The sequence below is a fragment of the Netta rufina genome (assembly GCF_964035555.1).
Source record: "Netta rufina genome assembly, chromosome: W".
NCBI classification, from domain to species: Eukaryota; Metazoa; Chordata; class Aves; order Anseriformes; family Anatidae; genus Netta; species Netta rufina.
Genome location: NC_140139.1, coordinates 11,407,140 through 11,468,087, shown reverse-complemented (window position 1 = coordinate 11,468,087; position 60,948 = coordinate 11,407,140). Strand labels below are relative to the sequence as shown.

At 48.7% G+C, this 60,948-nt stretch overlaps 1 protein-coding gene and 1 pseudogene across 2 annotated transcripts; both read left to right on the top strand.

The window, feature by feature from the left end:
• The first annotated feature begins 1,238 nt into the window (after positions 1-1,238).
• On the top strand, positions 1,239-5,002 carry LOC311220760 (cyclic AMP-responsive element-binding protein 3-like protein 4). Its single transcript, XM_084304317.1, is given in 10 exon segments — positions 1,239-1,265; positions 1,628-2,108; positions 2,345-2,457; positions 2,686-2,778; positions 3,267-3,373; positions 3,522-3,626; positions 3,743-3,827; positions 3,961-4,039; positions 4,468-4,629; positions 4,632-5,002. Coding segments are annotated over 9 exon segments (1,422 nt in total). The 5' UTR covers positions 1,239-1,265; the 3' UTR covers positions 4,829-5,002.
• Positions 5,003-5,406: 404 nt separating this feature from the next.
• On the top strand, positions 5,407-32,536 carry LOC311220855 (non-lysosomal glucosylceramidase-like; annotated as a pseudogene). Its single transcript has 15 exons — positions 5,407-5,427; positions 5,725-5,781; positions 5,859-5,878; positions 25,191-25,282; positions 26,552-26,658; positions 26,802-27,020; positions 27,877-28,116; positions 28,438-28,540; positions 30,383-30,536; positions 30,625-30,750; positions 30,827-31,010; positions 31,212-31,313; positions 31,914-32,021; positions 32,155-32,306; positions 32,426-32,536. The product of its transcript is annotated as a non-lysosomal glucosylceramidase-like (transcript).
• Positions 32,537-60,948: the final 28,412 nt, after the last annotated feature.

Sequence of the window (60,948 nt, the reverse complement as noted above, 5' to 3'; positions counted from 1 at the left end):
AGGAACAGGAGCAGCCTGCAGCAGCTGGGAAGGTCTAGAATTCATTTTTTTTTGTTGTTGTGGTTGTTTTTCTTCCTTTTAATCTCAGAGAAGGCAAAACAATTGCTAGGCCACATGTACGGCTAGGTCTTGAGGCACCACTGCAACGCCTGCAAGCTGCAACTCTGCCTTGATGCAAGGATTTGTGTGGTGATGCAAAGTTAATTTTTAGCCCAGAAAAAACAGAAAATCAACTTGCCTAGCCCAGCACCTGTGCCCATAGCAGAAGCGTGGCTTCATGGGGCTGGAAGTGCCAGAACATGGAGGCATTCCTGCTGGGACAGTAGCACGGAGCTGCTGGTGGTGGCAGAGGTAGATGACAGCCCCACAGCTGATGCACTCTGTTTCTTGCCTCCTCCTCCTCCTCCTCCAAGCGGCAGCACTACTACCAAATATGGGGCTGACGCCATTGGCTGGTTGACAGGACTGGGAGGGGAAATGCAGCCACGGCCGCGGCCCCCGCCTCACCCCACATCCTATGCGGGATCAAGGACGCTCTGTTGGGTGCTGCTGGTTCGGGGCCCGGGAAAGCAGGACGCAGCCGCGAACATCCCCCGTGAGCCCAGGGCAAGAAAAGGAGCAGCCGCGCGTTTCCTCGCCCCACTCTCCCCCAGCCCCTAGAGTCCCCGGTACAGCGGCTCCCGCCCCAGGGGTCCAACCGCCGACAGGGTCGCCGCGCTGCGGCGTGGCCCGGCCCCAAGCCCGATAAGCGGGGGGGGGGGGGGGGGGGAGGCGGGGGCGGGGGAAGTGAGGGGTGTCCTGGAGCACCGGGACCCTCCCGGTAAGGAGTCCCCGCGCTAGGCGAGGCCGCGTCGCCCGCGCCCCCGGCCCCGTACCTGTGCGCGAGCAAGAACAGCGCGCCAGGCCCGCCGAGGCTGTGCACCTCCCGCTTCCCGCCCCGCCGGCCCACGCCGCGCATGCGCTAGGCCCCGTGCGCCACTGGACAGAGCGGTGCGGTGGCCTCGGTCCCCACACATCGCCACCCATGACCCCCACCGGGCATCCCCAACAGACCAGTACCGCACCCACCCCCACTCCGCCGCCGCCCGCGGGCAGCTCCCAGCTCCTGCCTCGCCGCGCGCGCTCCCGTGCCATCGGTCAATGGCGGGGCTCGCGCCACTGCATCACCCGGGGGCGGAGCGAGGTGAGGCGGGACTGTGTGGTGCTGTGCGAGGGCTTCTGGGAGGGCGGTGGCGTCACTGGCGGGTGGTGGATGCAACGTCCAGGTGAGGCTATGACTGGGTCCACGATGGGGGCTGGGTTGGGGTTGTTCTCGTTCACTTGGTGGCTCCGCGGTTGGGGGCGGGAGCGTGCGCCCGCGCCTTCCTGGGGCTCTTCTGTCAGCCTTGTCTCTTGCTGTCTGCCCTGTGCGTACTGCTGGGGCATAGAGGCCTGGCTGGTCCCGCTCTCTTTCACTGCTCTGCCAACGTCCGAAGCCCTGCTGCCCCATCCTGCTTCACTTTTCCTTTTTCCTCCTCCCTCCGGGGCACCTGTCTGAAGCCTAAAAGCTTCTTGGTGTCCCGGGTGCCTTTATGTTCAGCGGCACCACCACCAAAGGCCTGGGACTCACTATGGGTGTCTCGTTCAGATGGCGTGCCCAGAGGACCTGGCTGCCCTGGCAGACAAGGACCTGCTTGGCTTTCTCTTCAGCAATGACACTCATGACACTGTAGACCCAGGGGAGGAGAACCTCTTGCTGGAGGACTGGGGCCTGCCAGGGCCTAAGGTGAGTTCTGCAGGAATCTGGAGGCTGCTGGGTTTGGCTCCCTGCTTAGCAGAAGGCTTTTCTCCACAGCTCCTAAACAAGGAGATGGATGATTTCATCAGCCACATGCTGAGCCCCTGTAAAAATGAACCAGGCCCACTGCAGGGCTGTTCATCTGCTGACAGTGACAGCGGCATTTCTGAGGATCTGAATCTGTTCCATAGCCCTGGCAGTGACTTTGCCAGCAGCCCTCAGAGCTTGGATATTGTGCAGTTTGATCACAGTTATTCCCTCCATCAAGACTGGCCTGCACTGGAAAGCATGAGGGCTGATATGGCAGAAGGAGATGTTTCCATTGACTTTGGTAAGTGATGTGTGTGTGTGTGGGGTCTTTTTGTCCTAGCTACAGGCGGTGCCGTGCCTAGCAGAAAAGCACCCTGACACAGGTTTTGTGTGGGGGCACAAAGTAGCAATGGAGAGACAAGTTTCATGGTTTTCTGCTGCCATAAAATTGCAATTCCATGCTACTCAAATCTGGCTGGTGAGGTGTTTGTGCTGCTTCACTGAGGCCCATAGCTTGACTCTCCTTTCCTTCCCCAGAGACATGGACGGGTTTGGAAAGCACAACTGAGGCACTGGAACAGAGCTCCAGTTTCCCGATTGCCATTGATGTGGATGCCAGACCCCAGCTCATGCCTAGAGCCACCATGCAGATACCAACAGCTGTGCCTAAGGAAGCGTGTGGTGGTGTGCCCAGCCTTTGCTTCTCATCCCATCTCCCCTTTTTTCTAGTCTTGGCTACTCTGAGGGATATCTTTGGGGAAAGCGTGATAGTGCTTTAGGAGAGCTTATCCTCGTTCTGCATGCCTTCTCTGTCCTGGGGTGGATCCCTCCTCCCTTTACTTTGGATTCTCAGTAGGTATATTTCTGCTGTTTTCCAGCCTGACTTCCCAGAACTGATGCTGACTGATGAAGAGAGGCAACTCCTGGAGAAAGAAGGTGTTTCATTGCCAACCTGTCTGCCACCGACCAAAGTGAGTTCTCACTGCAGCCCGTCACTCCCAAACAGACTTGGATTCCTCAAACACTTCAGCACTGAAAATGTAGGACGGTGCCTCGACGGGGCAGTGTACGGCAGGATTCAGGGTCCTGCTCCTTCCTTCAGTGCCCTGGCTGCTCTCAGTCTTCCCCCCCCCCCCTCCTTGTGACTGATTGCAGGAGGCAGTTACACTACAAGTGCTTTCAGCCTTCTTCCCACCTGCCTGGTGGCTCATGACCTGCATGCTTTTCATCTTCCTTCAGTGTGCTTTGCTTTTCTGGTATACTGGGAAACTGCCAGTATTATCAGCAGGTCAGAGTTTGCCTTGCAGCTTGTGCAGTTCATTCACTGGTGTGGGAAGAGCAGAGGACAAAAATACATAGGTTTCTGCCTTTCTAAGCAAGGTTGAGTGCTATGCAGGATTTGTAAGGGCTAGGCTGCCATCACCTTGGAGTGACTGCTAATGAGAAATGGCTCTTGCAGGCTGAGGAGCAGCTTCTGAAGAATGTGTGTCAAAAGATCTGGAACAAGCAGTCAGCCCAGGACAGTCATCACAGGAAGAAGATCTATGTGGATGGCCTGGAAAACAGGTATGGGTACACAGCAGCTGTGCTGCTTCTGGGGTCTTGCCACCATGGGCAGAAAGAGCAAACCTGATGATCCTTGTGGGTCCCTTCCAACTCAGGATATTCTATGATTCTCTGTTTTTCCCCTATGCTGTTTGTCTGTCCTGGGCAGGGTGGCAGCCTGCACAGCTCAGAACCACGAGCTGCAGAAGAAGGTGCAGCTCCTGCAGAAGGAGAACATGCGAGTTTTCTTTGGATGTGGCAGGAGATGTGGTGGGTAAGGTTGTTCCTCTGCTTGGGATTGTGGTCTGTCACTGGCTGCAAAAGGGAAGGAGGGGTGCGCAGCTTGTGGATCAACTGCTGTGCTAACCTGCTGTGCCTGCTCTCCTTCAGGTCTCTGCTTGAGCAGCTGCACAAACTGCAGGCTTTGGTGAAACAGTCCACCACCAAAATGACCACATTGAGCACCTGCGTCATGGTGAGTAGCTTCAGCTCCAGTGTTTGGGAAGGGGCCTCGGCTGTCCCCATAAGTTTGGGAGACAGGTGTTTATTGCAGCCAGTAATGCCTTTTCATATCCTTTTGCTGCGAGCTCTGCTGATCTTGATTCCAGGTACTGGTTCTGTCCTGCCTCATTCTCTCGCCCAGTTTCTACTCGTTTGGGAGCAGAGGGCTGCATCCAGAGCTTGGAGGTGAGTGCCCAGGGGGCTGAGCATGGTTCCAGGGAAAGTGCTGCCCTCCAGGGTAGAGCACTTCCCACAGAGCCCAAATTCTCAGACACTTCCAACCCAAGAGCCCCTCACCTATGATGAGCATATGGTTTGTCTTCCCTTTCTCAGTCCAGTTCCAGACCCTTCCCCAGCCCCGTTGCAGAGACTTTCCCAAGGTTAGGGGTGATATCAGAACTGCCCAGATCTGCTGTCACTTGGAGTGCAGGCTGTGCTTGGGCTTGGCTGCTGTGAAGCATCCTCACCCCACCTCCCTGGGAGGAGGCAGCCCTGATTGAACAGTTTGTTCTCCTCTCATGGGCTTGGTGGTGGCCTGTGCTTAGTAGGATAACAAGAGGTTGATGGATCCTGCTCTTGAGTTGGGAATGATGAGGCAGCTCTCCCTCTTACAGCGCTATTGCAGCAGATTCGTGAGTTCCTGAACCAGGCTTGGCAGACAGCACACAGCAGGCAAGAGGAAGCTGTGCTGGAGAGGCTCAGCCCCGAGCCTGAGGACACCTCACTGTTGGGCAGCCTCAGTCAGTCACAGGAAGAGGGGCAGAGTCCACCCAAGCCTGATTCAACAGCAACTCATCCTCTGACCCTCCTGCGACAGCAGGCTCCGAGCTGAGCCATCCCCAGCTGCAGGAGCAGCGCTCCTGGAGTGACCCCTTGCACTCTGAGGTGCTGGTGCCATGGAAAGCCAAGAGTCAGGAGTGGGTGGAGCGTGCTGCCACTGTTGTCATCCAGCAGCACCATGCTGATGAGATGTGACCATCACCTCCTGCTTGCTGCCTACCAGGGTGAGGCAGGGCACCCTGTCAGGGAGAGACAAGCAGAACTGTGTCAACAGAGAATCTGTCAAAGCAAATGCTTTTAAATAATCTCCTGATTGCTGGCAGCTCAGGGTTTACCAGAGAAGAATCATTTTACAGGTGATCTATTCCTACACCCTGCTTTGTATATCTGTAACAGGAGCCTGCCTGAGATGGGGTGGAAAGCTCTGGGAGCTTTGTTGCCTTCCTCCTGGGCTGGGGAAGGGCTGTGGTATGGAGAGTGAAGGCAGCTGGGCCTGAGATGCCAATACCTGATCTGACTGGAGGCAGGTGGTGCAGAATGCTGCTGTTCATCTCCATATGGGCAGGAAAGAAGCAGAACAGGCTCAGTCCTGCCCTTCTTACTGTGTCTGGTAGCCACAAGCACTTCTTCCTTGTCTCTCCCCAGTAATTCTGCAGTGCTGTCTGGTGTTTGGGTGTGAGATGGCAAGCTGGATAGTGACCTTCAGTGACAGGCAGCGGTCCTGCCCTTGCGACAGCCCCTATGCTTCCCCTGTTTCTGGTAGCTGTTGAGCCATGGGCTCGCTGCTGGCCTGGGTAGAGAAGGTGTTGGGGATTCCCAAGCTGTGTGAGCCAGTTCCCTTCACAGGGGCTGAGCCTTTCTTCTTTCACAGCCCAAAGCCAGACTTCTGCCCCTTGGGGAGAAGGAGCAAGGCTACTAAGGGGGAGCAGACCCAAGAGCTGTGAAGCCTCTTGCTCTTCTGAAGACTTTCCTGTCTGCAGGCTGGGTCTGGAGCTGTGCCAAGCTTTGCAGTGAGGCAGTCAGCTGGCTCTAGCTGCTCTGTGGGGTGCAGCAGCTGCTCTGTGAGCTGGAGCTTGGTGTCCTTCCTGCAGTACAGCCCGGTGGTACCTGCTGAGCACCTCTCCTTGCCCTACTTCAGATCTAAGCTGGTGAGGATGTTTCATTGTTAATGAAGTGGAAATAAAATATGCTGTCTGTGTAACTGTGCCCTCCATGGTCTTTTCAGTCTGGGATTGGGCTGACCAGGTGAGGCTGGGCAAGGGGCTGGGAGTATCACAGAAGTACCCCCAAGTGCAGGAGCCCCACTTCCAGTCTAGCAGAGGCTGGGGATGTGTGAACACCCTGGAAACAGTTTGGGACAAACAGGTGTTGCCAGTACACATCAATGACACCCGTGTATGGGGAGTGGCGGCAGCAGGCCCATAGCACCATGCCATGCACAGTGGCACTTAGCACAGCAGAACTAAGTAACTTCCCTTGGAGGAAGTGCAAGGAGCTGTTGTCTGCTCCCACTTCTGCTTTTGTAACAAGAAACTGCACAATTGCAGGAAGTGGAGCAAAGCTGGAGTGGTGTAATAGCCCCCATCCCCTCAGCCAGGGGGCCCAGGGCTGACCCTGCCAATGGGAAGGCAATGGTTGCTAAATGAAGGCTGTGTGCTGAGCTCAGTTGGGATCACTGGATCCATGGAGGCACCAGCAGCTCCTGAGCTCAGGCTGTAGAGCCCAGCATGAGGTTTGGGGTGCGGGAACCCAGAGAGGCAGGCAGCACCATGCTTATGGCAGAAAAGCACAGGAAAAGGTGCTTGTGTAGATGGACAGGAAGTAAAATTGTTTGCTGCATCTCTGTTTGCAGAGGAGAAAAAGTGGAAGAGTGCAGCTCATGCGTGGACTGTGCCTTGGGACAGGTGACAGCATGTTTCTGCCTCTAGGATGAGGTGACCCTGGGAAGGCAGCCACTGCTCCTTCCCCAGGGACCTTCTGTGGTGCCAGCTTGGTCTAGGAGCTCCGGCCTTGCTTTTGGTTTTGTATCTTTATTGATGATCTGGATGAGGGGATTGAGTGCACCCTCAGTAAGCATGCAGATGACACCAAGTTGGGGGGGAAGTGTCTATCTGTCGCAGGATAAGTAGGCTCTGCAGGAGGATCTGGATAGGCTGGATGGATGGGCTGAGGCCAACTGCATGAAGTTTAACAAGGCCAAGTGCCGGGTCCTGCACCTGGGGCACAACAACCCCAAGCAGTGCTACAGGCTGGGAGATGAGTGTTTGGAAAGCTGCCTGTTGGAGAAGGACCTGGGAGTATTGGTTGATAGTCGGCTGAATATGAGCCAGCAGTGTGCTCAGGTGGCCAAGAAGGCCAACAGCATTCTGGCTTGGATAAGAAGCAGTGTGGCCAGCAGGTCTAGGGAGGTGATCGTCCCCCTGTACTCGGCTCTGGTGAGGCCGCACCTCGAGTCCTGTGTTCAGTTTTGGGCCCCTCGCTACAAGAAGGACATCGAGGTGCTTAAGAGAGTCCAGAGAAGGGCAACGAAGCTGGTGAGGGGTCTGGAGAACAAGTCTTATGAGGAGCAGCTGAGGGAGCTGGGCTTGTTCAGCCTGGAGAAGAGGAGGCTCAGGGGTGACCTTATCGCTCTCTACAGGTACCTGAAAGGAGGCTGTAGCGAGGTGGGGGTTGGTCTGTTCTCCCACATGCCCAGTGATAGGATGAGGGGGGGAGGTCTAAGGTTGCTCCAGGGGAGTTTTAGGTTGGATGTTAGGAAGAACTTCTTTACCGAAAGGGTTGTGAGGCATTGGAACAGGCTGCCCAGGGAAGTGGTTGAGTCACCATCCCTGGAAGTCTTTAAAAGACGTTTAGATGTAGAGCTTAGGGATATGGTTTAGTGGAGGACTGGTTAGTGTTAGGTCAGAGGTTGGACTCGATGGTCTTGGAGGTCTCTTCCAACCGAGATGATTCTGTGATTCTGTGAAGATGTAAATGGAAAATGTTACCTACAGGTTTAGCACAAATAAATGGTGGGAAAATCGTGATACCATATTATATTGGATGGTAATTGGAGAACATAATAAAGCATGCTGGGGAGCTGAAGTAGTATAAGAGTTTTTAAGTAGAAAATGGATAGGGCCTAATTTGTATACTATTGTCAGACAGGTATCAAAACAGTGCCAGTCATATATCTTAAAAATAACCCACAGACAGGAATCAAACCCCAAATGGGAACAATAGGGAAGGGAAATGTTCCTGGGAAACAGTGGCAAATTGATCTTTTTCAAACTCCCAGGAAAAGAGGGGTTTAGATGCTTATTGGTACTAACAGACACCTTTTCCAGATGGCCGGGAGCATTCCCATGTAGAACTAACAAAGCCAGAGAATGAAATTATAGTGAGATTTGGTGTACCCTCAGTGATGTCATCTGACAGGGGACCACAGTTCACTGCAGAACTGACCCAACAAGTCAGCAAAGTGCTAGGGATTGACTGGCAACTACACACTCTGTATAGACCAGGGGCAAGTGGCCAAGTGGAAAAAATTAATCATTTGATAAAACAACAGATTGCTAAAATCTGTCAAGAAACCAATATGTATTGGTATCAGGCGCTACCCACGGCACTTCTTAGAATTAGAACTAGGCCTAGGACCAAGGAAAAACTAAGCCCCTTTGGGATATTGTATGGCAGGCCTTACCAAATGCCATACAAAAGAGAAGATCTAACGCAAGTAGGAAACCAATATTTATGACAACATATTATAGTTTTGGGCAAGCAACTAGAACAAATCAATAAGAACGTTTTAGGCACTAGACCTTTTATTAGCCTCCCAAGGGGGAGTATGCACTTTAATAAATATTTGTTGCTGTATGTATGTAAATGAGGCAGGACGAATTGAGACTGATCTCAAAAAATATTTGGAAAAGACCAAGATCTTACATAAGGTAGTTCAAGATGACACCTTGTGAGGTTTTTGAGAATTATGGAACAAACTGACCTCTTGGTTACCCAACTTTTCTTGGCTTAAGCAATTGTTTATAGGAATATTGATCTTGCTTATACTAGTATTCTTACCCTGTGTATTAGTACAGTGTGCATTTTGGTGCTGTATAAAAGGACTAGATGATTATGAAACCTGGAAGTGTAACCGAATCAAGCACCATGTAGAAACCGGTAAGAATTTTATGAAAACTTTGAATCAAGAAGGAGTGCTATAAGCAAAAGAATTTGCCTTAGGATAAAGAAAAGGGGGGACTTGAGACAAGGAACAAGAAAAAGGATGTTGATTCCTAGGTCTTAGCTAGCACAATTGTATGTTAACGACCCCAAAGATAAGGGAGACTGTATGCATAGATAAGGGAACCAGCAAGAACTGGCTTGACTGCTGAAGTCTGTCAAAGACAGGAAGGGCCAGAAGATTAGCAGCGAGGAAGACTTACGCCTTCATCAAAAGACCACCAGAGTACGCTGGATGACCACCCAAGGACTCCAGTACACATGCGAATAGGGTTGGGAACTAATGCTTTGCCTGGTGCCATGGAACTTCATGCCAACCGCATGAAGTTCAATAAGAGCAAGTGCCGGGTCCTGCACCTGGGACGGGGAAACCCTGGCTGCACGTACAGACTGGGCGATGAGATGCTGGAGAGCAGCCTAGAAGAGAGGGATCTGGGGGTCGTGGTAGACAGCAAGTTGAATATGAGCCAGCAGTGTGCCCTGGCAGCCAGGAGGGCCAACCGTGTCCTGGGGTGCATCAAGCACGGCATCGCTAGTAGGTCAAGGGAGGTGATTGTCCCGCTCTACTCTGCGCTGGTGCGGCCTCACCTCGAGTACTGTGTGCAGTTCTGGGCACCACAGTATAAAAAGGACATGAAACTGTTGGAAAGCGTCCAGAGGAGGGCTACGAAGATGGTGAAAGGCCTGGAGGGGAAGACGTACGAAGAACGGCTGAGGTCACTGGGCCTGTTCAGCCTGGAGAAGAGGAGGCTGAGGGGAGACCTCATCACAGTCTACAACTTCCTCGTAAGGGGGTGTTGAGAGGCAGGAGACCTTTTCTCCATTAACACCAGTGACAGGACCCGCGGGAACGGGGTTAAGCTGAGGCAGGGGAAATTTAGGCTTGACATCAGGAGGGGGTTCTTCACAGAGAGGGTGGTTGCACACTGGAACAGGCTCCCCAGGGAAGTGGTCACTGCACCGAGGCTGTCTGAATTTAAGAAGAGATTGGACTGTGCACTTAGTCACATGGTCTGAACTTTTGGGTAGACCTGTGCGGTGTCAAGAGTTGGACTTGATGATCCTTAAGGGTCCCTTCCAACTCAGGATATTCTATGATTCTATGATTCTATGACTGCCTGAAACCTGGCACTGAGCTGCTGCCAGGATGGCTCCAGCCTAAACGTCGGTGTAGTGAGCACCTTGGCAGAGGCAGGCTAGAGTCATGCCATCCCCTGCTTCTGCCTCCAGGCTGGGGCTGCTGCAGGGTGGCAGCATTGGCTGTGGGGGCTTGCTCATGCGGGCATGGGGCTGAGCTGTGAGGCCATGCTGCTCTGCTGGAACGCTTCAGCTGGGGTTGTGGCAGGGCTCTGCAGCACAGTAGGGGGCTGATGTGCATGGGGCAGGCTCCAGTGTGGGGCACAGCAGGGCTGAAGCAGAGGGGGTTGCGGGTTCTGTGAGGGAAAGCAGAGGGATACGTGCTCAGTGGGGCCAGGCCAGCTCCCAGGGATGGGGTTTCCCACATTTTTTCCACCTTTGCTGCCCCTCCTTGCACACCCCAGAGCTGGGCAGACTCAGGCTGAGCTCAGTGCAACGCTGTTGGGGCCAGTGGCCACTGTCATTTGAAAAGGGAGCTCAGCCCTGCCGCCTTCTCACAGATCTGGAGGTGCAGGTCATCCAGACCTTCATGTGGCGCTGGTTTGATGTTCCCACGGCTTATTATGGCACAGGACCTGTTCAGCTTCTAGTGCCATGGCCTGTATGGAAAAACACCATGTCGGGGCTGTCACTGCCCCATCCAGTCTCTGCTGAAGCTGCCGACAGCCAGAGCCAGCAACATTTTGGGGTGGCAGGGAGAGTCCCCTGCTCCCCGAGGATGCGGCAAGCAGGGGCTGGGCACCTGGCCAGACAGAGCCGTTCCTCCCCATCAATTTCATACACCTCAAGAGGAAGCGGTGGCGTGCCAGGGAGGTGATGCACGTGGTGGGGAGGAGCCCCATACCCCCACAGGTGGGAAGCTCTGATTTCCCCCCTCCAGGAGGACCAGGGAGGTGTGTGGGAGATAGGGGTGGTGCTCAAACACTTTGTCTAGATCCCAAATAAAACCTGTAGTTCCCTTTGTTCTCTCTTGCTGCCTCCTGCTTGCATGAGCCCTCTGAAGCTCGGCTTTCCTTCTGCATGGCCTCTGAGCATCTCAGCACACCACTGCCCAGTGCTCACACCAGGCACTGGGTACTGGTGCTATTTAAAATGTTTCTTAAGGCCTCGCTGGAGGAAAAGGGATTTGGGCAGGAGGTGTTAGCCCAGCCATTCCATGGGTACTGTTCATAAAGTGAGCCATCCACCCAGAACCAGAGGCATCTGTGATCCCATTGCTGCCTAACTCCCCTTCCTCCAGACAGCCGTACCAGGCTGCTCTTCTGCAGCCCGATCCAGTACACAGTGTCCACGTTCTTCAGGAAGCTCTGGGGAAGGAGCAAAAGGGACAGCAGCTTTTCCATGGCATTTAGAGGCTGTTGTATCTTCATCTCCCCACCAAAGCTGAGTAGCTCTGATGCCCCATTCCAACCTAGGGGTGCCAGCATCCTGTGCCACCACGCCGTGCTCCGGGGATGACCCTTGCACCATCCAATGCTTCAGCAGGTCTGGCCCCTCCAAATGGAGCCCTCGGCTACCACTCTGTAGCGCATGGTCCAGCGACTCCAGGATTTGGTAACCAGGACCTGAAAGTATTTCTCACACTCCGCTCTGCTGTCATCCCACATCTCCAACAAGATGAAGAGGCACTTGCCGCGGTAGAGCAGCCAGCCTGAGGGGTAAGCAGTCTGGGGATGGGGCCACAGCTCAGGCGTCTGCCAGGCTGCAGGTGCTGGGGGGGTGGGGTGGGGGTGGGGGGGCTGCATCTCCTGGCAGAGCTTCAGCCTTCGAACCACCCCGTCCCCAAAAAACAGTGTCTCTGCCTTGATGTTGTGGCTGCCTAGAGGTGCTGGGGCTGCTCCATCGCTCCTGCATAGCCATGCAGGAACACAGCAGGGTCATGGTGCTCTCCCTGGCGCTGAGCTTCCCCTTGTTATAAATTAAGTCTCAGCTCAATCTGACTTTAGTAATATTTATAAAAGAATATTTATAAAAGGTATAAAAGGCAAGTAAACAGCACTGGGTGCGCGGGGAGTCTACGCTCCGCCAACACGCACACACGAACATCGAACATTCTAAATATACAGAATATTGCTTTTACATACTAAACCCAAGTATTGTACATATGTACAATCAGAAAAGGTAACAAACAATACTTTAAGTTCCATAACTTAACAGTCTCCATTTTCCATTCCTTTTCTTGACTACAAACAAGTCTCCATTTTCCATTCCTTTTGAACAATATGTCTCGCTTTAAGTTGTCAAGCAACTCGGTCTTCGGGCCTTATGTATCCCATTCTTCCCAGATCGAAGAAAAGCATATCCATCTGTTGTCGACGGAAGGAAGACACAGACGCTCAATATGAGTGAACAATGAACTTCAACTTTAATGGATAGCTCAGTCGCCTTTTATCTAGTTCGAACATAATCAACTCATACATATTGCAAAAACTAAGCTCAGGATTGGCTAACACTTCCCGCTCTTTTCAGTTAGTTCCTCCTTCTTTTAGCCACCATCCCGCCTTAGGGACTTTCCCCATCGCTCAAGGGCATCGTGTCCTTGAGCCCGATTGGCTCTCAGCCAGCTGCGTACGTGCCCAGACTCATGTGAGTTGAGTACGGTACTTCACTAGCCCATTGCCTCCTAACTGCCCAACATCCACATGTCCTATTTCACTTAACCATTCCTCCACAATTCCCCTGTTTTTATTTTGCGCTACAAATACCTTCTCTGTGAGTTGCTCTAGTTTCTTAGTTAGGCAGTTAAAGATTATACGTGCAGCAACTATAATCAATATAATTATAAGTAGAAAGCAAAGTCCCTCTTTGACTAAGAAAACCCATCCAACCCATGTTCCCAAAAACAGATTTAAGCCAACCTTCAAACCAACTATCTTGTACTACAATTTTTTGAGTATGATCCCTTAACTATTTCAACTGGCCGTGAATTGACTAACCATGGTCGGAAAGATTAAAGCAACACATTCCTTCTACATCTTCACACCCATGTCCCTGAGCCAGCAACAAGAAATCAATAGCGGCCCTATTTTGCAATACAGCATGTCTTAGACTCTCCATATCTTGTGACATTTCAGAAAGAACTTGTGTTGTTACATTTGATTGTTTAACAGCCCAACAAGCAAGCTTATTAATGTTAGTCAAAGCGTGTGCAGTTCCCACACCAGGCACCAAAGAAGCAAAGAATCTTTCTGCTGGACCCCACAATTCTACATCATCATTACAGTCAGAACCCAAAGTTTTTAGTTCTCATTTAATTCTTCTGCTCCTTGTCGAGTTCTGCCACGAGTGTAAATCTGGAGCAAAAAGTGTGAGTCGCCCTAGGTAACACAGTCCTCCAAAAGCATTGGCTGGTACTCCTTGCCATGCACGGTCTCCACAGATCAAAAACATGCCAGAGAGAAGCAGCACAGCCGCCGCTGCTTCCATGGTTATGTCAGACAGGCTGCAGGGTCCTGATGTCCGTCCCTCTGCTCTGTGCCGACTCGCCACACGGTGAGGGTCGGCTGCCGTTCGATTCCGCGGAACTCCAAGCGCAGCGCTGCTCGTGGCGGTGACTGAGGGGGGGGGGAGGCTCCCATTGCCCCGTAGCCCCGAGGCAGCGTTATCATTCTCTCTGAAGGCGGCAGTGGGCAATGCCCAGCTCCAGCACTTCCCGGCAATCCCAGTCGCTCTGTAGCGGCAGCAGCGACTCTCTGCTCAGCCTGATGTGTAGCTAAAGCGCTAGTGACTGTTCTCCAAGGCTTCAATAATTTTTTTAGCAGCCTTATTTTCATTAATAACTTCATCAAACAATTTGTCCCCAAATTTATGCCACTCTGTTTGTTCAAAAACTGTATCAGGATTGATAAAACAACCCTGCGCTACTCCATATGCTAATAATCCTGGTAATTCTTTTTTACAATCTATATCTAAAATGCTCCGCTTTTCTAAAAAGCATTTGAGCAGATCATACGCCGCTTGTCTTTCATACCTTTATATATACAGTTGCAGCCTTTGCAAAGACCTCGGCGGCGCTTCTCCGGCGGGACCCTTTATAGGCTCATCCCGAGTGCAGGGACTCCCTTCCACCTTCCGAGCTGCGGGTGCGGGGACTCCTGTCCCTTTCACCTTTCAGACCTCGGCGACGCGTGACCGGCGGGATCCTCTCCTGGGTGCGGGGACTCCACGTCCCTTTCACCTTCCCGACGCGGGTGCGGGGATTCTTGTCCCTTCCACCACCTGGGCTGCGTTGCAGAACCGGATCCTCCCTTAATCTGTCCAACCGTGGCCCAGGATCACTGCCAGCAGTGTCCAAATCCCGTTCAGACCGGTCCCTGTTCAGGCACCAATTTGTTGTCGACGGAAGGAAGACACAGACGCTCAATATGAGTGAACAATGAACTTCAACTTTAATGGATAGCTCAGTCGCCTTTTATCTAGTTCGAACATAATCAACTCATACATATTGCAAAAACTAAGCTCAGGATTGGCTAACACTTCCCGCTCTTTTCAGTTAGTTCCTCCTTCTTTTAGCTACCGTCCCGCCTTAGGGACTTTCCCCATCGCTCAAGGGCATCGTGTCCTTGAGCCCGATTGGCTCTCAGCCAGCTGCGTACGTGCCCAGACTCATGTGAGTTGAGTACGGTACTTCACTAGCCCATTGCCTCCTAACTGCCCAACATCCACATGTCCTATTTCACTTAACCATTCCTCCACATCCATCTCCTTTTCAAGGCCAATAGGCCTGGGTCAAAAGGCACGCCCAGGTCAGCAGGGGGTGTAACAGCAAAAGCCTTTGATGGCTGTAGCAGCAGAGGTGCCGATGGCGTAGCAGTCGGATCAGTAAAGGAGCCCGCAGCTCCCTCACTGTCTGGCATAAGGCCTGAAGGGTTGTTTGTTACCTTTTCTGACTGCACATATGTATAGGCATATGATTCAAAGATCGAAGCCGAAATTCCTTTAAGTGGTATATTTTTTATTGCAGTGCTGGATGCACGGGGGATCTCTCCACCTATCGTGCATACCCAAAGCGGAAAGCAGTCTTGAATTTATACAATCAATCTATCAATATTCTACAAGCGCCTATACATATTCATTATCTATCCCCGCCTTCCCTCGCTTCTCATGCTAATTAGCTTTTTGGCACCTTGCGCCTGCGTAGAGCCTCCCAAGAATTGCGGGCAGGGGTCTTTGGGAGGAAGACCCCGAGTCTTCCTCACAGTGTACTTTTCACCTTTGGTCAGGATTCTGCTGAGTTGGCACGTTTCTTAATTGCAAGAGCTGGCTGTTGCTAATTCTTCTGTTTGTTGTATCTTTGTCATGAATTCCAATGTCCAGTTTCGAGATTTATAGTCCTTACGTTTGTTTCTCTGTCCATCTGCTGCTTCCTTATCTGGGGATTGTCCTTGCCTCCCCAATGTCTATTATCCTTGCCTCCTCAACGTCTCCTTAATCACATACTCGGGTTTAGTAAGTCATGGAACTTAAAGGATTGTTCTTTCCTGATTGTACGTATGTATAGGCATACTCGAGTTTAGTATGTAAAAGCAATGTTCTATATATTTAGAATGTTTGATGTTCGTGTGTGCGTGTTGGTGGAGCGTAGACTCCCTGCATGCCCAGCGCTCTTTACTTGCCTTTTATACCTTTTATAAGTATAAATATTACAAAGTTCAGATTGAGTTGAGACTTCATTTATAACAACTCCATATATAACAACATCCAACCAAGGGTACTCGAAGGCTGCTGTAATTAGCCCACAGGGAGAGAAGAAGAAGGCACCACTCCCAATATTATTCACAAATTGACTTCTAGGGGAGAAAAAGGTGGTGGTGTAATTCTTAATATTTCCAAAAAGATAATCTCCAGGAGACCAGAATGATAACAGTGCAGGGCCTGAGTACCAGACGAAACTGAAGGCCAGTATATTACAGCACCGTGTGATGAAGAAACCAAACACAAATTTTAAAACGTTCACTGATCGGATATAGAGAAAAAAAGAGAATAGAGGACGGATTACATACAACATAGTCACACAGAAAAATATTAACAGCAAACCGAACATTCTGAATAGCAAGTATGTTAGTTGTAAATACTTTAACCAATTCTACTGTTATCTCAACCCTCGAGACCCATGTGGGGCGCCAAAAAGGACTGTGGTGGCTTTACTCAGGTGGGCAGCTGAGTTCCACCACAGCCGCTCTCTCACTCCTCCCTCCTGTGTTGGGTCTGTCTGAGCTGGAGTCACCTTTTCCCTGCAGCAGCCCACACAGTGCTGTACTCTGCACTCGTAGCTGGAACAGCACTGATATCACTCCAGTGTTGTGTCTATTGCTGCATAGTGCTGGCACAGCATCAGGACTCCTTCCAAGCCCCAAGAGCCAGCAGACTGGGGGTGGGCAAGTGATGGGGAGGGGACATTGCTGGGGCAGCTGACCTAAACCAACCAAAGGGATATTCCATAACACCTGATGTCACACTCAGCAATAAAAGGGGGGGCTCTCGTGGGGGAGGGGGCTGTTCCTCCTGAACAACCACTACGCGTTTGGGGCCCTGCTTCCCAGGACGTGGCCGAACACCGCTCGCTGATGGGAAGTAGAGAATAATTTTTCCTCTCTCTGTGCTTCCGCGCGGACTGATTGCTTCTTTTGTCTCTGTTTTTTTTTCTCCCATTCCCTTTCCCTTTAATTAAACCTTTCTTATCTCAAACCTCGAGTTCTCTGTGTTGTATTTTCTCCCCCTTCCTCTTTGAGGAGAGGGGGAGTGAGAGAGCGGTTGTGGTGGAGCTCGGCTGCCCACCTGAGTAAAACCACCACAGTCCTTTTTGGCGCCCAACGTGGGGCTCGAGGGTTGAGATAACAATAGCATTGATTGAAGTATTTACAACTAACATATTGGTAGTCATAATGCTCGGTTTTCTGGTAATACTTTTCTGTGTGGATATGTTGTATATAGCCCACTCTCTGTTTTCTTTTTTCCTTTACATCCGATCGGAGAAAGTGTTGAAGTCTGTGCTTGTTTTTTTTATCATGTTGTGCTGTAACATACTGGCCTTCAGTTTTGTTTGGTATTCAAACCCGGCATTGTTATCCTCCTGGTCTCCTGGAGATTATCTTATTGAAAATATTAGGAATTACAGTGCCTTCTACTTTTCTCCCTGTGGGCTAATTACAGCAGCCTTTCAGTATCTTGGATACCCCTGGTCAGATATTATCCTCCTATCACTAGGTCTAGTGTTTGTCATCTTCCCCAAAGTAAAGCAATTTATTAAGAATATTATTCAAGGACCTGTCCCCAGACAAAGTTGTGGGTGGCAAGGTGTGTGGGGGGATTTGGGCAGGTACCTATCACGGTTTTCTCCCCCAATGGTTCTAAATTTCACCCCTGAACAAGTACAAAATCCAAGAAAACTGGTGGAATGTTTGAAAGACGTATGCCCTGACCCTGGCAATACTAGAGAACTCCACCAGCTGGCTGCACTCTGCTGGGGTCTGGCTTACGCCTATCAGATGTCAATTAACATTGCCCAGCACCCTCAAAGGGATAGGGAGGTTCCTGAATTTGATAATGAGACAGCACACAATGTGACCACCCTAGAGGACCGACCATCTATGGTATCAGTCGCCCCTGTAGTAAAGACGAAACAGTGGAAACGGAGATCAGGTCGTTTAGTAAGGGAAGAAGCTCCTTCTACGGATGAGGGAGAAGAGGAAAAGGCAAGTGGCTCTAAAGCAGCGTTATCACGGCAACATCGCAAAGAAGAGACTGAAATCATAGATGAATCAGAAACTACTCGGTCTCTATCTCTGAGTGAGCTGCGAGAAATACGGAAAGACTTCAGTCGCCATCCAGGTGAGCACATCCTCACTTGGCTGCTTCGATGCTGGGATAGTGGGGCCAATACCCAACAGCTAGAAGGCAACGAAGCCAAGCAGCTGGGATCCCTTTCTAGAGAAAGACTCATTGATAGAGTAATTGGAAGAGAGGCACAAGTTATCAGCCTCTGGAGGCGAATCCTAACAGCAGTGAAAGAAAGGTATCCCCACAAAGAGGATATTGTCTACCAAGTAAACAAATGGACCACTATGGATAAGGGCATCCAGCAGCTGCGGGAATTAGCTGTGCTGGAGATGCTTTATAGTGATTTAAACAACGCCCAGACACCTAAAGACCCCGATGAAGTGCAATGCACAGCGTCCATGTGGCGGAAGTTTGTACGAGCTGCACCCCCAACACATGCCAGCACACTGGCAGTCATGGGTTGGGACGAGGGGATGGGGCCAACTGTGGATACCGTGTCCAACCAGCTTCATAAATATGAAGAAAATCTCTCTCCCCCAGTACGGGGCTGCATTTCAGCTGTGGAGAAACTGTCCCAACGGTTAGATGAACACATAGCTTCGTCCTCACCTAAACGGAAAAATCTTTCGGCCATCAAGCGCCAGCAGTCCCCAGCTCAAACAAGGGAGAATCCGGGACGCACACCACGAGGTACCTTGTGGTTTTATTTACGTGACCACGGGGAAGATATGAGGAAGTGGGATGGTGAACCGACCTCGGCCCTAGCTGCTCGGGTACGTGAGCTACGGAAAGATACAACAGCAACAAAGAGGGCCCCTAGGAGGATTGCTGCCCCAGTTTCTGTTGAACAGTCCCCCAGAGGCAGTAGAAGGAATAGTATTACTCCTGACCCTGATGAAGAGATTTCTGCTTCACGTTTGGAAGAAATAATTGATAGATACTCCGACCAGGACTAGTGGGGCCCTGCCTCTGGCCAGGTAGAGGAGAGGGACAACTGGATTTACTGGACTGTGTGGATTCGATGGCCTGGCACACCGGAACCGCAAAAATATAAAGCTTTAGTGGACACAGGCGCACAGTGTACCCTAATGCCGTCAGGCCACCAAGGGGCAGAACCCATCTCTATCTCCGGAGTGACGGGGGGATCCCAAGAGCTAACCATATTGGAAGCTGAAGTGAGTCTAACTGGGAATGAGTGGCAAAAGCACCCCATCGTGACTGGCCCAGAGGCTCCGTGCATCCTTGGCATAGACTACCTCAGGAAAGGGTACTTCAAGGATCCAAAAGGGTACCGGTGGGCCTTTGGCATAGCTGCCTTGAGCACAGAGAAGATTAAGCAGCTGTCTACCCTGCCTGGTCTCTCACAAGACCCTTCTGCTGTAGGATTGCTGAGGATTGAAGAACAGCAAGTGCCAATTGCGACTACAACTGTGCACCGGCGGCAATATCGCACCAACCGAGACTCCCTGATTCCTATCCATGAGTTAGTTCACCACCTGGAGAGCCAAGGAGTGATCAGCAAGACTCATTCACCTTTTAACAGTCCTATATGGCCAGTGCGGAAGTCCAATGGCGAGTGGAGGCTAACAGTGGACTATCGGGGCCTGAATGAAGTCACACCACCACTAAGTGCAGCAGTGCCAGACATGCTAGAACTCCAGTACGAACTAGAGTCAAAGGCAGCTAAGTGGTATGCTACAATTGATATTGCTAATGCATTTTTCTCTATCCCTCTAGCAGCAGCATGCAGGCCACAGTTCGCTTTCACTTGGAGGGGCATTCAGTATACTTGGAATCGACTGCCCCAGGGGTGGAAACATAGCCCTACCATCTGCCATGGACTGATTCAGACGACACTGGAACAGGGGAACGCTCCTGAACACCTGCAGTATATCGATGATATCATCGTATGGGGTAACACAGCAGAAGAAGTTTTTGGGAAAGGGAAGAAAATAATTCAAATTCTTCTGAAAGCTGGATTTGCCATTAAACAGAATAAAGTCAAGGGACCTGCACAGGAAATCCAGTTCTTGGGGGTAAAATGGCAGGATGGACGTCGCCACATTCCGACGGATGTGATCAACAAAATAACAGTTATGTCTCCGCCAACTAGCAAAAAAGAAACACAAGCTTTCCTAGGTCTTGTGGGATTTTGGAGAATGCATGTGCCAGGCTATAGTCAGCTTGTGAGTCCTCTATATCGAGTGACTCGAAAGAGGAACTCTTTCGAGTGGGGCCCCGAGCAACAACAGGCCTTTGAACAACTCAAACAAGAAATAGCTCGTGCAGTAGCCCTTGGGCCTGTCCGTACTGGACCAGCTGTGCAAAACATACTGTACACTGCAGCTGGGGAGCATGGGCTCACCTGGAGCCTCTGGCAGAAGACCCCAGGAGAAACTCGAGGCCGACCTTTGGGGTTCTGGAGCCGGGCCTATCGAGGATCAGAAGCCAATTACACCCCAACTGAAAAGGAAATATTAACAGCATATGAGGGGATTAGAGCAGCTTCAGAAGTTGTTGGTACAGAAGCACAACTTCTCTTGGCCCCACGGCTACCTGTGTTACATTGGATGTTCAAAGAGAAAATCCCCACTACACATCATGCAACCGATGCTACGTGGAGTAAATGGGTAGCGTTAATTACACAGCGGGCTCGAATGGGGAAACCCAATCGCCCGGGAATCCTGGAAGAGATTATGGACTGGCCAGAGGGCAGGGATTTCGGAGCACCGACAGAAGAAGTAACGCGTGCTGAAGAGGCACCACCATACAATGAGTTGCCAGAAGACAGAAAGCAATATGTGTTGTTCACTGATGGATCCTGCCGTGTGGTAGGGAGCCATCGGAAGTGGAAAGCTGCTGTGTGGAGTCCCACACGACAAGTTGTGGAGGCCATGGAAGGGGAAGGTGAGTCAAGTCAGTATGCAGAAGTGAAAGCTATACAACTGGCCCTAGAAATTGCTGAAAGAGAAAAGTGGCCGGTACTGTATCTCTACACTGACTCATGGATGGTGGCAAATGCGCTATGGGGGTGGCTGCGACAATGGAAACAGAACAACTGGCAGCGCAGAGGTAAACCTATCTGGGCTGCTACCCTGTGGCAAGATATTGCTGCCCGGGTAGAAAACCTGGCTGTAAAGGTACGTCATGTAGATGCCCATATGCCTAAGAATCGTGCTACCGAAGAACATCAGAACAACGAAGAAGTAGATCGAGCTTCAAAAATTGAAATAGCTCAGGTGGACCTGGACTGGGGACATAAGGGTGAACTGTTTGTAGCTCGATGGGCTCATGAAACATCAGGACATCTGGGGAGGGACGCCACATATAGATGGGCTCGTGATCGAGGGGTGGACCTGACCATTGAGGCCATCACACAGGTTATCCATCAGTGTGAGACCTGTGCTGCAATTAAACGAGCCATGAGGGTAAAGTCTCCCTGGAACAGGGGGAGATGGCTTGGATTTCGATATGGTGAGGCCTGGCAGATTGACTACATCGGACCACTTCCACAAACCCGCCAAGGCAAACGGTACATACTCACCATGGTAGAAGCAACTACTGGGTGGCTGGAAACATACCCTGTAAACCATGCCACGGCCCGAAACACTATCTTGGGCCTGGAAAGGCAAGTGCTGTGGCGACATGGTACACCGGAGAGAATAGAGTCCGACAATGGGAGTCACTTCCGAAACAATTTGATCACTTCCTGGGCCAAGAGACATGGCATTGAATGGGTGTATCACATCCCTTATCACCCACAAGCCTCTGGGAAGGTTGAGAGGTACAATGGACTGTTAAAAACTATGCTGCGAGCATTGGGTGCTGGGACATGGAAACATTGGGATATAAATCTACCAGAGGCCACTTGGCTAGTTAACAACAGGGGGTCTGAAAACCGTCCTGGTCCTGCTGAAACAAAACCCCTACACACTGTGGGAGAAGCTAAAGTCCCTGTAGTGCGTGTGGGGAAGTGGATGGGGAAGGCGGTGTGGGTTGCCCCTGCCTCGGGAAAAGGCAAACCCACTCGTGGGATTGTCTTTGCCCAAGGACCAGGGTATACCTGGTGGGTAATGCAGAAAGATGGGGATATCAAGTGTGTGCCTCAAGGAGATTTAACACTGGGAGAAAATTAATCTGTCATCCAAGTTATGTGTTGTAGGAGGACACTGCAGAACCAATGACAGGTCAACTTTGCAAGGAACCGGGCAAGTGCAACACTGATGTGAGCTAAGCTGGTGCTGGCGTCAAGAAAACCAACTTCGCCTGCCCTGAGTGACCACTTTGACAGATGAAGGCGAAACCATCAACAGTTTTTATGAGCATTTTGGGAAAAGACCTATAGAATAAAGAGAAGTACAGACATAAAAATGCTTCAATGGACAGAAAACAATGGTGATGAGAACATCTATATACTAAACTGTACCTGATTGTGACACAAATGTTATGGAATAAGGGGTGGAAGTTGTGTTGGGTCTGTCTGAGCTGGAGTCACCTTTTCCCTGCAGCAGCCCACACAGTGCTGTACTCTGCACTCGTAGCTGGAACAGCACTGATATCACTCCAGTGTTGTGTCTATTGCTGCATAGTGCTGGCACAGCATCAGGACTCCTTCCAAGCCCCCAAGAGCCAGCAGACTGGGGGTGGGCAAGTGATGGGGAGGGGACATTGCTGGGGCAGCTGACCTAAACCAACCAAAGGGATATTCCATAACACCTGATGTCACACTCAGCAATAAAAGGGGGGGCTCTCGTGGGGGAGGGGGCTGTTCCTCCTGAACAACCACTACGCGTTTGGGGCCCTGCTTCCCAGGACGTGGCCGAACACCGCTCGCTGATGGGAAGTAGAGAATAATTTTTCCTCTCTCTGTGCTTCCGCGCGGACTGATTGCTTCTTTTGTCTCTGTTTTTTTTTTCTCCCATTCCCTTTCCCTTTAATTAAACCTTTCTCATCTCAAACCTCGAGTTCTCTGTGTTGTATTTTCTCCCCCTTCCTCTTTGAGGAGAGGGGGAGTGAGAGAGCGGTTGTGGTGGAGCTCGGCTGCCCACCTGAGTAAAACCACCACACCTCCTCAAAGAGGAAGGGGGAGAAAATACGACACAAAGAGCTCGAGTTTTGAGATGAGAATTATTTAATTAAAGGGAAAGGGAATGGGAAAAAAGAAAAGAAAAGAAACAAACAAAAAAAAAAACACAAGACCGTGCGGAAGCACAGAGATAAAGGGAAAAAAGTTATTCTCCACTTCCCATCAACAAGCGATGTTTGGCCACGTCCTGGGAAGCAGGGCCTCAAAACACATAATGGTTGTTCAGGAGAACAGCCCCTTCCCCCACGAGAGCCCCTCTTTTCATAGGGAATATCCCTTTGGTTGGTTTAGGTCAGCTGCCCTGGCGATGTCCCCTCCCCATCACTTGCCCACCCCCAGCCTGCTGGCTCTTGGGGGCTTGGAGGGAGTCCTGATGCTGTGCCAGCACTACGCAGCAATAGACACAACACTGGAGTGATATCAGTGCTGTTCCTGCTACGAGTACAGAGCACAGCACTGTGTGGGCTGCTGCAGGGAAAAGGTGACTCCAGCTCAGACAGACCCAGCACATGTGGTTTAACCTGGCCGGCAGCTAAGCACCACACAGCTGTTCGCTCCCCCTCCCTCTCTGGGATGGGGGAGAGAAACGGGAAAATGAAGCCTGTGGGTTAAGATAGAGACAGTTTATTAAGACAGGAAGATAATAATAAGAATAATAACAATAATAATAATAAAAATAATGATAATAGTACTACTACTAATAATGTGTACGAAACAAGTGATGCACAATGCAATTGCTCACCACCCGCTGACCGATGCCCAGCTTATTCCTGAGCAGCCAGCCCCCCCCCCATCCTGGCTAACCACCCCTATATATCGTTTAGCATGACATCAGATGGTATGGAATACCCCTTTGGCCATTTTGGGTCAGCTGTCCTGGGTCTGTCCTCTCCCAGCTCCTGCTACACCCCCAGACTGCCTGCTGGCAGGACAGAGTGAGAAGCTGAATAGTCCTTGGCTTGGTGTAAGCACTGCTCTGCAACAATTAAAACATCAGCATGTTATCAGCACTCTTCTCATCCTAATCCAAAACATAGCACCCTACCAGCTACTAGGAGGGAAATTAACTCTGTCCTAGCTGAAACCAGAACAGGGTTCAAAGGTCTCATTCAACAGCACAAAGTTCCACGTCAAGCCATTGGCCCTGAGGACATGGCTGAAGCTACTTTCACCAGCACTGGACTCCTTGTGCTGCTGACCAGCAGGAAGGGGACATACTGCAGGCTTGGGGTGTGTTCAACCACAGAGCTGATTAAATTCCGGGTGTTGCCGCACAATATGGGTGGCCTCACCCAGTGTAGGCGTCAAATTAATAGAGATCTCTTCCTCTTGCCCAGGGGGGACATGCTGCAGGGTGCTCTTGAAGGTTGCCATGGCTTGGAGCATCTGGAAAGCTCCTGCATCATCCATGGGGTCCCAGCAGGTTCTCGTAAGGGGACATCCTGGACCTTCAGAGGATGCAAAGCAGGGTGCTGCCAGCCTTGAGGTGGGACTTGGTGCTCACAGGGTAGCTCCTGTACAGCCCTGCAGGGCTCTGTAGCTCCATGCATACCAGGATGCACTGGTGGCTCAAACACAGAGCACCAGGACAGGGTGCCTGGACAGGTTTTAATTCCATAGCCTGAATGAAAAGCAATGCCCTGTAGACCTGGCATGGCTTGTGGTGCAGAGCAGGACTGCTTTCTCCTGCTTGTAAAATTCCAGTCCTCTCCACTACATGCTGCTGGGACAGTTGCTTGGGGGAGGGGGACGACACCATGAGTTCCCCCACTACCCCACTCCTAAAGGGCTGGGTGCCTCTGGGCTGTGGCAGCAGCAGCTCTGGGTGGGCTCCTTCTCTCCCCAAGCCAGAAACCCACTGAGGAGCAGCTGGGTGGGCGCTGGGTGAAGACACGTTTCCTTGGGGGATCGCACTGCTGAACCGGGGCTGCTGCTGCCAAGAAAATAGCAGCAGATGCATCCATAGATAGCAGCAGTGGGATGGGACGAGACAGTTCTGGTGCCTCTGACCTCCACCAGCAAAGCTGGCCTTAAACAGTCAAACCAAGGAGCAGGTTGACATTGCCCCTAAATTTGCTGGAAAAGTCTTTCCCTGTTGCTGCCCCTGTTCTGCATGGTGCTGCACGACAGTGGCTGTGTGTCTGTTCTGTCTGCTCATTCAGGGCCTGGCACATTGGGCTCAGGGTGGCTCAGCAGTAGTAATCCACTGCTGAGGAACACAGCCTGGTCATACAGGGCTGGATCCTTGTCAAAGAGATATCTGATGGGTGCTGCCTGGCTCTGCCATGCATCGCTGCCACCTACCCACTTTCACTGCTTCTGGTTTCCTTCCAGGTATTTCAGATGGTGGTACAAGAAAACCTGCGTAGAGAAGAAATCTGCCTTCACTGACTTCTTGTGTGCGGTCCCTCTACAGCAGATCTATGGTGAGCTCCGGTTCAGGCACGGGGTGGTGTGGGAGGCAATGGCAGCATCCGCCCCGTTGGTGGGGGAGACCCTGGGGGCACCTCCCCAAGCCTGCAGGCAAAATGGGAGGGGGTGTCGCGTTAAGGGGTGTAGCTGATTAACTGTTATGGGTCCAGTCAGATTCAGGGTACTGAACTATCACAATCACAGATTCACCAATAACGTATTAACCGTTAGGGGTCTGGTCGGATTCAGAGCACTGAACTACCACGGTCACGGATTCACCAATAACATATAACCACCCTTACTCTAGTCGTGTTTAATGAGAACTATCATGACTAGGAACAATGCAATCAAGTGCAATTTATTACAGCAACAAGTACACAGGTTCTTTGGATTGCCAGCAATAGTTACTGTCTGCAAAAGCAAGCTAGCATGCATGAAATACACAGGTGACACAGGTGCACAGCCTGGAAATTAACGCGTTAAAAGGCACAAAGACTCTATAGAGATTTCTAAGTTTCCCTAACGATGGTATCTTCCCCAACATCCCCTCTCTCTTAGGCCAATTTATATTATTTTATATCTTTTAGGTGGACCTTGAGTGACTCTGGTCAAGCATATCTTAGGTGTGATTGGTGAAAAATTCTCCTGTCTCCGTTTAAGGTAATAGTCTCCGAGAAATTCAGAGTGCATGTTCAGTGAGGGGTGGTCGCACCTTGGAGGCGGGTAGCTTTTGAGATGGAGGTGTGTTTTGGTATTATAATGATATTATAATGAGCAAAAGTACACTAGGGTACAGAATTTGTCAAAACATGACAGGTCCTTGGCTCAAGGTAGCAAAAAGTGTGGCTTATCGGTCTCGGTGTGCACAAGAACAATTGAGTCCCCACCTGGTCACAGAGCCTAGCCGTGGTGTCTCCACTCCACTCTACGCTCCATACTGTTCCTTAGAGCTAGCACAGCAGGTTCCCCCAGCGCGATAGCATCTAAGGTTGGAAGCCTAGGGAACGCTCAGGTAATGCAGCTACGCCCTACCCTGAAAGCCTCTTCAATGCTGTACATTTTCTTTAAAATGTGAATGTTAGTTTTATTTTCCTAGTTACTTTAGGCAATTGTACCACAGGGGAGCAGCAGGGGCTTGTCAGGGTCAATTTGGGGAGCAGGCACCTGTGTGGGGAATGAGGTGGGTGCTGCTGGGTGGGAAGGGAGATGCATGGGGCAGCCGAGGCATGAGGGGGTGGTGAGGCGGCCGGGAAGAGGGGAGTACTGATCCCTGTGTCTGTCAGGCTGCCCGCTGGGCGGGATTGGAGGAGGCACCATCACGCGTGGCAAGTTCTGCCACTGGCAGCTGAACCCCAAGAAATACCACTATGGGACGATTATCGCTGACCAGGTAGGGCTCTGTGGCACCTGCTCCCCAAAATGCCGATCTCGGGGAGCAGAGCCAGTGTGGGGCTGCATGCTGCACATAGCCTGTGTTGCTGAGACTTTCACAGCTGGGCTCATCTCATCCCCCTGTGCTCCTTTCCTCCCCAGTTCACACTGTGCCTGCATTGCAAGGGGCAGACAGTTTACCAGCAGGTCCTGTCCGTGGAGAGACCCAGCACACTGCAGGGCTGGAACTGGGGCTACTGCAGCCACTATGCCTTCTACCATGGACTGTACCCCCGCACCTGGATGGTCTACAAGCTGCTGGGGCAAAACGTGGTGCTCACATGTCACCAGGTCTTTCTGGTCATCCCCTATGACTACAAGGTAAGCCAAGCCCTGAGCATCGCTGTGCCCTGGGATGCTGTGGTAGACTTGTCCTTGCCCTGGGAGGAGCAGGGGGGCGAGGCGGTGTCTTCACAGTGATGGTCACAGTGCTTCTGGAGAGCCACAGAGATGCTGCCAAGGCACTAGTTGAAGTCAGCCAGGCTTTCCTCCTTGTTATTTTTTTTCCCAGCCTGGACTTTTCTGTCCTAAGATCCCATCCCTGGTGCTAGCTGCTAGCAGGATTTGTTACAGCCAGACTGGTGCTGCCAGGGGTGGTCCCTTCCAGCCTGTGTTCTGCTCCAGCAGCTGCTCCTTTCCCTTCTCGCCTGTGTTTTGACACTGTGTCCTGCTCGTTCCCTGCCCTTGCTTTTGCTGGGTGACAGTCCTGGCTCCTGCCCACCCAGAGAGGCAGGCCCTGCTGCCCACAAGATTAGCAACAAGGCTTTAGGAACCCCCCAGCCCACACATGCGGATCAGCTGGGCTGAGTGCTCGCTCAGCCACTCCTGAGCATGACAGCTGCCTTCTGCCTGACATCCCCAAGGGAAGGGCTACTTATTAGCTGGGGTTTCCCAGTTGGGCTTTCCCAATGTTTTTCCTGTCTCCAGTACTCATCCCCAGCCCCAGGTGAGGGTGGGAGGCTGCTGACAGCCCTGACCTTGTTCTTACCCTGGCGAGGTATAGGAGGCTGGCAGCAGTCACCAGCCCACGCTGAGACACCTGTCTGAGCCTGCAGCACTGCTCCCCCTGCCTGTGTGCTGCCTGGTGTCTGGAATTGAGTACCAAATGCTCCCTGAATCCCCCCACTCGGCAGCCCTGAACACTATGAGCCCTGCACATGGCATTGTGTCCCCCCAGGACTCCAGCCTGCCAGTAGGAATGTTCATCTGGGAAGTGGAGAACAGCAATGAGGAGCCCGTGGACATCTCCATCGTGTTCAGCCTGCAAAATGCCATGGGTGCGAAGGAGGACAAGAGCGGGGAGCACTGGAATGAGCCCTTTGCCCTGCAGGAGGGTGGCAAGCGGGTGGCTGGTGTCCTGCTGCACCACTGCACCCCCATGAACCCCTTCACGCTTGCTGTGGCTTCCTGGGAGAAGGTGAGGGCCAGCAGCGGGTCCAGGACTGTGCCACTGGCAGGGATGCTCATAGTGGCCCTGGGCTGGGGACAGCCCCAGAGCTGGGTGCTGTGTGGGGTTTCTAGTAAGAGGAGCTGTGGGTGAAGCTTGCCAATTGTTAGTCAAGTAGTCTTGGAGGTGGCATCGATGGGCAGCATGTGGGAAGCAAGTTTAGGGTTGTAGGATTGTTGGTGGGTCATTGTCCCCCCACCAAAAGCATCAGCTCCAGACACATTCTGGGGGATCCAATCGCATCACCTGCTCCTTTGAGGTGGGAGCAGTTTCCTGATGCTCTCCTCTCAGGCTGGCACGGTTCTCACTCATCTCATTGTGTTCAGTCCCACGGGGTCAGGCCAGGATGTGTGGCGAGACCTCCTGCAGGATGGTAAGCTGGAGTCCCCCACCAGTGAGTTCTGTGTTGTGGAGGTCTGAGGGGGGGTGTGTGTGTGCACAGGGTGTCAGCCGTACCAAGTGTGAGTTTCCCTTCTCCCAGGGCACTGGCATGCCCATGGGATGCATGGTGTCTGCAGGAAGCTCCCCCAGGAGTGGACGAAGAATCAGTCCCCATGGAAAGGTCCTTCCTGTCCCTTGTAGGGTGCAGGGAAGAGCATGGAGGTGCCTTTGAGGCTGTGCAGGACTGCCAGCTGCTCCACGGGGTTACTGCAGCTGCAGCTCCATCCTTGCTCTCCACTGTTGAAGGATTTTTGAAACAGCAAGGAGGCCATGACTTGCTTCAGCTGAGAAAACCAAGCTACCAGGACGACTACAAGAAGTTCCCATGACAATGTTCCCATATCGCCCAATTGAGGAATTAAAAAATATTGCTGCCAGCAGCTGGCTTCAAGGACAAGATCTATGTGACTGTTAATCACAAGGGGGTTGTTTTCTTACAGTTGTTTGTCTGAGTGCTTTTGACCAATAATCTTGTGTGAGACACTATCTGCCCCTGTTAAATTTGCTATAAAAGTCAGGCTATTCGGGTAATAAAGGGAGAGCATGATCTGACCATATTGGTGTGTGTCATGTCTTCGGCCATTCTTCCTGCAACACTCCATGATGCTGAGATTTATTCCCAACTCCAGAGGCACTTGAAGTAGGGTTCAGTATGTATCCAAATTCCCTGGTGTCTGTCGTGCTGACCTTGTAGTTCCCTGTGAACTGTTAGCACCATTTCAGGGCTGTTCTCGACTACATTAATTGCATGTCCCAATGTCCTGTCCATCTGCCCAGTGCTGCATGCTGGGCTGAGGTTTGTTGAATGGCCAGAGTGATGCCTAATTGCCTTCCTTGAGTTCACATTGCCAGCTGAGCCAGTTCCAGTTTGTTTAGGGATCGCTTAGCAGCTCCTGAGTCTTGGAGCTGACATAATTTGCTGCCCTCTTGTTGCTATGGGAGTTTCCTGAAGGCCTCTGGTATTTCCTTGTCACTTCTGCGTCATCCTCAGCTGCCTGCTCGCTCCCGCAGCAGGCCAATTTCAAGCAGGGCAGCACCTTGCAGCCCATGCTAGTAACTTGCTGCCACCACGAAAGCTGAGCGTGCGCCCAACACCAGCCAGCCTTCAAACGAGAATAACACTGATTGATTTGCAATGCTGGCACTGGGCCTCTGCAAAATTTCATGAAGCTTGAATTGTGTCATTGTTTGCATAAATATTTCTGGAAAGCTAAGTCTCCTATCTGCTGTCTGCAGATGCACTCAGAGCTACCGGGATGCGGTCTTCCTTCATGCATGCTAGACATTATCATAGGCAGGATCTGTGCTTCTGTGAAAATTGTTGCCTTAATGAGTTTACCTACTACACACGTCAGGATCAGCATATAATTACCTGCTCACCTGAGGGTGCTTCTTAAATAAGGGCACAGTTCAAGAACCCTTCAGAAAGCTGGAGGTGATAGTTGTCACCACAGAGTGCTGGCGCCTGGTCTGACAGCTGCATGGTCCCTGGTGACAGGGTGTGCCAGCCATTCCACATGTGCCTGCTGGTTTTCCTGCCTCATTTGTTCCCCTGCTTCCGTGACTTTTTTTTTTTTTAAAACCCTCTGCCCACAGCAGGTATTTTTGTCCTGGTTGCAAAAAGCAGTTACTCACGTGCACTAATGCCATCTCCAAAACACAGTGGGTGTACCCTCTGGGTTGCAGGGTGATGGGGCATGCCCCAAAAGCCTTGTTCCCCTGGAGTACCAATCCCCCAGTCTCTGTAGGCTTCCCTGGTCACTTGTGGACACTTTTTCCCTAATTTTCCTGACAGATAGAAGCAGGGTGACAGCAAAGGGGGAGGTGACTGCAACTGCTGTGTGCGCCAGCTGCACAGCGCCCACCCGGGGCCACCGGATGCTGGAGCTGGCCCTGGTGTGGGACATGCCCTGCATTCACTTTGGCTCAAAGGAGAAACTGCACCTCAGGTAGGTGACTTGAGGACAGTTGTTGGGGTGGCTGGGCTCCCTGGGGTGCCCCCTGAGCTGAACCCCCACCCCAAACTCCACTCAGCAGGTGGTACGCACACTTCTTCAGCAGCAACAGAGGTGCTGCTCCTGCCTTGTCCTGCTACGCCCTGACGCACTACAAGGAGTAGGAGAGGAAGATCAACATGTGGCAGAAGCCAGTCCTGGAGAATAGGTGGGATGGATGGGTCCGGTGACCAAGCAGGGGACAGCAGGGTTACAGTGACTGAGCTTCCCTTCTTCCCACGCAGCCAGCTACCCTTCTGGTACAAGTCAGCGTTATTCAGTGTGCTGTACTTTGTGATGGATGGGGGCACCATCTGGCTGGAGCTGCCTCCCAACTGCCTCCCCCAGGACCTGCAGGGACCAGGGCGGGCAGCCTGTCCCACTTCCTCCCTGTCCTGTGGGAGTATGGAAGGTTTGCTTATTTAGAAGGTAACTCATAGGGACACGATGGATGGTCCCAACTGCACCCTCCCTATCGCTGACCCCAGGTGGTTTTAACAGCTGCGGGGACACTTTCCACACCCCTGTGGGATGAAGCCTTGTGTGGCACGGGGGGGACAGATGGACCTGCCTTTTCTGATGTCCCCATGGAAGGTCTCCCCTCCCTCACCACCTCTTGGGTGCTTTTAGGGCAGGAATACCACACGTACAACACCTACAACGTCCACTTCTATGCCTCCTTCGTCCTCGTGCTGTGGCCCAAGCTACAGATCAGCCTGCAGTATGACATCAGTTAGTTGCCCGGCTGGTGCTACGGGATCAGTCTTGTGATGGCTTCTGCTGTAGGCATTGGTGCTGCAGAGCCAGAATCCCCCTTCAGCTCCTCTGCTGAGCCCTGGGATTTAGAAAGCCCCCATGCCATGCCCTGTTGGTGCCCCTTGGCATCTCTGCCCAGCTCTGGGCCATGTTCTTGCTGCACTGGGGCAATCCCTAATCCCAACAGGTCTCATGCCCTTTGAGAAGTGTGGGGCTGTTTGCAGACCCTGATGCTCTGGGTGGCCTTGGAGGATGCTCTGTCAGCAGGGAGCAGAGCCCTGTGCTGGGGGTTGAACTCCATGGGCTTACCTCCCTGCCCTGGTTGATGCCACCACCTCGCTTATGGCTGCATGGGGTCCTCAAGCTTGGCCTTGTAGCATGGGGTGGGGACAAAGTCACATTCCCTTGATGTGTGAAGACTGGAAGCAGCCTGGCCTCTCCTTTTGATCTCCCCAGCAGGCTGGGGTGAGCCTGGCGTGCTGCGGACACAGCAGGATGCTGGTGGCCCTACTTGTGCCCACGCTTTGGGCTTGCTGTAGTGTCCGCTACCTTGCTAACACCTCGCGCCCTTTCCAGCTGTCATGGTGATAAACGAGGACATGGAGCCACAGCAGTACCTGATGAGTGGCCAGACGGCCCAGGTAAAGCTGAAAAATGTGGTGTCCCACGACATCGGGGACCCAGGTGAGGGCTGCAGTGGGTGCAATATGTTGCTTCAGTGCTGCTTGATCGTGGCACTTTTGGAACCTTGCTCCTGGCTCTGATTGGGGATGTCTGTTGCTCACTGCCCTGCTGCATCCACTCTGTCCTTGCGCAGATGACGAGCCCTGGCGGCGTGACAACATATACCTGATTAATGACATGGCCAACTGGAAGGACATGAACCTGAAGTTTGTCCTGCAGGTATATCGTGACTACTACCTGATGCACAACGCGATATACCTGCAGGATATGTGGCTGGTCTGCCAGGTACCGGGGGAGACCCTGCCCCTCGCATGGTAGGGGTGACACGGCTTCCCCCTGGCTTTCCATGGGAGACATCCTGAGAGGGATGCTGGGGCTGCATGACCATCCCCTGTCTCCTGCAGGCTGTGATGGATTCGGAGCTGAAGTTTGACACAGATAACGACAGGCTGATTGAGAATGGGGGCTTTGCTGACTGGATGTACGATGCGTGAGCAGTGAATGGAGCCAGGTGAGCAAGAGAGGCAGGTGGGCTGGGTGATGGGGAGCAGCATCTGGGGAACATGGGAGGTAGCTCAGAGCTGAGGACACACTCCCCAACTATCATGGGAGTTCTGTCCTTTTTGCTCCAGCAGCACTGTTATAAATGAGGTCTCAACTCAATCTGAATTTAGTAATATTTATAAAACAAATATTTCTAAAAGGTATAAAAGCTATAAAAGGTATAAAAGGCAAGTAAACAGAGCTGGGTGTGTGGGGAGTCTACGCTCCACCAACATGCACACACAAACATCAAACATTAAAAATATACAGAACATTGCTTTACATACTAAACCCGAGTATGCCTATACATACGTACAATCAGGAAAGATCACAAACAATCCTTTGAGTTCCATGACTTAACAGTCTCCATATTCCATTCCTTTTGAACAATATGTCTCGCTTTAAGTTGTCAAGCAACTCAGTCTTCAGGCCTTATGCATCCCGTTCTTCCCAGATCGAAGAAAAGTATATCCATCTCCTTTTCAAGGCCAATAGGGCCTGGGTCAAAAGGCACGTCCAGGTCACCAGGGGGCGTAACAGCAAAAGCCTTCAATGGCAGTAGCAGTCGGATCAGTAAAGGAGCCCGCAGCTCCCTCACTGTCTGGCAAACCACACGTTTCTGACTGTGGTCCCACAGGGCTCTTTAAGGCCTCAGAGATTGCTCGCCAGGTGCCGAGCAATCCCACTGCAACCTTGCCATTTTTAGTTGCAGAGTCCCACACCTTGACCTCAGTTTGGTCCCATATTTCAGGATCATAAACTGTCCGATTGTTAATAAGGAGAATAAGCTGTAAGGTTACCAGGACAGTCTTTGTTCCTAAGGACGTATGATTCCCCATAATGTGCAACTGCTTACCAGCGAGAGGCAGTTGTGTGCATGGGTCCGCTTCTCTCAGCTCGAGCTTCTCTCCAGCTCCAGTGTGCCTATTTCCAGTGACTTTCTGTACGAGCTTCTCTGAGCAGTTTGCTGCGTCTGGCCGAACCTATCTTCATGAGGCAATCAAAGTGCCTGTTCCCGTCCTGGTCTCCATTCTGCCAGCCTGTTCCTCTTCATTTCTTTTTCCTGCTTCTTTATTGATGTAACTTAATCGTGTTGCCTTTTTTTCTTTTTTTTTCTTTTTCTTCTTCTTTCTTGAGGACAGGCTCCCCTCTTATACCCTTCTCTCCACAGCAGTTCTTTTCAAAACAACTTTTCATTGGTCAAACAACTTTGAATGTAACAACAACAGCAAACACCCAGAAACATCCATGCCTTAGGGGCTGGAGAACAAGAGACCATCTGGAGAACAAGAAACCTGAGACTGCATGGAGTCTCCTGAATCACCCTTCTTTGTTCCCTCTAAACTCTTTTATATTCCTGATGGCCTCGTCGTTAAGAGTCTAATGTTATCTCAACCATGGGGCTTTCCAACCCGCATGGCCACATTCCCAAATCTCCCCCTTCTTTATTAATATCAACCATCTTCTAGACACAAATTACTACCTCATATATAATATGTGGAAGGGTGTGTGCTTGCCAATGGGAAATCATTATGGGAGGAGTGCTGGGACAGCACATGCGCCAGCTGGGGTGCAGCTACCAATTTACCCAGTTTCCTGTGTTTTCTAGGGAAATACTACAACTATGACAGCAGTGGGAGCAACACCTCCAGCAGTATCATGTCGGACCAGTGTGCGGGACTGTTGTTCCTAGGGGCTTGTGGCCTGGACCAGGGGAAGCTGGAGGTGAGAGGGGGGACAGAGGAGGCTTCACCTGTGAGGGAGCAGCAGGGTTGAGCGCCTGCTGTGGGTTGGGGGGGCTCCGGCACCTCCTGCGCACTGGTGTGCACTGGGCAACACTGGGGTGGGGGCTGAGGCATATCAGTGCACTAATCAGCGCTTAGGAACAGGCTGTGCAACAGGAGTGTGCAACCTCTGTCAAGTCTGGCACACTGCTAGGAAGGTCCCGCTTGGTTCTGTTCTCAGCAAAACAGTATTTGCTTAAAAACAGAGAAAACATGCATTTCCACATGCTATGTGCTGCCCGGTTTGAAGTCCTAAATGAGTGTCAGAGGAGATGAAGGTTGATTTGGGGCCTGAAAGCCCACAGCTGTTTGGTTGCAAGAGAAGAATTGGATGAAGACTGCTCATGTGCAATGGGGCAGTAAGAGCAGCGATGGTAACGTAATGCCTGGAACACAGTGGGGCAGCAGAACTTGCTGAGCTTTCTGAAGGCTGCACTGGCGAACTTCTGTTTACTACGGTCATCCAGGTTTTTGTGCATGTTTTGATCCCTTGTCCTGCTAATAGAACTCCTGCTTGTAACACATTCCTGCTGCGTGTACAGGTCAGTAATGAAATGCAAAGTAAGAAAAATCAGTGACCTCAGTCCTGAAAGAACTCTGCCCCAAAACATTCTGTTGAAGACTGCTTCCCAAACGATGCTTATACTTATCTCCAGATCCAGAGCCACACTGGAAACATGACTGTATCAGATGCTTGGCTTTAGCACAGATAAAAGGTATCTGCTCCCTTTCCCTGGATAAATCTGCAGAAGTCACCGGGTTAGCCTGCTTAGCCTGCCCCTGGCAGGCACCGTGCTTGCCTCTTCCTTTGCCTTCACAGCAAGTGTGTGTGGAAATTCTATGCATCCCGTGCTAGGGCCAGGTACGCGTGGGCATTGTGCTCGCTCCACACCAACTCCAGCATCGCTTCTGGCTCGGTGGCAAAGGCTTCTTGCTGGGGATTTCCAGGGACTGTGTTGATGGAGGATAGAGGCTGGCTGGGTCCCTGCTGCCGCAGTGCTGCAGTACAAGTTTTGCTTGCAGCTCCAAGGCAGTGACTGCTACTGCGCCAACGCTTCTTAGTTTTTATCACCAATAAACCGTGGAAAAGCGTTATTTACTTTCAGCTATACACAGAGGCTTTTTATCTTAATGCAGTTTTCCCTGTTGTTTGGGCAGTAGGCCTCTTCATGCTCGGATTGTTCTGTTTTGGTTTGGTTTTGCAAGAGCTTACTCAGCATGGTGCCAGTTTGCTCTCCTAACTGTCCTGAGCTTTTGGCTTTAGTTTGTTTAATAACTTGTTTTTCCCTCATCAGTAGGGTGTGGGGCAGGTTCTGCCACTTTCTCCTGTATTCTCCTGAAGCAGCTATTTGTTCTCTGAGAGCTGCTGACCTTTTACAGGTCTGAAAGTTTTACTGGGGTAAAAGTTTCAAGTCTCTCGTGTCAGACCCAGCAAACCATGGGATGTTCTGTGTGTCATGGTCCAATTTCATCACCATGCTGTCCCTTCTTGCCTCAACCTTTGGCTGGGGCCACAGTCACTGCATCACTGCCTAATAGCACAACTGAAGGGATTGAAGTCCTGAAATCAGTCAAAACTGATTTCCTCCCACACACATACACAGTCTGCCAAAGTAACTTCCCATGTCCATAACCAGGAATTCAAACATGGCAAGACCAAGTGTGGCTGGCCTGTCCCCCAGAGCAAACCCTGAGAGGAGCCAGGGCTTTGGCCAATGGCTGGAGGGGTTTGTGGAGCCATGCACACTGGAGGTGTCACCCGCTTTCGCCAGGAAGTGGGCATGAAGTTCTGCATCTTCTTTGAGCAGCTGCTTTTCTGTCTTTAGCAAAAAGCCTTTTTCTTCCCCAGTGTTCTCAGGAGGTGCTTGTTCATGCAGTTTCTCCTTAAGAAATGGGACCCTGGTCACCAAGCCACTGTCTCTCTCTGTGCAGATCTTCCCCAAGAGCCATGTTGTCAGTGCCCTGCAGACCATCTTCGAGAAGAATGTCATGGGTTTTGCCAGTGGCACCAGTGAATGGTATGAGGCCTGACGGGGTGCCTGGCACCTCCAGCGAGCAGTCTAGTGAGGTGTAGAGGAAGGAGGAGGGGGATGAGGCGCTCCATCCAGAGCGGCCCCTGCTGGAGCAGGCTGTCCCCCCCGTCCACCCCCCCCCCCCCTTCCTGATACTTGGGAAACTGACCAAACACCACAGCAAATATACCAAAACTTCTAGACTGTTACTTAGATAATGCCTACATCCTCTTTCCCTGCTCATTCAACTTCAAACAGCTCTGTCAAACACTACATACCACACCTTTAACACCTTCAGTAACTCTTTTAACACTTCTTTTTATCTTTCTCCAGCCTTTACTTTCACCAAAGGCTCAGTCATTGGCCAACTTAATTCCATACCTTTGTTATAAATGGCTCAGGATTCAAATTAGGATTAAATAAAAAAATAGGATTTATTGAAAGAATATAAAGGAATAGAGGTAAGCAAACAGCGCTGGGTGCACCGGGAGTCTCCGCTCCACCAGGACGCACACCAGTTACATCAAGATGCTGATTTTTTATGCTCCTAGACTAATACATATTCATTACTACTTCTAAAAAAAACTGAGTTATTATAATTAGTTCCGGAATCTGAACCCTCCTACTGGAGCATGCATATCAGTCTCTGGTGGCCCTCTAGGGGTCTTTCATGCTGAAGGCTCGTAGTCTTCCTCTCCCCTTTGTACTCACTCGGCACCATACCAAGTTTATAGAACATTTTCTGCAGGTCTTGTCTCCCAGCCGTCCTTCAGCTTCTTTTTCCTTCCTCTTAATCTCTTGGCCCCCTGGCCAGATACCAAAGATCTGCATAGTATCCCATAACAGTCACTAGTTGTTATCAGTTGTTCTGAAACTCCCAGACATCAAACACAAACAGCTTTCTTATTGACACTTCATGAGAAATTAAAACATTCTTCCCCAGCCATTCACAGGGACGGTCACATCTTTAGCAGTGTTAAGTTAATCTCAAAGAAGACAGGAAAAAAAAAAAGGCTGTAACTGTTAGAAATAGAAGTCCAGAATAACAAAAGCAAACAGGTTCATAAATTTAAGGAGTATTTTCTGAAGACTTGATAAATTGACTAGAATGAGGGGGAGACTGGGACACACTGCATCTGTGGTTCAAGAATTAAATTGCCAGTGCAGGGCCCAGAGGCAGACAGGATTCAAACAGAATTGTTCTTTATGGACACGAATTGTTAAAACATTCCTCACGCCTTTCTCCCTCCTGGATGCTGATTTCATCCCATTTTCCTTTTTTCCTCCTTCTTCAACTCTGGATATTAACATCTTATCAAAGTCTGTCCTTGCCTGCCATTCCTTCATCTCTCTTCCTCTCCTTTCCATCCTGGCCCTGACTCCTCCTGAAGATTTTCTTCCTCTTTCTCCAACCCTCTGCCTCACTACCTGCTGCACTGTCAATACCATTAGTTTCACTCTCTGCTTTTCCTTCTCATCTCCCCTTCTGACACATATCTTCAGGGCCTCCCGCAGGAGCGCCCCCCAGTGACTGTTCACCCCCCACCTTCTGGAGCATTTTCTGTGTATCTTCCCAGGCTTTAATCACAAAATGAACTTTCAAGAGCCCTTGGGATACCGGGTCCTTGGGATTCATCCCCGAGTACTTTCTCATTCTGACCCCAAGTCTCTCATATGATTTCTGTGTTGCACACTATTATTATTCCAGCCAGGATTGGCAAGTGGGTATTTCTGCCCTGTTGGTATTACCCCTGGTCCTGGAGGATGAGCTCTTTCCCATTCTTGTACAGCAGCTCTCCTCCTGATCATTCCCATTTCTTTCCCTGTAAACAACATACTTAGAGACATAATTCCCCCCCCCCCCCCCCCAGTAGTATAAGTTAGGTCGTAGGAATTCGTCTAATTGTTCAGCTAGCCTGATGGGGTCCTCAATTAAACACCCATAAAAGGAACTTGGAAGATTGAGTCTACTCCTGGAGATTTGAAAATTAGGTTTAAAAGAACTTGATATCGGGACATAGCTACCCCTGTTGGATGCTAATTCTAGCGATTGAAATAATAGGTGGGAAATATACCTAGAGGATTGGTTATCTACTTTGATCAATTGAATTTGATGTGTGTGATGCTGCTAGTGATGATTATTATACACCTTGTGGAACAATGAGTTGGGTGAAATATTCTGTATATGGGATTCCAACAATTGCTAAAAACTTATTTATAAATCTTGCAGAGAATATTGCGAAGGTATTCTCTTGTGGTTCAATTGGCCTTGGCCAAATTCGAAGACAAGACACGAATTAATGATATTCAAAAGAAGAGGAGGGATTGTTATATATGGAGTGGTAATTCGTGTCTAGAAGATGGTTGATATTAATAAAGAAGGGGGAGATTAGGGAATGTGTCCATGGGGGTTGGAAAGCCCCATATGGTTGAGATAACATTAGACTCTTAACGACGAGGCCATCAGGAATATAAAAGAGTTTAGAGGGAACAAAGAAGGGTGATTCAGGAGACTCCATGCAGTCTCAGGTTTCTTGTTCTCCAGATGGTCTCTTGTTCTCCAGCCCCTAAGGCATGGATGTTTCTGGGTGTTTGCTGTTGTTGTTACATTCAAAGTTGTTTGACCAATGAAAAGTTGTTTTGAAAAGAACTGCTGTGGAGAGAAGGGTATAAGAGGGGAGCTTGCCCTCAAGAAAGAAGAAGAAAAAGAAAAAAAAGGCAGCACAATGAAGTTACATCAATAAAGAAGCAGGAAAAAGAAATGAAGAGGAACAGGCTGGCAGAATGGAGACCAGGACGGGAACAGGCACTTTGTTTGCCTCATGAAGATGGGTTCGGCCAGACGCAGCAAACTGCTCAGAGAAGCTCGTACAGAAAGTCACTGGAAATTGGCGCACTGGAGCTGAGAGAAGCTCGAGCTGAGAGAAGCGGACCCATGCACACAACTGCCTCTCGCTAGTAAGCAGTTGTGCATTATGGGGAATCATACGTCCTTAGGAACAAAGACTGTCCTGGTAACCTTACAGCTTATTCTCCTTATTAACAATCGGACAGTTTATGATCCTGAAATATGGGACCAAACTGAGGTCAAGGTGTGGGACTCTGCAACTAAAAATGGCAAGGTTGCAGTGGGATTGCTCGGCACCTGGCGAGCAATCTCTGAGGCCTTAAAGAGCCCTGTGGGACCACAGTCAGAAACGTGTGGCTTGCCAGACAGTGAGGGAGCTGCGGGCTCCTTTACTGATCCGACTGCTCCGCCATCGGCCCCTCTGCTGCTACAGCCATCGAAGGCTTTTGCTGTTACGCCCCCTGGTGACCTGGACGTGCCTTTTGACCCAGGCCCTATTGGCCTTGAAAAGGAGATGGATATGCTTTTCTTCGATCCGGGAAGAACGGGATACATAAGGCCCGAAGATCGAGTTGCTTGACAACTTAAAGCGAGATATATTGTTCAAAAGGAATGGAAAATGGAGACTGTTAAGTCATGGAACTTAAAGGATTGTTTGTTACCTTTCCTGATTGTATAGGCATATTCGGGTTTAGTATGTAAAGCAATGTTCTGTATATTTAGAATGTTTGGTGTTTGTGTGTACGTGTTGGTGGAGCATAGACTCCCCGCACACCCAGCGCTGTTTACTTGCCTTTTATACCTTTTATAAATATTTGTTTTATAAATATTACTAAATTCAGATTGAGTTGAGACTTAATTTATAACAGAGAGCATAACTTGTCTCCTTCTCCAAGAAAGGAATCATTGTTTACATATAAATTTAAAGCCTGAATTTTCATCAGACCCCTATTTTTGCCAAAATACTGCTGTTTCCTTAACTGGTTCTTTTGTCTGGACTGATACACACTATTTAACCTTTTGTTTTTTTCTTTTAGCATAGTTCCTTAACACAGTTTGAGGACCGGGACACTCCCCTGTTTCCCCATTTACTGGGTAATCCAGGTGCTTCACAGACAATACATGACTTTCCCTTGCGGGCCTGTTAGAAGTCAAATTTCTTTTGACTTTTATACTCTTTGAGGAGGTAATGTTTCTTACACGGTGATTTCTGCCTAATTGCTCTAAGGATTCTGGTTGTCTGCATTTTACAAGGTAGTCTGCCATGCTTTCTTATCACTGCAAGCATATCTCAACACCACATTCCTTTCCTCTAAACAATGTAACTCTACAAAAACATTTCTATTCCCACACGTTGCAAAAAAAAACCAACACATTTTCCTGTTGGCCAGTTGCTCCTATTACATTTACAGACTAATTAACGCAGAGAAAGAAGCTCCCATAACCAACAAAAAATTCAAGCCTCTCTCTTCGTTCCCTAGCTTTATTTCAACCAGTGGACCTGCTAGGGTAGAAGTCCCAGGTCCCTGTCATTCCAGCCTGCAGCCTAAGACAATTTCTTTCTGATTTCAGGGGCCAATTGCCCTAGAAAGAGGCTAGCCAATTGCCTCTGTTTGTATTCTGAAGCTAGGTCCAAATTGTTTTTGTTTGTTTTGTTTTCCATTGCATTTCAAAGTTGGTCCAAAAATTCCATAGGGGTTTCTTTTGGACCTTGTTGGGACAGATTCTCAAGTCCCAATTTAACCAGATTTTGGTATTTACTTTACCGTTTTCATTATTTCCGGGGTGATTATGGTCTCAGTGGGGGGTCGGTCAGGGGAATGCAATCGTAAATAGTTCCCTGAGCGGTCCCATTGGCAATCTGAGTTCACACATGAACTCAGGTTGTTTTAAGAGTTAACTGCTTTTCTGTTTCTGTGACAACTCTCTCAGACCCATCATGGTCCCTCTGTCCCAGAGGGCTCACACCTGTGATTTTGAGATCTCAGCCTCTGGTTGAGGCAAAACTATTAAGATTCCTACATCCTCTTTCCCTGCTCATTCAACTTCAAACAGCTCTGTCAAATACTACATGCCACACAACCTTTAACACCTTCAACACCCCTTTTAACACTTCCTTTATCTTTCTCCAGCCTGTACTTTTCTCATGCCAGCACCAAAGGCTCAGTCAGGGGCCAACTTAATTCCATACCTTTTCCCTCCAAGATGCTGAAACAACATATCAGCATACAACATTTCCTCCTATTTTCCTTCTCTCCTCAAAAACAGCATTAATTGCAAGATAGTGTTATAGTCGATTGATCCATAAAGTGGCCATTTAGCTTATATAGTAGCCACCATTGACTGCAATACTTAGTGAAAGTCCTCTTGCTTTGTGCCCCCCCCAATTCTAACAAGAGCCTTCCAATGTGCTAATATGCACCCAAGGAGGCTTTCTTTAAAACGCCTTTGTTTTGGATATTACCCACGTGAAATGTATTCATCTGATTCATGTCAATATGGAACAATGCTAGGGCCACATGGTATGATGAATGTGACCTTCTGTCTTACATAACCTTGTATAAGCACAAGTCTAAGAAAAACAGAGGGGTTAATGTATATAGTTCTTGCATCTTGCAAAGGAATGTTTTAGCAATTCGTGTCAATAGAGAGCTTGAAGGGAAATGTATTTGTAGGCTTTTCCTTGAAGTCTATGATATCTGGGGGGGGTTCAGAATACCTGCTAACTATTATGACTATTGCATGGGACACTATGCAAGTCTCTGATATCTGGCCAGTAGATTAAGGAGACGGGGAGAGCTGAAGAACAACTAAAAGACAAAGCTTGCAGGGGACACTGCACAAGTCTCTGACACACAGCCAAGTTGGACAAAGGAGAAGGACAAGAGGGAGGAAGACTATGAGCCTTCAGCACGAGAGACCCCCAGAGACCCCCAGAGGGACCACCAGAGACTGATACGCATGCTCCAGTAGGAGGGTTTGGATTCTGGAAACTAATTATAATAACCCTGTTTTTTATAGAAGTAGTAATGAATATGTATTAGCCTAGGAGCATAAAAATCATCTGCTTGATGTAACGGGTGTGCATCTTGGTGGAGCAGAGACTCCCAGCGTACCCAGCGCTGTTTGCTTACCTCTATTCCTTTAATAAATTGTAAACTTTGATTATAGCCCTATTTTGAAGACTGAGCGATTTATAACACCCATTTCCTTGATTTCCCATTCCCTTTTATTTATTTATATTAGTTACTGTCCCTTGTTTCAATTTCCAGGCAAACCTTTCTATTGCAGGTTTTTACTATCTTTTCCTAATCTTCTTCCCAAATGTCCCAATTCTCTGGGATTAAACTGTTCTTTCCACATACAAACTTTATTATCTCAGATTCTTAATGAGCCCCGTTCCAACCATAAATCCACAGGACTTCGGGAAAACACCTGAAGCACTCAGCCTTCAGTCTTCTAGACAAACAATCCCACCTTTTCCAGAAAATTTACATTTCAACAGGACCGAATTTCAAGCTGAATGCCATTTTTTCTCATGCACTTTGTTAGTAAGCCCCCACTGTCCTGGTTTCAGTTAGTACAGAGTTAATTTTCCTCCTAGTAGCTGGTAGGGTGCTATGTTTTGGATTAGGATGAGAAGAGTGCTGAAAGCATGCTGATTTTTTAATTGTTGCAGAGCAGTGTTTACACCAAGCCAAGGACTTTTCAGCTTATCACTCTGTCCTGCCAGCCGGCAGGCTGGGGGTGCAGCAGGAGCTGGGAGGGGACAGACCCAGGACAGCTGACCCAAACTGGCGAAAGGGGTATTCCATATCATCTGACATCATGCTAAAAAATATATGGGGTGGCTAGCCGGAGTGAGGGGGCTGGCTGCTTAGAGTTAGGCTGGGCATCGGTCATTGGGTGGTGAGCAATTCCAATGTGTATCATTTTTTTCATACACATTATTGTTATAAATTAAGTCTCAACTCAATCTGAATTTTGTAATATTTATAAAACAAAGATTTCTAAAAGGTATAAAAGCTATAAAAGGTATAAAAGGCAAGTAAACAGCGCTGGGTGTGCGGGGAGTCTACGCTCCACCAACACACGCACACAAACATCAAACATTCTAAATACACAGAACATTGCTTTACATCCTAAACCTGAGTATGCCTATACAATCAGAAAAGGTAACAAACAATCCTTTAAGTTCCATGACTTAACAGTCTCCATTTTCCATTCCTTTTCTTGATTACTAACAAGTCTCCATTTTCCATTCCTTTTGAACAATATATCTCGCTTTAAGTTGTCAAGCAACTTGGTCTTCAGGCCTTATGTATCCCGTTCTTCCCGGATCAAAGAAAAGCATATCCATCTCCTTTTCAAGGCCAATAGGGCCTGGGTCAAAAGGCACGCCCAGGTCACCAGGGGGCGTAACAGCAAAGGCCTTCGATGGCAGTAGCGGCGGGGGGGCCCATGGCATAGCAGTCGGATCAGCCTCAGAGACTGCTCGCCAGGTGCCGAGCAATCCCACTGCAACCTTGTAATTTTTAGTTGCAGATGTACTGGGTCTGGCTGGAATGTTAACTTTCCCGGCAGCAGCCCATTCAGTGCCGTACTCTGTACTTGTAGCTGGAACAGCAGTGTTATCACACCAGTGTTGTGTCTACTGCTGAGCAGCAGTGGCACAGCATTGGGCCTTTCTCTAACCCTCCTAGGGGGTGGGCAAAAAAGTGAGGAGAGAAACATCACTAGGGCAGCTGACCTAAACCAATCAAAGGGATATTCCATATCATGTGGTGTCACACTCAGCAATAAAAGGTGGAAACAGGAAGAAGAGGGGAGGGGTGGGCTCTCGTTGAGAAGACGTCGGTCCTCCTCTCGAACACCGGCTGCGTGCGTTGAGGCCTTGCTTCAAGGACGTGGTCAATCATCGCTCATTTGTGGGAAGTAGAGAGTAATTTCTTTCCTCTGCACTTCCATATCGCTTTCATTTATTTTGTTTGTTTGTTTTCCTCCCTTTTTCCCCTTTCCCTTTTATTTCCCCTTAGTTAAATTGTTTAGTTCATGGTAGTCTTTATTTAATTATTATAATTATTTCCCTTTAATTAAATTATCCTTATCTCAACCCGTGAGTTGTTCTTTGCTTTACTTCTCCCCCTCCTCATCTAAAGGAGGGGGAGTGAGAGAGCGGTTGTGGGGTTTAGCTGCCCAGCACGGTAAAACCACCACAGCAGAGTCCCACACCTTGACCTCAGTTTGGTCCCATATTTCAGGATCATAAACTGTCCGATTGTTAATAAGGAGAATAAGCTGTAAGGTTACCAGGACAGTCTTTGTTCCTAAGGACGTATGATTCCCCATAACGCGCAACTGCTTACCAGCGAGAGGCAGTTGTGTGCACAGATTGATTCAAAGATCGAAGCCGAAATTCCTTTAAGTCGTATATTTTTTATTGCAGTGCTGGATGCACGGGGGATCTCTCCACCTATCGTGCATACCCAATGTGGAAAGCAGTCTTGAATTTATACAATCAATCTATCAATATTCTACAAGCGCCTATACATATTCATCACCTATCCCCGCCTTCCCTCGCTTCTCATGCTAATTAGCTTTTTGGCACCTTGCGCCTGCGTAGAGCCTCCCAAGAATTGTGGGCAGGGGTCTTCGGGACGTGGGCAGTGGTCTCTAGGAGGAAGACCCCGAGTCTTACTCACAGTGTACTTTTCATCTTTGGTCAGGATTCTGCTGAGTTGGCACGTTTCTTAATTGCAAGAGCTGGCTGTTGCTAATTCTTCCGTTTGTTGTATCTTTGTCATGAATTCCAATGTCCAGTTTCGAGATTTATAGTCCTTACGTTTGTTTCTCTGTCTGTCTGCTGCTTCCTTATCTGGGGATTGTCCTTGCCTCTCCAATGTCTCCTTATTATTGTCCTTGCCTCCCTAATGTCTCCTTAATCGAGGTCTCCTTCTCTCAGCTCGAGCTTCTCTCCAGCTCCAGTGCACCTATTTCCAGCAACTTTCTGTACGAGCTTCTCTGTGCGGTTTGCTGAGTTTGGCAGAACCCATCTTCATGAGGCAATCAATGTGCCTGTTCCCGTCCTGGTCTCCGTTCTGCTTCCCTTTTCCTCTTCACTCCTTTTTCCTGCTTCTTTACTGATCATAACTTCATCACATCGTGTTGCCTTCCTTTTTTATCTTGAGGGCAGGCTCCCCTCTTATACCCTTCTCTCCACAGCAGTTCTTTTCAAAACAACTTTTCATTGGTCAAACAACTTTGAATGTAACAACAACAGCAAACACCCAGAAACTTCCATGCCTTAGGGGCTGGAGAACAAGAGACCATCTGGAGAACAAGAAACCTGAGACTGCATGGAGTCTCCTGAATCACCCTTCTTTGTTCCCTCTAAACTCTTTTATATTCCTGATGGCCTCGTCGTTAAGAGTCTAATGTTATCTCAACCATGGGGCTTTCCAACCCCCATGGCCACATTCCCAAATCTCCCCCTTCTTTATTAATATCAACCATCTTCTCGACACGAATTACCACTCCATACATAACATTATTATTAGTGGTACTATTATTATTATTATTGTTATTTTCCTGTCTTAATAAACTGTCTTTATCTCAACTCACAGGCTTCACTTTCCTGTTTCTCTCCCCCATCCCAGAGAGAGAGGGGAGATGGTGAGCGAATGGCTGTGTGATATTTAGCTGCCGGCCAGGTTAAACCATAACAGTGGTGAGCAGGGGAAGGCGTGGGGGCGGGGGGCAGGTGTTATAGGATGATTATTTTAAGTTCTTAATACTCTGCTCTCCAGCTGTCTGTCCTTCTTTCACTTCCTGGGCCAAGTGCAGGGGCAGAGAGTGGATCTTGACGGCAGGTTGGTGATGGGAGCAAGAAGCACCTCCCACCCTTCTCCCCACTCCCCTACATCTAAGAAAGTGACACAGTGAAAACTCCATAACCAAAGTTACTAAGCAGGTATTCTTTATTATGGCACCGGGTGTGTGGGGGATCACTCTGCCTAACACACACACCAAGGGTTACTGGCAGTGTGTTTATATGCGTGGCATAAATTCCAGTAAGTCTCTTGTATATTCATCAAGTCTCCAAAGAATCATTAATGTAGATTCCTGTCTGTATTCGTATGCATACTGGAGTCCTTGGGTGGTACTCCGGTATACTTTGGTGGTCTTTTGATGAAGGCCAGAAATGTTCCTCTAAGAGAGGGAGTTAAGAGAATCTTAGTAGACAGGATGCTGACTAATGAATACCTAGATTATTGTATTAAAAACAGATGTTGCTTAATGTCTTTGCTGACTACTGTGCAAATTAACTGAAACAAGAAGTCTTGGGGCCCCACACAAAGGATGGTTCCTGATAAAACTGAGGAACCTGTCTCAAGAACTGGCTGAGACCGACCCTGTGGTTTGGACAAGAGCCAAGGAGCAGCTGAGTCTGCACAAAGACAAGAGGTCAACTAGTAGTGATGAAGAAGAGTTATCAGCCTTCATCCCCACGACCCCCGGCGACCACCACCAGAAGACACTGCGCAAGCGCAGACGGGAGGAGTTCATGGAAATGACTTCTTGGAACTAATTTTAATACGAAGCAGGGATAGGACATGCATATGTATAGGCGTATAGGAAAACTTCATGCATATGCAACTCTTTACTGCATATAAGCATGATTCGTGGAAGAACTCGATAACTCAAAGCAAATAAGTTATAAAGTAGGTATGCAGTTTATTTCGGCGCCGGGCACATGCAGGATAGCTCCCAAAGGCATGCGCACCTTAACGCAGCAAATTGCTTTGGTTATATGCAATAAAAAGTTACATATGCATGAAGTTTCCCAATATGCCTATACATATTCATAACCTATCCCCGCTGTGTATTAAAATTAGCTCCAAGAAGTCACTTCCATAAACTCCTCCCTTCTGTGCCTGCGCAGTGCCTTCTGGTGGTGGTCACTGGGGGGTCGTGGGGATGTGTAGTGGGTTTACATGGCAAGGTTTTGGTAGCAGGGGGCCATAGGGGTGGCTTCTGTGAGAAGAATCTAGAAGCTGCTCCATGTTTGGTAAGGGCCCCACTGCTCACCAGAGCCGAGCCAATAAGTGATGGTGTTTTGCGCCTCTGTGAGAGCATATTTAAGTCAGGAAAAAAAAACGCTGTGCAACACATCAGCTGGGAGAGTAAGTTGAATGAGGAACAGCCTTGCAGGCACCAAGGTCAGTGAAGAAGGAGGGGGAGAGGTGCTCCAGGCACTGGAGCAGAAGTCCCCTGTGGCCTGTGGTGAGGACGATGGTGAAGCAGGCTGTCCCCCTGCAGCCCATGGAGTAGCACGGTGGAGCAGGGTTCCATGCTGCAGCCCGTGGAAGAGACCATGGTGGAGCAGGTGGACGTGCACCGATGGAGGCTGCCACCTGTGGAAGACCCCTGCCAGAGCAGATTCCTTGCTAGACCTGTAGCCCATGGAGAGGAGAACACGCAGGAGCAGGTGACCTGACAGGAGCTGCTGCTCATGGGGGACCCAGGTTGGAGCAGTTTGCACCTGAGGGATGGACCCCGTGGTACGGACCCATATCTGGAGCAGTTCATGAAGAGCTGCTGCCTGTGGGAAGCCCACACAGGATCAGTTCAGCAAGGACTGCATCCCGTGGGAGGGACCCCACAGCACAGGGGACGAGAGTGACCGAGAAGAAGCGGCAGAGAAGAAGCGCTGTAGACTGACCATAACCCCCATTCCCCCATTCCCCTGCGCCGCTCAGGGAGAGGAGGTGGAAGAGGGTGGATGGGGGGGGGAAGGTGCTTTTGGTTTCTTTCCTTTGTTTCTCACTTCTCTAGCTTGTTGGTAATAGGCAATAAATCTTACTGTCTCCCTGTGCCAAGTGTGTTTTGCCCATAACAATAATTACTGTGTGATCTCCTTGTCCTTATCTCAACCCTTGAGCCCTTTTTCATTGTATTTCCTCCCGGTTCCTCTTTGAGGAGGCGGAGTGAGAGAGCAATTGTGGTGGAGCTCGGCTGCCCACTCGAACAGAACCACCACAGGATGAAGGCCGATAACTCCTCTTCATCACCACTAGCTGACCTCCTGCGTTTGTGCAGACTCAGCTGCTCCTTGGCTCTTGTCCAAACAACAAGGTAGGTCTAAGTTGGTTTTTGAAACAGGTTCCCCATTTTTGTCAGGAAACATCTTCTGTGAGGGGCCCCAAGACTCCTTGTTTCGGTTAATTTGCACAGTAGTAAGCAAAGACACTCAGCAATGTTATACATGGAGTGGTAATTCGTGTCGAGAAAATGGCTGATATTAATAAAGAAGGGGGAGATGTGGGAATGTGGCCATGGGGGTTGGAAAGCCCCATGGTTGAGATAACATTAGACTCTTAACGACGAGGCCATCAGGAATATAAAAGAGTTTAGAGGGAACAAAGAAGGGTGATTCAGGAGACTCCATGCAGTCTCAGGTTTCTTGTTCTCCAGATGGTCTCTTGTTCTCCAGCCATTAAGGCATGGAAGTTTCTGGGTGTTTGCTGTTGTTGTTACATTCAAAGTTGTTTGACCAATGAAAAGTTGTTTTGAAAAGAACTGCTGTGGAGAGAAGGGTATAAGAGGGGAGCCTGCCCTCAAGATAAAAAAGGAAGGCAACACGATGTGATGAAGTTATGATCAATAAAGAAGCAGGAAAAAGGAGTGAAGAGGAACAGGCTGGCAGAACGGAGACCAGGACGGGAACAGGCACATTGATTGCCTCATGAAGATGGGTTCGGCCAAACTCAGCAAACTGCTCAGAGAAGCTCGTACAGAAAGTCACTGGAAATTGGCGCACTGGAGCTGAGAGAAGCTCGAGCTGAGAGAAGCGGACCCATGCACACAACTGCCTCTCGCTGGTAAGCAGTTGTGCATTATGGGGAATCATACATCCTTAGGAACAAAGACTGTCCTGGTAACCTTACAGCTTATTCTCCTTATTAACAATCGGACAGTTTATGATCCTGAAATATGGGACCAAACTGAGGTCAAGGTGTGGGACTCTGCAACTAAAAATGGCAAGGTTGCAGTGGGATTGCTCGGCACCTGGCGAGCAATCTCTGAGGCCTTAAAGAGCCCTGTGGGACCACAGTCAGAACCATGTGGTTTGCCAGACAGTGAGGGAGCTGCGGGCTCCTTTACTGATCCGACTGCTCCGCCATCGGCCCCTCTGCTGCTACAGCCATCGAAGGCTTTTGCTGTTACGCCCCCTGCTGACCTGGATGTGCCTTTTGACCCAGGCCTATTGGCCTTGAAAAGGAGATGGATATGCTTTTCTTCGATCTGGGAAGAATGGGATACATAAGGCCCGAAGATCGAGTTGTTTGACAACTTAAAGCGAGACATATTGTTCAAAAGGAATGGAAAATGGAGACTGTTATGTCATGGGACTTAAAGGATTGTTTGTTACCTTTTCTGATCGTGAATATGTATAGGCATACTCGATTTTAATAAGTTATGGAACTTAAAGAATTGTTTGTTACCTTTCCTGATTGTACGTATGTATAGGCATATTCGGGTTTAGTATGTAAAGCAATGTTCTGTATATTTAGAATGTTTGATGTTTGTGTGTGCGTGTTGGTGGAGCATAGACTCCCCGCACACCCAGCGCTGTTTACTTGCCTTTTATACCTTTTATAAATATTTGTTTTATAAATATTACTAAATTCAGATTGAGTTGAGACTTAATTTATAACAGCAATATCTATTTTAAAGTGATTAATCAAGCCTCCATTCTTCTATCCCTGGCGTCAACCAAGGCAAGTTGCCATGCTGCGGTGTGCATGACTTTGGTGGGACTACCCCCCATGCTGCCCAGCACTGAATAAACATACATACACTCTTTACAATCTTCCTGATTGTTGTAGTGGGTTTATATGGCAAGGTTTTGGTAGCAGGGGGCCATAGGGGTGGCTTCTGTGAGAAGAATCAAGAAGTTGCCCCATGTAAGATAAGGGCCCCATTGTTGATCAGATCTGAGCCAACAAGCGATGTTGTTTCCACCTCTGTGAGAACAAATTTAAGAAAGTATAAAAAAAAAAGGCAAAAAAAAAAAAAGCTGCCTCACAGCAACTGGGAGAGTGAGAGGAGTGAGAAATAGCCTTGCAGGCGCCAAGGTCAGTGAAGAAGGAGGGGGAGAGGAGCTCCAGGCGCTGGAGCAGAAGTCCCCTGCGGCCTGTGGTTGAGAGAGGGAGTTAGGAGAATACAATAAAAGAATTTTTTAGAAAAGGGGGGACTGAGAGAGGGAGTTAGGAGAATCTTAACAAGTAGAGATAGAGTGCTGATGGCATTAAACTAGGATGCTACTTAGTGTCTTTGCTAACTATGGTGCTTTGTGCAAATTAACTGAAGCAAGAAACCTTGAGCCCCTTACCAAGATCAGTCTCTTATTAAGAGTGTGAGCCTATCCTAAGAAACTGGCAGAAACTGGTCCTGCGGATGGACAAGAGCCAAGGAGCAACTGAGTCTGTGCAAAGACAAGAGGTCAACTAGTGGTGACAATGAAGAGTCATCAACCTTCATCCCCACAACCCCTGACGACCACCACCAGGAGACACAAAAGGGGAAATAAATTGGCTGATGCAGGAGCCAAAGGGGTGGCAGAACAGGCATCTGAAAGTCAAATTTTGGCACTAGTACCAGGAACAGAAAACCAGGCATTAACAAAAGCTTTAGAAAATGAAGTAGAGTATTCTAAGATGTAAACAGAAAATGTTACCTGCAGGTTTAATGTAAATAAATGATGGGAGAATTGTGATGCCATATTAAATTGAATGGTAACTGGAAAACATAATAAAGCATGCTGGAGAGCTGAAGTAGTATAAGAGCTTTTAAGTAGAAAATGGATAGGGCCTAATTTGTATATCATTGTTAGACAGGTATAAAAGTAATCAAGCTCCAAACAGTGGCAAATTATTTTTTTGAACTCCCAAGAAAAGGTGGGTATCAGTATTTATTGGTATTAACTGACACGTTTTCAGGATGGCCAGAAGCATTCCCAACTAGAACAGCCAAGGCTGGGGAGGTAATTAAGATACAAGAAATAATACCACGTTTTGGAGTTCCAGCAACTATATCCCCTGACAGGGGACCACACTTTATCTGAAGTGTGGTACAAAAAATTAGCCACCATTTGGATACAGACTAGCAACTTCATACTCCATATTGCCCTCAGTTGAGTTGCCAAGCAGAAAAAACGAACCACTTAATCAAACAGCAAATTGTGAAACTGGGACAAGAAGGAAGTTTGGCCTGGCCTCAGTATCTTCCTTTAGCCCTTTTTGCGTATACCTAGGGCAAAGGAAGGGCTAAGCTCCTTTGAAATATTATATGGACAATGCTATGGAATACAAAGAGGAATATCCATGCAAGCTGGGGATGAAATTATGACTTCCTATATGGTGGTTTTAGGTAAACAGCTTAATGAAATTGGAAAGCATGTGAGTGGGACTCCGGGTAGAGGGTTAGATGGACCGGTGCACAATAGACAACCTGGAGATTATGTGTATGTAAAGTCTCTTGCAGAGAAGACCTTGAAACCACAGTGGGAAGGACCGTTCCAGGTCACAGCGATCAGAATCAAGGAGCAGAATGCCTGGATCCATTACACCAGAGTGAAAAAGGCACACAAGACCCCATGGAAGGTTACTCAGGTGTGACCTGGAAGGTTACATTTCTCACGGTCTTAATGGTATCATTGGTCAAGGAAACTGAACAGTGGGTGCACAATACCTATGTGAAACTCACCCAGGCAGTGAGTAATAGTTTCAACCTTCCTGACTGTTGGGTATGCACAGTGCTGCCTAGAGGCAACCTAGAATTATGAATTGGACATTGACCTTTGCGAACCTAAGAAATGGAACATGTCCATTTGGCAAGGATGATTGTGAACATCTAGGGGAGGGATCTGAACTACTCCCACGTGAAAATGTTAACACTGTTATAAATGGCTCAGGATTCAAATTAGGATTAAATAAAAAAATAGGATTTATTGAAAGAATATAAAGGAATAGAGGTAAGCAAACAGCGCTGGGTGCACCGGGAGTCTCCGCTCCACCAGGACACACACCAGTTACATCAAGCAGCTGATTTTTATGCTCCTAGACTAATACATATTCATTACTACTTCTAAAAAAATAGATTATTAAAATTAGCTTCCAGGGTGCAGTCCCTCCTACTGGAGCATGCGCAGTCTCCTCTGGGGTCTCTTCTGGGGGTCTCTAGGGGTCTTCCATGCTGAAGGCTCGCAGTCTTCCTCTCCCCCTTTGTACTTACTGGGCACCATCCCAAGTTTACGGAACATCTTCTTCAAGTCTTGTCTCCCAGCCGCCCTTCAGCTTCTTTCTCCTTCCTCTTTATCTCTCGGCCCCCCCTAACCAGATACCAAAGATCCGCATAGTATCCCATAACAGTCACTAGTTGTTATCAGTTGTTCTGAAACTCCCAGACATCAAACACAAACAGCTTTCTTATTTGACGCTTCACGAGTAATTAAAACATTCTTCCCCAGCCATTCACAGACACATCTATAGCAGTGTTAGAAATAGAAGTCCAGAATAACAAAAGCAAACAGGTTCATAAATTTAAGAAGTGATAAATTGACTAGAATGAGGGGGAGACTGGGACACACTGCAGCTGTGGTTCAAGAATTGAATTGCCAGTGCAGGGCCCAGAGGCAGACAGGATTCAAACAGAATTGTTCTTTATGGACACGAATTGTTAAAACATTCCTCACAATCCCTTATCTTCTTTTTAATATCAACAATTCGTGTCACTTCTGTTGTTAATAACTGGATTTCATCAGTCCGTTCTTGGAGGGTCCAATTCTTAAACATCATAATTGACATATCCCCTTCCTTTTTTAATGAAGTTATTACAAATGTACTATTTATCACCCGGTGTATTAATAATGTAAGACAAGGTATCATACAAGGTATATACAATAACATAATTACACCACATGACAATAAAAATAACACTCTTTTAACCCATGGTCCACCAGGCAGCCATGAAAATAAATCCCATTCCATATCCTTCCAGGTTTGTGTTTGCTCGCTCACCTCCCCCCTCCTTCTCTGGGATGGGAGAGAGAAATGGGAAAGTGAAGCCTGTGAGTTGAGATAAAAACAAGAAAATAATAACAATAATAATAACAATAATGATGATAATAGTACGACTAGTAATAATGTGTACGAAACAAGTGATGCACAACGCAATTGCTCACCACCTGCTGTCCGATGCCCAACCTAACCCCAAGCAGTCCGGCCCTCCTCCCAGCCTGCCTGCTGACAGGACAGTGAGAAGCTGAATTTGGCTTGGTCCTTGGCTTGGTGTAAGCACTGCTCTGTAACAATTAAAAACAATTAAAACATCATATTATTAACATTCTTCTCATCCTAAACCAGAACATAACATTCTATCAGTTACTAGGAAGAAACACCCTTTTCATCAATCTTTAAACAGCAATTACTAAAGCTAAATTTTCCACAGACTTCTCCTTCTTGTGCTAGTAAATAATCCAAAGGTAGGCAATTTTGATACAAAGCAGTTCTCATCTTTAAAACTCATTTAAATCAGTTCTCATCATTTATAACTATTTCTATTATTATTTCTATTATTATTTCTAGCTAATAACCTAATTATTCTATTAAGTATATATACTGAGGTCCTATAGCCCCAGGATCTGTCTTCTGCCCACGTAGCTGGATCATAATAGGCAAAAGCCTTCAGTCAAGGAGTTAGGCCCGCTTTCAGGGTCAATTCAGGCTTGTGTTACCGTTCGGCCTGTCAGGGTGATCCAGCTCCTGTAAAACGAATCACAATTTTATATAGGTTTAAAAAAAAAGAGGTTTTTTTATGTTATTTTCTCGGGACAACCTGATCTTAGTGTGGGAGAAGTCCGGTCGAGGCCCTCTCACTCGGCAGTCAATACCCATAGGGGTTGCCTCCCTCGGTAGACCATACACACCGCAGTGGAGGGTCCTGCCCCGGTCTTGCCTTCTCCCTTTTCTCCCTTTAGGCTTGTCCCCTTTATTTGGCATCCTTAATTCATGCAGAGACTCGTTGCCAGAACATTAGTTCTTCCTTAGTTTGAGTTTCAGTTTCCCAGGAGCGGACTCAACCCTCCAAGTTTCAGTAGTTACTGGTCCTTTTATTCTGAATGCGTGGGTCCCTTTCTGCAGTTCTCACAGCTGTTTCAGTAGTCAGTAAAACAAGGTACAGTCCCTCACATCGGGGGTTCAGTGATTCTTTCCTCTCGTGGCTGCTTGTTGAAACACTTTCTTTTTTATCTTCTGACAAGTTAAGCAACGGTTATGTAATTTGCTTTGCCATAGCAGAATTCATCTGATAGCCACGGCTACATTCACATTTGTAGCCACCTTTCAGGTTGATACAGATTTGACTACAGATACCAGGGTTTTGGCATTCATCAATATCTCCACAGTTTCTCTTGTTTACAAACTCAAACTCAGCTGGACAGTCACATTCATTTATGTTGTATTCCTTCAGGGGCTCATCACCCCAGTCCTTGCAGTCTCTCTGCTGGTTACACACTTTATTGATATCTATGCATTCTCCACTTCTGCACTTGAATTTGCCAGGTCCAGAGCACTGAACAACATTGTTATAGTTTGCTTCATCAGTGCCATCCAGACAGTCTCTCACACCACTGCACTGCCTACTCCTATGGACACAGTTCCCATCTTCACATCTGAACTGGTCTGGTCCACAGGTCCAAGAAGGGCAGTTAATTTCATCACTTCCATCCTTGCAATAAAGATCTCTGTCACATCACCACTTCTTGTAGATACATTCACCTGAGCCGCACTGCACCTCACTCACAGAACACTTCACCGGAGGTGCAGGCTGGCAGCCACACTGCTCCAAAGATTCATCTGAGTGGTCGGAGCAGTCACCTTGACCATTGCAGACAAAGCTTTTGGAAATACATTGTCCACTACTGCATGTGAACTCTGCTGCACTACAAGTCACATTGCCACAATTCTCTTCATCTTCTCCACTGTCACAGTCTTTTTCACCATCACATTTCCATGACACTGTTCTCATATGACACAGCTCAGCACTTTCGTCAGACCCATCTTCACAATCCGGGTCCCCATCACACTGCCATCTGTTTGGCACACACTGACCACTGTTGCACACAAAGTCAGATTCAGCACACATCTTCTTCACACAAGCACTCTCATCACTGCCATCTGAGCAGTCTTCACATTTTACTCTAGCACCGTCGGCAGCGGTGCACAGTCAGGTGAAGGCGAGCAGCAGGCAGAGCGCCACGCACTGTCACCTGTGTCACTTATACTACTCCTATTACCCATGCTGTTAGTGTCAGTGGCATCCTCCTTTTCTTTTTGCCACTGACCATTCACCACAACTGGATGAGACACATGATTACTAGTTAGGAAAGAGAGTGTAACATCTGCTATACGGCTGCAGGCAGTGCCAGCTGCAACCTTAGGTTTGTGAAAGAGCCTGCCGGTGGTCATTTGGCAGTGTAATCTGCGTCTCTGCACTCCTGCCCTGCAATAGAGCTGTCGTCATTAGTAATAGTTATAACACCGATCTGGGGACTAATAGTCTTTTTTGCATTGCAAGATAAACCTTTTATAAAAAGAATGCTAGAGTGAAGCAGCACAGCCGCTGCTGCCGCTGCCTCCATGGTTACGTCAGACAGGCTGCAGGGTCCTGATGTCCGCCCCTCTGCTCTGTGCCAACTTGCCACACGGTGAGGGTCGACTGCCGGTGTCCACTGACACCTCTGGTCTCCCGTAGCAACTCGATCTCGGATGTTCCGCAATTACTTCAATTTCCCCGCGTTTTGCAGCTTCTGTCAGGTCTATTCTGTGTCTCTCAGAGCTGTCCGTGGCTCTGCAGCGTCTCTCAGGGCTCTCTCCGTCCAGCGGTAGTCCCTCCGTAGTTTCTCTGGTCTCCCAGCGCCGCTCCAGTCTCTCGGCGCCGCTCCGGTCTCTCGGCCTGTTCAGGTCTCAGCGAGTCCAGGTCTCGGCCTGTGCAGGCCTCATATGTTGCAGGAAGCACAGCCAAAAGCACCAGTAGAGTCAGATCATGCTCCTGCCTTTTTCTTGTCACAGTCAAAACATTTAAGAGCAAAAAATAGGATACACAAGATACACAAGATACACCGGGCACCACCACTCAAAACTTGGATAAAACAGCACTTCTTTTCAGTCTGTCAAGCACTTCGTTCGTCTCTGCCCACTGCCCTTGCAGAGAGTATGGAACAACAGATCGGAACTCTGCACTCACTTTGCAGCAACGCTGCGTCTCACTCACACAGCACAATCGCACACGGAGGCCTCCAGCACATCTCATTCATACCACAGGAATATAACTTAGAACCATAACCAACCAAATAAGTATTGTCTCTGACTGTGTTCTTCGTGAAGTGACTTGTAACACTTTGTTTCAAACCCTTACACTTACACAAATACTTTCAACACAAAATACATACAATATGCAAATATTACAATATACAAAATTTCAACACAAAATACAACACAAAATACATACATAAAAACACATACAATTATTAACACTCCAGTTAGTATCCCTCCAGCAGCCGAAAACATACCGTTTGTCTGCAGTTTCAGGAGATCTTTGCTCCTGCGGTGAGCAGCTGAGAGTGGAGTCCCCTCCGAGCAAAAACACTCAGGGTGCACCTAGGGGCGTCCGCGCTGCAGCCGATCCTGCAGCCGAGCAGAGTGTCTCCTGCCTGGCTCACCAAAATGACTCACAGAAAGCTGACTCCACAATCAGTAAGATTGTAAAGTAGGTATGTTTACTCAGTTCCATGCAGCACGGGGCGGGTAGTCCCACCAGAGTCGTGCACGCCTAACGTGGCAAATTGCTCTAGTAAAGAGTTACATATACATGAACATTCCTATACATATACATATTCCTAACCTGTCCCTTTGTGAACAGTCGTCCTTATCTCAGACCCCTTGATTAAAGTCCGAACTGTGAGGTTGTTTTTGATCTGGTTCTCGGGGTCTGAGAGGCTCCTGTTATCTGGTGGTATAAGTGCAGCACAGGCACAAATGTAGCACATATTCATTCTTAATCAATTGCTCTCTAATTTCTAATTCCAATGTTTCAGCTTGCTCTTTTCCGGATCCACGGGTATTCTACTATTAATGTTCAAAGCCTGACAGACCCCGTCCTCCGTGGATCAAAATACATGGGGTCTTAAGGGTTCTTTTGGTCATTCTATCATAAAATACTGGATCATTTTCAATTTACTCTTTAATTTTCTGGGGCCCCTATTGTTCCAATTTCTAATCATTATTCATAATGGACTTTTTGGTCATATATCTGGTAATTTGCTCCCTTTCTGGTCCTTGGTCTTCGATTTTATCTGACCCATCCGGGAATTTTACTAGTGGCAATTCCCACAGCCCTTGGTTGCCCCCAGTGAGAGCGTCTTGCAGGGGGTTTAGGACCTATCACCCACCCACGTATCCCTCTCTTCACCAGCCCAGCCCCCCCGACAGGAGATTAGAACCAGTGAGAAAACAAAAAGACTTCTACGCAGACTTTAGAAGCCTCAGTTACACTCTCACACACAAACACGGGCAACCGTACCTTTACCCAACCGGACGGTATCTTACGAATCAGTCGTCTTCGTCCAGAGTCCAACCGGACGGTATCCACAAGCGTCTTCGTCTGGGATCGAACCAGACGGTATCCAAACGACTGTCGTCTTCGTCCGGTTCGATCCCGGACACCGGAATCCAACCGAACGGTATCCAAACGACCCTGTCGTCTTCATCCGGATCTTCGCGCGCAGAATTACGGGCAAAAAACAGCCGGCAAGGGAGCTCAAAAAAAATCAAATTCTTTGCTTACCTTTATTCAGGTTCAGGATGCCATTAGTCCTGATCTGACTCAAACAGGGGCCACCAAATGGTGGGGCGCCTCTCCTAGATTAAATCAGAATTCAGGAACTATAGCCATCCCGGACGAGCCCCCAAATTGTTATAAATGGCTCAGGATTCAAATTAGGATTAAATAAAAAAATAGGATTTATTGAAAGAATATAAAGGAATAGAGGTAAGCAAACAGCGCTGGGTGCACCGGGAGTCTCCGCTCCACCAGGACGCACACCAGTTACATCAAGCAGCTGATTTTTATGCTCCTAGACTAATACATATTCATTACTACTTCTAAAAAAATAGATTATTAAAATTAGCTTCCAGGGTGCAGTCCCTCCTACTGGAGCATGCGCAGTCTCCTCTGGGGTCTCTTCTGGGGGTCTCTAGGGGTCTTCCATGCTGAAGGCTCGCAGTCTTCCTCTCCCCCTTTGTACTTACTGGGCACCATCCCAAGTTTACGGAACATCTTCTTCAAGTCTTGTCTCCCAGCCGCCCTTCAGCTTCTTTCTCCTTCCTCTTTATCTCTCGGCCCCCCCTAACCAGATACCAAAGATCCGCATAGTATCCCATAACAGTCACTAGTTGTTATCAGTTGTTCTGAAACTCCCAGACATCAAACACAAACAGCTTTCTTATTTGACGCTTCACGAGTAATTAAAACATTCTTCCCCAGCCATTCACAGACACATCTATAGCAGTGTTAGAAATAGAAGTCCAGAATAACAAAAGCAAACAGGTTCATAAATTTAAGAAGTGATAAATTGACTAGAATGAGGGGGAGACTGGGACACACTGCAGCTGTGGTTCAAGAATTGAATTGCCAGTGCAGGGCCCAGAGGCAGACAGGATTCAAACAGAATTGTTCTTTATGGACACGAATTGTTAAAACATTCCTCACAACACCATATATATATATACACCAGATGCTTAAACGATAAAACCCCATGCGTAGGTACAGGTCCACTTAGTTATTTAGCCCTGGAACCCGACAACTGTAGTATGGCAGAATACGTAGGAACTTTTAATCTTACTAAAATTAGAGATAATGGTGTAGGTGTCACAATATGTGCTGATAAAAAGGATACGAACTCAGGATCTCATGGCCTCAATTCTCTCATGCAATTTTGCAAGCTACAAAAAGGATTCTATTGGCTATGTGGAGATGGGCGTGCTAGAAAAAGCTTACCCTTAAATTGGAAGGGTCATTGTATTGGGGGCTATCTTAGCCCTCGAGGGGGTATATTCACTGAACCAACCTCCGGGAATAGTCCGGACCTTATGGAGACAAACACGTACTGTTTTGAATAAGCCCCTCGTGATGAGACCCATGGGATTCCATAGTTTTGTAAGGTGGTTGATTCCATCCCTGGGAATAAGTGAATTAGAAAAAGCTGTTGTAAATATCTCAGACACATTAGAAATTATTGAAAATGCCACAGCCTATGCTCTTTCAGCATTATAGGAAGAAATTTCCTCCCTACACGAAGTAGTGCTTCAGAATAGGATGGGATTAGAAGTGCTTTTAGCCAAGGAGGGAGGATTGTGGACAGTCATAAACCAAACTTGATGTGTATACATGTATGCTAACAAACAAAAACGGATTGAGACTGACCTGGAGAAGATTTGGGAAAAGAATAAAATTTTGCATGCAGTAGCTCAGGATGATATATCCTGGGGATTTACAGACTTGGTAGAAAAATTAACTTCCTGGTTGCCAAACCTAACCTAGCTGAAACAGTTGTTTATCACAATAATCGTGGTCGTAGTTTTATCCATGGTCCTTTGCGTAATGATCCAATATACCTTATGGTGTTTTAGGAGTACAGGAAACTCCTGCAGTGAGTGGAAAAAGAACCAACTCAGACAGAAACTGGAGTCTAACAGATATTTTGAAAGAGTGATAGAGAAACACTATATTGAACCTAGAAACAGTAAAAGAATTCACTAACTTTTTAGAAAAGGGGGGACTGAGAGAGGGAGTTAGGAGAATCTTATCAAGTAGAGATAGAGCACTGATGGCATTGAACTAGGATGCTACTTAGTATCTTTGCTAACTATGGTGTATTGTGCAAATTAACTAAAGCAATGTTGTGGTATAACTCAACCGGCAGCTAAACACCACACAGCTGTTCATTCACCCTCCCCCCTCCTTCTCTGGGATGGGGGAGAGAAATTAGAAAGTGAAGCCTGTGAGTTGAGATAAAGACAGTTTATTAAGACAGGAAAATAATAATAACAATAATAGTACTACTAATAATAATGTGTACGAAACAAGTGATGCACAATGCAATTGCTCACCACCCGTTGACCGATGCCCAGCTTATCCCCGAGCAGCCAGTACCCCCACCCCGGCTAGCCACCCCTATATATTGTTCAGCATGACATCAGATGGGATGGAATGCCCTTTGGCCATTTTGGGTCAGCTGTCCTGGGTCTGTCCCCTCCCAGCTCCTGCTGCACCCTGTCCTGGTTTCAGTTAGGACAGAGTTAATTTTCTTCCTAGTAGCTGGTGGAATGCTATGTTTTGGGAGGGTGAGAGAATGGCTGTGTGGTGTTTAGCTGCCGGCTGGGTTAAACCACGACAACCCCCAGCCTGCCCGCTGGCAGGACAGAGCGAGAAGCTGAAAAGTCCTTGGCTTGGTGTAAGCACTGCTCTGCAACAACTAAAACATCAGCACGTTATCAGCACTCTTCTCATACTAATCCAAAACATAGCACCCTACCATCTACTAGAAGGAAAATTAACTCTGTCCTAACTGAAACCAGGACAAGCAAGAAGCCTCCCACCCTCACCTGGGGCTGGGGATG